The following is a 60,948-nucleotide window of genomic DNA, read 5'->3' as shown; positions in this document are numbered from 1 at the left end:
TAATCAATAGGACCCGTGCTATTGCATTGGTGTCTGATCGTCACACAGAGAGGAACAAGCCCAGTGCTCTGTGTTCAGTGTGCTTGTGGGTGATGGGGTTCTCTCGCTGCCTCAGTGAAGCACATGGACATGTGTTCAGTGTGCTTGTGGGTGATGGGGTTCTCTCGCTGTCTCAGTGAAGCACATGGACATGTGTTCAGTGTGCTTGTGGGTGATGGGGTTCTCTCGCTGTCTCAGTGAAGCACATGGACATGTGTTCAGTGTGCTTGTGGGTGATGGGGTTCTCTCGCTGTCTCAGTGAAGCACATGGACATGTGTTCAGTGTGCTTGTGGGTGATGGGGTTCTCTCGCTGTCTCAGTGAAGCACATGGACATGTGTTCAGTGTGCTTGTGGGTGATGGGGTTCTCTCGCTGTCTCAGTGAAGCACATGGACATGTGTTCAGTGTGCTTGTGGGTGATGGGGTTCTCTCGCTGTCTCAGTGAAGCACATGGACATGTGTTCAGTGTCCTTGTGGGTGATGGGGTTCTCTCGCTGCCTCAGTGAAGCACATGGACATGTGTTCAGTGTGCTTGTGGGTGATGGGGTTCTCTCGCTGTCTCAGTGAAGCACATGGACATGTGTTCAGTGTGCTTGTGGGTGATGGGGTTCTCTCGCTGTCTCAGTGAAGCACATGGACATGTGTTCAGTGTGCTTGTGGGTGATGGGGTTCTCTCGCTGCCTCAGTGAAGCACATGGACATGTGTTCAGTGTGCTTGTGGGTGATGGGGTTCTCTCGCTGTCTCAGTGAAGCACATGGACATGTGTTCAGTGTGTCTCCTTCACGTTATTCTGCATGCGATCCTCCTCTCACAGACTGTCCTCAGAATCGCTGCTCAGCTGCAAGGGAGCTGAGCTGCTGTGACTCACAAACAGCTGGTACCTGTCAAGGTGTGTGCCAGGTTCCTCAGGGCAGGCTATCAGAAGCACCAAGGTGCACCGGCACTCTGCATACCCTTGAAAAGCAGCCCCTGGCAGGTTACCATGGTTACCTGGTTAGAAACTTCAATTAAATCCCCTTTTACCAGACCTTTTTTTTCCAGGATGAATCCATGTCATTATTTTCACCTGCAGTCATAGCTGGAGAATGAATCTGTGGAGCAGATGAAGTTTTGCTTTCCCCACAAATACATATTTGTTTTTCCAAAGAAATCTGAATCCAGATGCGATGAATTCCCTTCCTGCGGGCTGGAAAGGCAGAAGGATGTGTGCATGGGCCCTCACAGCATCCAGAAGGAAGAGAGAAGTGGAGCTTGAGAAGAGAGAGAGAGAGAGAGAGAGAGAGAGAGAGAGAGAGGGGGGGGGGAGAGAGAGAGAGAGAGAGAGAGAGAGAGAGAGAGAGAGAGAGAGAGAGAGACAGACAGAGAGAGAGAGAGGGGGAGAAGAGGAGAGAGAGAGAGAGAAGAGGACAGCGAGAGAGAGAGGAGAGAGAGAGAGAGAGGAGAGAGACAGAGAGACAGAGGAGGCCTGCTGCTGGCTGTGGAGATGGGACTGGGCTCGTGGCCAAAAGACAAGGGAAAAGTGCTGCAGTGAGGACTATGAAGAAAGCCAACAAGCCTCGCAGTGCTGGCTTAGGTGTGTGCTTAACAGCTGCCAATTAAGTGTAATGCATTCTGTGCATCACAAGCAGCCTGGGGAGACTGCAGGACGTGGTGAGCCTGATATGGGATGCACAACTTCACTGCAATGTGCATTCTTTACATAGGCTGTGGAAATCTGTTTGCTGAGACCCTGCATTAAGTAGCACGGATTTGAAACGAGTGGCTCCCTTGAGTTCTACTGACCCCCGTATTTCAGGGGGGCACTCTGCTCCCAGATCCTACAGTGCTACAGTGTGATGGGTCTGTATCAGGGAGCAGCTGCAGGAGTGCACAGGATCCATTGATAGAATGGCATCATCACAGCGGTCTCATATTCCTCTGTTCATATTCCAGTGGTATCTGAATGGGGGGAATCAATGTGCTGATGTGCTGCAGCAGCATGGTGCCGCAGTGTGGGCAGTGTAATATCTGGTTTGAAATGCCTTGCCATTGCTGGTCCTGGTGTTTCACTACACTGCTGTTCCAATGGGATCCGATGGGACTCCTCCTCCTTTTGAGACGAGGCATTGAGGATCTGTTTGAGAGCGCCAGCTCATATACAGCACAGCGCGGGGCCGATGCTCCCCACCTGCATCGGTTCACACCCTGCAATAGGAAGTTGGGTTTTGTTTTATTCTCAAGACTGCCTGGTCTCCGAGGTTTATCGTATCCACACATTGCAGCCTGAAGGAAGACTCCACCTGCATGAAGTCTTGCATTACACAGCCAGTGTTTTCCCCTAGGACTGTTTTAGGACAACCTCTATAGCAGGGCTGGCCAAAGCTGTGCCTTCCAGTCCTGGTCTTTGTTCCAACCCTGTTCTAAACTGTTGAATTGAACCAATTACCTCTCCAGCCAGACCCTGAGGTGGTTCTCCTCTCATTTTAGCTGTTAACCCTGGAGTGGAGTGGCCCTCCAGGACCAGGATTGATTGGACACCCCTCCTCTAGAGCTTCCACTGGGAAGACATCCCCAGCTCGGACCCAAGCTGAGAGAAACACTGACAAGTTTGTTTTGTGCGATGCCTCTCTGATAAGTTACAGTAATTACTCGTCACATTACACGCCGTTTTGCTTTGCACAATGGGTCCCTTCATTTTAAATCCCTTCAGGTCTTGGCTATTGTTATTACAGTACAGGTGCAGTGCCCCTGATGGTTTTACATTTCTAGGAATGTTTATCATCAGTGCAAAACATCTGAAACTTTACATATATATATATATATATATATATATATATATATATATATATATATATATATATATATATATAATATATATATATAAACATCATATTATTATTATTATTATTATTTAAAAACGCTATGTTAATGTAAGTGTTCATATGTTTTGTACAGTTATCATATTTAATGCGTATGACAGCTTTTAGGAAAATTAGTGCAAGCAAACTCTGCCCACCATGCTATTACAGTGTAATAACAATTGATTTAAGCAATATGGTCATTTATTTAGATGAACAAACAACTGTTATATATTTGTTACCATATATTTAGCGTGATTGCAATTTCTCTCTGTGCTATAAAAGGTGAGATATTTACACTCGCTTCCAGGCACTGGGATATATTTCCTTTCTGTCTGCGATGTTTATTTGTTGACCGTTCAGATTCTCCCTGAGCTGGAGTTTCGGTTTACAGATTAGTGGTCGAGAAAGGAGGGCATCGCATCGCTGACCTACTCAGGTGTCCGGATTTAAAGCGTCCCCATGTCCCTTCATTTTGCTCTTTATATATCGTCTTGCTTCTATTTTGCATTTGCTGCAAACAAAAGGATAATCAAACGATAAGCATTGTTTTAAAAAAAAAAAGGTTTTTTTTTTCTTTAGCCATTTGACGTCTTTCTGCACAGTAATTATGAGCATAGATTGATGCTTTATATGAAAATATGTATGCAAACTTGACACATGACCGGTATACCATTTCAAAGTACAGCACAGGTAAAATAAATAAAAAACACATGCAGCATCAAATGTCCATTTATGCACAAAACCGGTAGAATTGTTTGACGTGATCCTAGATCATTCTCTTCAGTTGCAGTGTAACGTGCTTAGATGTTCTGTATAGGAGAGGTGTAGGTCTGAGTGCACAATCAAACTTTGTACAGACACCAGCAGTTGCACAGCACAGTGTACTGCTTCACTCAACAGCGCACATTTCCATTGCAGAAACCAACCAACACACATTCCAGCCTCCGACATTTGTGTTTAAAACAGGAAATTTAACATCCGGGAAACGAAACATGAGCAAAGACGTGGAATGCAAACGTTCGGTTTTTTTTTTTTTTTTTTTTTTTCCTCCCAACGCTTTAATGAACAAGTAAAAGGCATTATGATTGGTGGATGCAGAGAAAGAGAATTCCCGAAGCCAGGCTTCCCGGGATGCGAAAAGCAGGCAGACGCAGACCGTTACACCTCGGAACCGCAATCTCAACGCTTACACGCACAAATGTCAGGTATTTCATAGAGTTTTTGGGTCTGCATTTTGCTAAAGTCAGCCAATCACAAAATAGATCACATCAATGCAAAACAGCGCACAATGGAGCTTGCATTGAGCACGGCTCAGACAAACCTAAAAACGGGCACTCCTTGTTTGACAGCTGTCTGCCCAATAGCCTCGCACACCAGCCTATCAGTGGTGCCGAACAGCCAATAGGAAGAAGGAAAAACCGGGGCTAATTAACGTTAGGGTGTTCTTTCAGACTGCCTGTGCTAAACTTCACCAAATAATAGCTGTTTGTATTTTGGCTGCTGCAGTAGCCATTTTAGGTAAGTACTTCTCTTAACTTTTATTTGTATTGCGTTTTCCTGTGGTTTTTCCTTCATGTCCGGTGTGTAATAGTCCATTTACAAAGTCGGTGCATCTCCCGTGAATGAACTCGGAGCTTCTTAGCCCTTATCCTGGGTTAGAAATTGCACTGGGATTTTTTACATGTTTTTTTTTTAGTGGGGCAATGATTTTTAATGCATTTTTTTCTTAGAAACTGTCATGGCGTTTTTGTTGTGTCCTTGGGAATATAAACGTTGTGTGAAGCGGGGAGGGGGTGTTGGCGCTGTGTTAGGAGGCGCAGCTTGACGGCGAGGTGCTGCTGAGGTATTGGGGTTAGTGCTGATGCCCCAGTATTAAGTTTAAGGGGGTGTTCTTCTACACGTGTAGCAGCGACCGGGATTCGAGATCAATGCGATGGCACATTCCTTGACGCGCAGATCGCGGGTGCAGGGGATGTTTGTAAAATGCTTTCTGTTTGTGCTGTATTAGAAGATGTACACATTCGAATGTGTAAATGCTACTTTTTTTATTGTACAAAGCACAGGAGGTGGTCCATCCAGGTGAGGATCTGCTTCCAGTTCCCATGCAGAACAGACAAGCACAAGTATGGGTTTAATGAATGACAAAGACTGCTCCAAACTCGCCGGGTGTACCGCTTATAACATTATCACTTTTTTTTTTCTTCGCATTTTTTAAGTAAAAGTTAAAGTCCTGCATTTTTTTCGCTGTTGCCCACTGTTCATACTTCAGCAGTTTGGGTAACATGATATGCCTCTTGATAAATTCCACTTTGCTTTGAAGAAATGCATTTTTGGGGTTTTTTCATGTATCTACCTGCCTTACCTGTTTCAAGGATGCCAGTAAGACTCCTATTGCATTGCAGTTTCATCCATTCCAGGTTTTATAATGAGCTTGATTAGACACAGTGTACAGGTAACAAGCTCAGGTGTGTCTTATTATTAAACTCGTAGCAAAAACCAGGAATGGATCAGACTGCTACACAGTGGGAGTGTTATTGCCATCCCTGCTGTGTGGAGTCCATACATGGGTGATCTGTGGGGAGACCCCCCCTGGTCCAGGACCCCTCAGGGAGCGTTGAGGACCACAGCAGCTTGCTAACCAGATGCAGTGGGCAGCAGTGTTGCTCTCCTGGCGTTCCCCCGCATGCCAGCCGCTGTGTGACCCTTGATTTAAATGCAAAGGTGGACTGGTTTCACAACGAGGACCCAAAACCCTGCAGACTCAATAAAACAGCTTGCTAAATCCAGTGGCAGCAACAAATAAGTGAGCTTCCAGCACGATACTTTGATTGCTAGGATGGGAACATGTGGCCTCCACTCAGTCACAGTGCACTGTACATCCTCTCTTATAAAACCTTATAGGAACAGGGGTGGGAATGAGTCTCTTACTGCACATCCTGTAGCAGTTTTAATCCGTTCCAGGTTTCTCTGTGAGCTTAGCACACTGAAGCTTATTAACTATACACTCTGGTGCATTACGCTTCCAGTAAAACCTGGAGTGGATCAGACTCTCCCAGCAGTGCTTATTTCCATCTCTGTGGTAATGCGTTGCACCCTAACCCAGTTCAAGCTTCTCAGAGGAATGCACTTGTTATAAACGCTCTCTGCAACAAGCTCTCCTCTTCACGAAGGTGTAGGGAGTTTGAACTCTGTGTTAAGCATGGCCAAAGTCCGGCAGGACATTATACAGCAGCAACACTCAGATTGTCATGCAATTGGGATGTTGTGATGGCTTGTTTTGCTAACAAAATGACTTTTTCATGAATGTGTGGCAGGACAGCCTGTGGTCATCTCTTAGGAAAATGCATGAATCTTTACCCCACGTTTTCATTAGATGGAGCACAGTACGTGACTCCCAGATCTGTGTGAGTCGGACGATAATGCAAAACTGAGAGACAGAATTGTCTCTGAAAACTCTGTGCAGTAGAACCGACACAGAGCAAAATTATAAAATAACCGTCTTTGCCAAAATTCTTTCTGATTTTATGAAACCCTTAATAGCGTTTACATTGATAAGAATCCCATTGCATAGCAGTTAGTGACATTTCCGGTTCTTGCAGTTAGCTAGATATAATGTACAGCTATGTAGCATTGACTAAGTATTTAAACCAGGGGTGGCTCAAACTGCTGTGCATTGTCTGGGTGCCTGCTTCATCACCAGATAGGGACTCTTGTGCTATTGACACAAGCGGTCGTGTTACAGATGAAATCTCTTTCAAAGAGCAGCAGGTTTGGAGGGAAGAAAGTAGAAGCCATGGATAACTTTCCTGGGATGGAGCCAAAGCCTGGAATGCAAAGTACAGTAGATGCAGCTACTGGAGATGAAATATCAAGTCTTCAGAGGTGTGTGTGTCTGTGTGTGCGAGTGTGTCTGTGTGAGTGTGTGTGGGTGTGTCTGTGTGTGAGTGTGTCTGTGTGTGTGAGTGTGTCAGTGTGTGTGAGTGTGTGTGTGTGTGTGAGTGTGTGTGTGTGTGTGTGAGTGTGTATATACACAGTGAAGCCGTGACTCCAGGCAGACATGCTGTACTGTACCCAGATGAGAGCCAGGGCTGCAGCGCTTCATAGAGGCTCAGACTGCAAACTTGGATTTCTTTCTGGTTTGTTCTCCCTCTTAAGGCTTATCAAAGTGGTGGCGGAAGAGCATGCATTTGTCGTGACTGTGCACGGACTGGCTGTCTGCTGCCCCTCGCGTGTGCTGCATGTCTTAATACGTCTTCCAGTGCTGTGGGGTTCTAGCAGGGAGATTGACAAGTCTGTACAGTGCACGCATATGCACAGGTTTCATCTTGAAGATGCCATCGTCCTGCTGCAACGTCACGATAACAGTACTGAGAAAGACCTCGCTGCACTGCCACACAGGAAAGCAAAATGCGTAGCAGGGTTGGCTGGTTTAAATCAAGTCGATTTAAATCATGATTGAAATCACTTGAGATTTTTTATATATATATATATATATAATTTTTATTATTTTTTTAAAATATTGTTTCATTTACTACCTATCTTATAGTTTCTCAAGAAAAAGTATGTTTTAACAATTTTTTATTAACACAAAAATCTCAAACTCTTACTCTCTATAAACTAAAACTCTTAGGGCTGTATTCTGCATTATTAACTATACACTCTGGAGCTTGCCCCTGATTCTGTGACGCATCAATGGAGTGAAGACGTAAAAATAAAATCCTGCACTGACGTGGTGTTCTGAAGACACGTCTTGCCCCGTTATAGAGCGCCTGCCCCATCATTAACATATTCACAGAAGCGATTCTGATGACAGTGCAATGGGGTCCCAAATAGACATGAACTGAGCTCTGTGTTAGACGTGCTGAAACCTGCAGGTTTATTTAGAGGTGCAATCAGAAACTTCAACAATTGAACACACTGTAAAAAGCAAAGCAGTCCTAAGTAACAGCTGCGTGTGTTTGGACTGACGCAGAAAGAGCAAATCAAAGAAAGAAAAGTAAAAGAGAAGAGTGGCTGGGATGAGAGAGGGGGATTTTCAAAATAAATAAATAAATCTGATTTAAATCAAATAAATCCGAATTTAAAAAAAAAAAAAAGCTCTCAGATCCGCAGCATTCGTGCAGAAATATTGGGCATTATAAATTCTATTTTTAAGCAGACAAAGATAACTAATTCACTAGCTTCAGTATCCTAGACTGAAACATGCATGAAGATGTGTATTTAGTACATCCGATTGTTTTACTGGTCTGTGATTCTGGGTGGAGGCATCTTTCTTAGACCTGTATTCAGAGCTCCAGTGTTGAAACACAAATAGCTTGCAGTGACATATGAACAGTCCAGTAGTTCTGTGCTTTCAAACAAACACATCTTGATGAACGCTGGCTGGATCTGAGCAGGTGTCTCCTATTAAGACATGGATAGAAGAATAGTACTGTGGGTCTAGTTGCAGAGCAGTAACAGCAGAGGGCAGCACTAGCACGGGGCAGAGCTGCACAGACCTCTGATGGAGGAGTCGGCACTGCACCGGCACACACTTACTGTAGGGAAAGGACTTGAGAAACTCTCCATGCAGCACACAGTGTCACACACTTAGGGAAAGGACTTGAGAAACTCACCATGCAGCACACAGTGTCACACACTTAGGGAAAGGACTTGAGAAACTCTCCATGCAGCACACAGTGTCACACACTTAGGGAAAGGACTTGAGAAACTCTCCATGCAGCACACAGTGTCACACACTTAGGGAAAGGACTTGAGAAACTCTCCATGCAGCACACAGTGTCACACACTTAGGGTAAGGACTTGAGAAACTCTCCATGTAACACAGTGTCACACACTTAGGGAAAGGACTTGAGAAACTCTCCATGCAGCACACAGTGTCACACACTTAGGGAAAGGACTTGAGAAACTCTCCATGCAGCACAGAGAATATGTTTTCATGCAAAGCAACAGGGTCTGGTTGTGGAAAACAATTAGGCCTAAGAACCTGTTTTTAACTCGACTTCTAGAAGGCTGCCCTCGGGGTCTTCTGCTGCACAGATGTTGTGTTCTGCAAATCCAAAACAAGGCAACCAATCAGGAGAGGTGCTCGTCCTTGTTTATTAAATTACTCAAACCTACATTGTAATTCCTGTAATGGAGAGGATGGGGGTGGGACTGCTCAGTTTTATGTATTTCACTCCAGGAGCCTCATTTCTATGTGGGGGGGGGGGGGGGGGGCACTCTCTGCTGTGCTCTGCTGTCTGCTCCATTCTCCTTGTAATCAAAGCATTTCAAATGTTCTGTGCTCATCCCTTGCAGCAGCCCTCGTTCTGTCGTAGCCCCCTCCCTAATCGGATCCATTAGCGTTGTCATGGCCTCTGTGCTGCAGTGTGTAGCCGGGATCTGGTTCAGCAATCCACAGGATATCTCGAGGTTACAGTTTCTCTCCCAGGTATTATTGGCATCACCAAGGACCCTCTGGGCACCCGCTGCCTGGAGTTCAAATCTCCATCTGCCTGGAGATGACACCGTGAGTCTCTCTTCTCCGTTGGTGGACTCTGTTCTTCTATTAGTCTGGGAGGTGATGTGTTTAATAAATAACACGTCACATAACGTCTGTCATGTTTCCACTGTGCTCACAACCGTGTCCTTCATTTACGCTGAGCACAACATGTAAACAAACAAACAACTCCATGATTAATAATAAGCAGGTAAGGAAGCTGGTGATGACGTGACCCTCGACCCCGTGGGAGGAAACCACAGCCGACCTGCCGTCGCGTCACATGAGGCTGACGGCTCAAGACGTCATGTGACTGGGTTTCCTCGTGGTGAAGACTTGTGCTTTGAGATATTGCCGTTGTACTCGGCACACAGACCTGTGCTTTGAGATATTGCCGTTGTACTCGGCACACAGCTGTGTTGTGTGATTCCTCAGCTCAGGTTTGATTGTGGGCGTCGCTCCCGCAGTCACAGTGTTAAAGGGAGTGACTTCATGCATGCAGGGTATATAAACACTGCATGCTCAATGTGTTGGGGGCCTGGTTGATGTATACTGTGGCTGCCAGCATGTGCGAGTGGGTGTAGGGTCTTCATTATGAGAATGCAGATACTGTGAAAGGGGAATGCAGGGCGATGCTGGACTGGGGGGCCTTGGCAGACCTTGTTAAATGTGTTGCATTGCAGCCTGATTACACTCACTAATGTTTTATCAGTGTGACCAGAAGACCACCAGAGCTGATCGAGCTGATCGAGCTGTTACACTTAAAGACAGAAAAGAGTCATGAAAAAAAAAAAAAAGTTATGTTTTTGTTTTCTAGATGTGAAGATTTGCCAGATCAAAAAGAGAAATCATGAAAGTTCAGAAGAAAGGAAAGCAGGTTTGTAGCGTTCCTTTTTACTATTGTTCGAGAGCTTGGTACGGGTGCCTTTTACCTGACTGGCTTATTGGGTGCATTGTGACTCTTTTGACACTATGTGATTTAAGAGAAAGACTACCTAAATGGTAGAAATGACTAATTCAACGGGGAATAGATCAGCGCTGTAGACACACATTGTGTTTGCTGATCTGCATTTTTGAGAGGTGATCTAGTCTCCATGTGGTCTGCAGATTTGAGTGAAGTCATCTTTCCTAGCCCAACATACAGCTCTGCAGGGTTGAAGGAGTTAAACATGATGAGTCCTGCATGGCAGTCTAGCCTCGTTATCATTTCCATGGATCAGTCGAGTCGGACACCTGCAGAGCTGTGCATTGTGGGAAGGGTCTTCTCTGTGAGGAGCACAATCAATCAAAGCACTGGCTGTGAACGCGCCTGCCTGCTTCAGTGTTGGGAGCAGGTGGAAACGCTTCAGCTGCAGATGGGAGTTGAGCAGAATGAAATGCAGAGACCATGAGGGGCGTGGGAGAGGGTTGGGATTGAGCTGTCGTCAGCATCCAGAAGTGATCTGGTTAAAGGATGGTTGGGTGTATCTAGGGGAGCGCTTTCATTTTTTTTTTGCCTCATATTTTTTATTTCGTTTCCTTGTCCAATCCCTGTTCTGTAATAGCGTCACCAGCTAAGACACTGTGGCTCTGTTTCCGTTCATCCCGTACTGGTGGCTCTTATCTCCGCACACATTAAACCCAGAGCAGGTCGACAAACTTGTGTTCATGGCAAACAACATGGCACTGCATTGTGCACATTGAAGGAAGCTGAGTGTATATAGTTTGCGCTTCTTTGGAGTTTCAGAAGGAGCTGTTTAAACCTGGGAATAATACTGATGTGTTTTTCAAACCGGTCTGCGTTTCCTGCTTGACCACATCTAGTCCATGTAAATACAATCCGCGCCGCCCACAGCTGATTAAACGTGCTTATGCCGGTACTCCTACAGCACCACGCGCAAAGCTGTGTGAAACAGCCCTCGCATTCCATTGTTGTGCACCAGCTTTTAATGACCAGCAATGGTATTAAAATAATCACGTTGGTGGGAGGGGGGTACTGTGGGCGGTACAAGCATCTATGTTTTTTTTCGAATACTTGCTATTTGGAGGGTTAACTGACAACCCTACTGTGCTGAAGCGGAGGGGACCAGGCTGGTGCTGTAGAGCTGAACAGGGTTTGATGATGAGAAGTGAGCTTCTCTTTTTCCACAGGGGATCTTGACTGGGACGTGTGTGTTTTCACTTGCAGCTGCTGCCTGTGTTTCTGTTTGTGGTTCAGCAGTGTGGGCTGTTCTTGCACGCTCAGTACAGTACGTCCTTCTTGGATGCAAACTGCCTGGCAGAGGGTAAGGGACAGATTCACCAAAGCGTGTGCTGCAGTGACGAAGCTGCACTGCTTTGTGCTAAAATAAGAAGAAAAAAAATAATGATTTACTAATTTAAAGACTGAACAAACAGTAACCCACTCTGCGGTACAGGGTCGCTGTGTGCATGTAAGCTGTTACTTGCTGCTGTTTCTGCTGGGCATGATTGGGTGGTCTATTCGCTTGAGCGAAACAGTGGGGATCTAAAATCTTTTTCAACATTGTAACAAGTTCTCCACAGCTCAGGCTTCTCCACAGCTCAGGTTAAACTTTTAAACAGATTTACTGATCTGATAAAACAGCCACGCAACAGAAAAGTGTCTTTTACGCATTGAAGAATCATATTGTTCCTTCAAGGTGTAAATCAAGTGTAGGATAAAATCCAGGTTCACTGAAACGGAGTGAAACGTGGCCGCTGAAGAAACCGATTGTTAACGTGTAGTTAGTTTAAAAAGACGTGTTCAGCTAAAAAGAGCCTGATCCGGGCTGTTCTCTCTGCCTTCGTCATAATCTTGCTTTGATTACAGTATTTAATTAGCGGTTTCTGCAGCTCTAACAAGGTCACCTAATTAACCAGAGGAATTTGTACAGCGAATGCATCCAGTTCTTATTTGTGTGGTACCTGCTGTATAAGAGGGCAAATCTCAACAGCTTGCTCATTCATTCTGAAGCGTTCTGTCCCCCTGGTTTAGAGCTCCTTGGGTCTGGATTTATGAATGGACTTGGTGTTGGCTATTAACAGAATGCACTCTGGGATTTGTACACATTATCGTTTTAAAATAAATGGATCCCAATAAATGTTCTTGCCAAGAGGGAAAAAAGAGTCTACAAATTAAATTAACCATTTCCCCAGACTGAATCATGAATAAAAATAATCAGATTTAAGCCCTGTTCACATTAGCCAGCTAGACCCTCCACCCCCTCAAATAGTTATATATATATATACAGTATATATATTTGCAGTTAACCATCAGCAGACTCCATTTCATCATTCTGATCGGGTCATTATCACACATTCTGCTCCGAAGCACAATGACCTGCAGATAGGATACAGTACAGTATCCTATCGGCATGGCAGATGTTTATATACTCTGGATGTGAAAATAAAACCTGTTAAAGGGGATTGAATATCAGGCTGCAGTTCCCCTCCGCGCTCCAGATAAGGTTTGGGGTCTGGGAGTAACTTACCCTCTAATTTTAACACTCGGAGAGTAAAATGTATTTTCAGGGGGTAAAACGCAACATTCCCTTGAAGTCATGAGTAATCTCGATAAGTACGGTACAATCTTTGATGGTAATGATGTAGGCATTTAAAAAGAGCCTTCCATTTTAACTGCAGTGTTACTCCTGAACTCCTGAACTGCCACGCGTGTGTTCTACAAGGCTCTTTATCGGCTCGGCGCATTTTTCAGAGGTATCACACTGACTGCAAATGAATGACGTTTCTTATATTTTAACATTAAATGCTTACACTCGGTGAACATGTTAAAACTTCAATCTGAAGCCATACAGATAAATAATAAAATAAACATATGAAGTTATAAAACCCTTTGCTTTATATACAGGAACCCCCTTTTTTTAGTGGTTGCCTCTGGCGATGGTTCCCGTTGGATCTGGACTACTCTGTGTTCACGCTTCAGCCTGCGTCGCTTCTGAATGCTCTTATTCTTACTAAGACAACAGGCCTAGCCAGAGATTGGATAATGTGTGTTGGGTTGGTTTTTCTTGTGTACAGTTTCCTAGTAACTGAAGCCCTTGTATTCTGGGAGACGTAGTTGTTACATTTTTTTTCTTTTAAACATGTTTAATCTAAGCAGCTAAGCAAGCCGAAGGTGGGAACATTGACCTAGTTACAGCTGTTGAATTCAAGCCTATTGAATTGAAACGAGTCCTGAATTGATTCCAGTCCCCTGTAGTGCTTGCAGTGTAAATACTGCAGTATGTCACAGAATCAGGAGTGTGTGTGTGTGTGCGCGCCAGCGTGTGCTTGCGTGTGTGCGCCAGTGTGTGTGTTCCGGTTCATGTTTGGTGACCAGCATGTGTGTCCTTATGAAGCTGGTCTGGTCAAATGCTCCTTGCTGTGATCACTCAGACCCACTTGAAAACGAGAGGCTGGATGCTGAGGAGTTCAACTGTTTTCAAAGTAAATGTCCTGCACTGCATCCAAGGGGCTGGTTGATCAGTTTGGGACTACAGTAAACTGGCTACAGTAATACAGGGCTGTTCTGTATCTTGGAGATCATGTACAGTAATACAGGGCTGTTCTGGGCCTTGGAGATTATGGGTGATTTGAGACCTGCAATTCTGTTTGCTTTGTTAATGCTATGGACCCACAGCCAGTTTCATTAAGATAATCAGATACTGACCCCGGTGAGATTTCACATGTTAACTGAAATGATTTAAACAAGGTCAATGAAAGCACCTCTACCGCACGTGGCACTCTTATGTATTTCTGTGTTTTCACAGCTCCGTCTTTGTCCCTCTTTCCAGATGGCCTCCTCCAAGGTATTAAAGCACACTCCAGCAGCAGCAGCCGTCTCAACTGCTGATGACCCAAGCGCACAATCCCCCTTCCCCTGCAGCCAGACCAGCCTGCAAGAGCAGCCCAGGGCCTCAGGACTGTCCAATCACTGCATGGTGCTTGCCAGGCCGGGCCTGGGTCAGGACCCCGCTCCCCCCGTGAACGGCATCGAGGACGACGGGGGAGGCAGCAGGGTGAAGAAGAAACGAAAGAAAAAAGAGATGGAGGAGCCGGGCGGGGGGGCAGCAGCGAAGGGGACGAGCCAGAAAGAACCCAAACCAAAGAAAAAGAGGGAGCCGAAAGAAGAAGGGAAGGAACCGAAAAAAGACAAGCAGCCCAAGGAGGCGAAAAAGGGCAAGGAACTGAAGCAGCAGAAAGAACCCAAGAAGACGAGGAAACCGCGGGAGACGAAGGCCCCCAAGGAGAAGAGAACGGCCACAAGCCCAAAGACCAGGGGCCGGAAACCCAGGTAGGTGCAGCAGGGAGCAGCTCCGGCCGTGCCCGCGAGCACATGCAGAGAGCCAGCAAGCCCGGACTCCATACTCTCATGAGTGCGAGCCATCACTTCCAGTGAAATAGAGGAAGAGGCTGAATGCTAGTTCTTGAAGGACAGTCTGTGCAGTGATACTGTGTAGAGGAGGGACCCGATCGTGGGAAATGAGTTTTAAATTATTTTACAATGTAGGCTCGGTGGTCCAGTGGGTAAAGAAAATGGCTTGATACTGGGAGGCCCCCAGTTCAATTCCTTGCTCAGACTCACTGTGTGGGACCCTGAGCAAGTCACTGAACCTCCTTGTGCTCCGTCCTTCGGATGAGCTGTAAAACAAACGAGGTCCTCGTGTAAGAGACTCTACAGCAGAAATTGGTAATGCATAGTTCACCCCCTAGTCTCTGTGAGTCACTTTGGATGAAAGCGTGTGCTAAATGACTAATTAGTAATAATTAATAATAATAATTCCTGGTGCTGTGGTTCCAGCTCCTGCTAGTAAATGAATAGCACTAATAATTAACTCCGATGCTGGTGTGTTGGTGTCAGCGATCCAGAGATAATTTGGAGATGTGTAATTTAGTCTAGATGCCCTATGGAGTTGTACAATTACTCTTTTTTTTTTTTTCTTCATGATTTTAATTGTGTGTGGGCTACTCCATGATTTTCTTTTTCAACTCCTATTGTCTATTAAATAATCATTTTCTTTTACTAAATGATTACAGAGTTCTCCAGAGGTGAGGGACTTTAAGTACATGCTTTTTTATTTTATAAAAATGTTTTTTTAGCAGCTAATGAAGTGCTTGTGTATACTCTGCAAGCAAAACATACTTCACATAACTGACACGAAGAAACTAGCAGCCTCCCGGGGTGTGAGAGGAGTGGTGCTGCATTAGAGCTGAAACGATCCTTCCGTTAGTCGCACTGGAATCGTCACACTTCACACAATGCTGCAGAATTACATTCTAGAGCAGAGCGGAGTTTCCAGTACATTCTAGAGCTGAGCGGAGTTTCTAATACATTCTAGAGCTGAGCAGAGTTTCCAGTACATTCTAGAGCTGAGCGGAGTTTCCAGTACATTCTAGAGCTGAGCGGAGTTTCAAGTTAAGCAGGAAGATGGGAATACAGAAAGGTTTTAAAATAGATGTGATTCTGTAGCAGGGATGCTGTTGGTAGTCCTGTATTCCAGTCTAGCAGATTGAATGTAGATGTGATTCTGTAGCAGGGATGCTGTTAGTAGTCCTGTATTCCAGTCTAGCAGATTGAATGTAGATGTGATTCTGTAGCAGGGATGCTGTTAGTAGTCCTGTATTCCAGTCTAGCAGATTGAATGTAGATGTGATTCTGTAGCAGGGATGCTGTTGGTAGTCCTGTATTCCAGTCTATCAGATTGAATGTAGATGTGATTCTGTAGCAGGGATGCTGTTGGTAGTTCTGTATTCCAGTCTATCAGATTGAATGTAGATGTGATTCTGTAGCAGGGATGCAGTCAGTAGTCCTGTATTCCAGTCTATCAGATTGAATGTAGATGTGATTCTGTAGCAGAGATGCTGTTGGTAGTTCTGTATTCCAGTCTATCAGATTGAATGTAGATGTGATTCTGTAGCAGGGATGCTGTCAGTAGTCCTGTATTCCAGTCTAGCAGATTGAATGTAGATGTGATTCTGTAGCAGGGATGCAGTCAGTAGTCCTGTATTCCAGTCTATCAGATTGAATGTAGATGTGATTCTGTAGCAGGGATGCTGTTGGTAGTCCTGTATTCCAGTCTAGCAGATTGAATGTAGATGTGATTCTGTAGCAGGGATGCTGTTGGTAGTCCTGTATTCCAGTCTATCAGATTGAATGTAGATGTGATTCTGTAGCAGGGATGCAGTCAGTAGTCCTGTATTCCAGTCTAGCAGATTGAATGTAGATGTGATTCTGTAGCAGGGATGCAGTCAGTAGTCCTGTATTCCAGTCTATCAGATTGAATGTAGATGTGATTCTGTAGCAGGGATGCTGTTGGTAGTCCTGTATTCCAGTCTATCAGATTGAATGTAGATGTGATTCTGTAGCAGGGATGCTGTCAGTAGTCCTGTATTCCAGTCTAGCAGATTGAATGTAGATGTGATTCTGTAGCAGGGATGCTGTCAGTAGTCCTGTATTCCAGTCTTGCAGATTGACTATGATGAGGGTAATTTCTGTTTTTTCTTCAGTAAAGATCAGGGCCAAACTCCCGTGGAGAAGAAGAAGAAGGGGAAGAGGAAAAGCGAGACCCCTGTGGACTCCTTGGATTCTGACGAGAACATTTCTCTGGCTGCCCACGTCCCAAGTGCAGAGGAGACCACTGATTCCACAGACGGGCAGGTGAGACTTGAGGCTGCGGAAGTTTAAATAAATAACACGGCATGCAGATGTCCTACAAAGCCAAGTGCACATGTTACAAACAAACGTACGCACAGCACTGCAGCAGCTTTCTGTTTGCAGAAGCGCCGCTCGGGCCGGCAGGTGAAGAGGAGGAAGTATAACGAGGATCTGGATTTCAAAGTGGTCGACGACGATGGAGAAACGATCGCTGTGCTGGGAACAGGGAGAATACCGGCTCTGTCTTCATCCACACTGGCGTGGCAATCCGAGGTAGGAGAATACACACACACACACACACCTCCCACGCGCGCGCACACACACACACACACGCACACATATACACACACCTCGCACGCGCGCACACACACCTCTCATTGAACACACACACACTCTCACACCTTGCACACATACTCATACACACATCTCACACACACACACCTCATTGAACACACACACACACACTCACACCTTGCACACATACTCATACACACACACCTCGCATGCGCGCACACACACCTCACACATACATACACACACACCTTGCACGCACACACACACAAACACCTCACACACACACTTCGCACGCGTGCACACACCTCACGCACACACACACACACACACACATATACACACACACACACCTTGCACGCGCACACACACACACACACACACTCACACCTTGCACACATACTCATACACACACACACACCTTATTATTATTATTATTATTTGTTTATTTAGCAGACGCCTTTATCCAAGGCGACTTACAGAGACTAGGGTGTGTGAACTATGCATCAGCTGCAGAGTCACTTACAACTACGTCTCACCCGAAAGACGGAGCACAAGGAGGTTAAGTGACTTGCTCAGGGTCACACAATGAGTCAGTGGCTGAGGTGGGATTTGAACCAGGGACCTCCTGGTTACAAGCCCATTTCTTTAACCACTGGACCACACAGCCTCCTTATTGAACACACACACCTCATACACACAAACACCCATGGGGTACTTCCTTCAGTCTGCTTTGTAATGCTTGGAATGATGGCAGTGGGTCTGCACGGTGTTTCAGGCATGTGCAGGCCAGGCCAGGGTTAGGGAGGGGAATGATTGTCCTCAATGCTGGAAGGACCTCAGCCTTTGGGGTCCTACATACAGGTTCATGCAGCTGCACCTTGATTTAAACACAGAGGAACCCGTGTTTGCATTTTATTTGAATTCCAGGAGCCCCCGGAAGATGAAGCCAACATCATTGAGAGGATCCTGTCGTCTCGCTGGGTGAATTATGAGGTACGGCTGAAGAGGATGTTGTTCTTGTTCTTGTGAGGTCAGAGCGAACAAGCACAGTTTGTCTTTAAGGTTTAAGGTAATCCAAAGCTCCATGAGAAAGCCTCTCATTATATTAAGGGCATCCGGACAGGTACCTGCACGGCGTTGCTGTGGATCCCTTTGATTTCCAGTGTTTTTATTTTCACTTTGTCTCAGACCTAACGCCACCACTATTCTTTCTAATGACTGTGGCTCCGCCCTGATTGGATGAGGTGAGGCAGCCATGTTTCTGCACAGTATTGCTGAGAGATTTCATTGGAACTAATTCTAGCTTTGTTGTTCTCTCCTTGAGTGCTGTGTACCGGTGACTGAGGTAATGAAAAGAACTGAGGTATAAAGTGTGTTTCTGTTTCAGACTTCTCCTGGTGAGCCGATCCTGGAGGCTGAAGAGTTCTACGTCAAGTACAGGAATTTGTAAGTGTGTTCATGTAGGCATCGCAGAGTGATCTGGAATGCCTCCGCTCCAGGTGACTCGCGTTGCAGTGCTGTTGAATGTAGGTGTAATGCCTGTCGTTGGAGGGACGCTTCTCATTGTCACAATGACCCTTCTTGAGGTCCACACCCTTCTCACAAACACCTTCCCCACACTCCTCAGGGCTGCTCGTTTTCATTAAGCATCAGGCAATTTAACAATTGCTTTCGTTGTTAAAGTGTGATCTTAAACAGCATGAAGTTGATTATTCGGAGAGCATGTGGTCTTAGTGTTCATCCCGAGGTCTCTATCGGCCTGCCTGTCCCGTTCACAGCTCCCACCTGCACTGTAAGGGTCTTAGTGTTCATCCCGAGGTCTCTACCGGCCTGCCTGTCCTGTTCACTGCTCCCACCTGCACTGTAAGGGTCTTAGTGTTCATCCCGAGGTCTCTACCAGCCTGCCTGTCCCGTTCACAGCTCCCACCTGCACTGTAAGGGTCTTAGTGTTCATCCCGAGGTCTCTACCAGCCTGCCTGTCCCGTTCACAGCTCATACCTGCACTGTAAGGGTCTTAGTGTTCATCCTGAGGTCCCTAACAGCCTGCCTGTCCCGTTCACAGCTCATACCTGCACTGTAAGTGGGCCACGCTTGAAGAGCTGGAGAAGGACCCCAGGATCAGTCAGAAAATCAAGCGCTTCAGGAACAAACAGGCACAAATGAAACACATTTTCACAGAGGTGAGAGGAACCGCTTTCGTCCTGTGTGTTTTTTTGGTTCTCAGCTTTGGAACTTTGTGTCTGCTCTGTATTGATACACTCAGTCAGGTACATTTGAAGGTGTTTTAACATGTTCATTCGGAGGTGCACATGTCATGTGCATGCTTTCTCCTGATGCACATGTGTGTGATGAACCAGTGAGGCGCTCCACCTCTGTGCACCAGCACTAGGGCTGCAGTTTCACAATCCCCCAGACAGTGCAAAGGAGCACAGCTGTAGTTGCCTTTCTCTTGGTTGCAGCCGGACGAGGACCTGTTCAATCCAGACTACATTGAAGTGGACAGAGTGCTGGAAGTCGCCCACACTAAGGATACAGAGACTGGGGAGGTAGGTGTGGAAATCTGCAGGCTCTTCGTTTAGTCATTAGGATTTCATTTAAGCCAGGATCTAAAGGTGAGACTTTTTTCATGGGACTGTATATGTGAGATGTCAGAACAAATAGGATTGTGATATTCTGCCTAATAAGATAGAGGTATATAATCTGTACATCTGACTCTGCCATGGAAACCTGGTTTGTGTTGTGTTTAATGTGGATGGGTAATCTGGATTCTCGTGTGTGTGTGTGTGTGTGTGTGTGTGTGTGTGTGCGCACGCTCTTGACTCTCCAGGAGGTTACCCATTATTTGGTGAAGTGGTGCTCCCTGTCCTATGAAGAGAGTACCTGGGAGTTACAGGAGGACGTGGATCCTGGGAAAATCAAAGAGTTTGAGGACATCCAGAAGATCCCTGCCATAAAGCACATGGTAGGAGCCTATACGTGTGACCCAGTTCAGTTCACATTGTAGCTGTGCGGAAATGGTGTTTGTTATTAATTCATACGCATCCAGCACGTTACACGCGTGTGCGTGTTGCATTGTGAAGAGAAATGAAACGGGCTTCAAGTGAATGTGCACTGCAGCGGAGCTCATTGGGAACATCCTTGTTACAGGAGCGCCCGGCCGCGGACACCTGGCAGAAGCTGGAGCGCTCGCGGGATTACAGGAACGCCAATGAGCTGCGCGAGTACCAGCTGGAGGGGATGAACTGGCTGCTGTTCAACTGGTACAACAGGTACAGCAACACATGGGGGGAGGGAGTGCTGGCAGCACAGGAATATGCAGCTGGAGGAGCGGGGCGGATCACTAGCACTCGCCATTGTGGCTTTCAACTTTCCAATCATTGGCTTTGCATAAGACTGCTGTGCAGTATTACAGGTAACAGAGAAGCAGGAAAAAAATAAAATAAATAACACTTCATTAATGAAACATTTGCTGAGATTAACTGGCAGAAATATGTTGGTATAAAGTTTTTATTGGACTGTAGCATAGCGTTAAAACGCTGTGATTCTCTGAGGAATGCTTCACCTCCTCTTCGTAAAACCCCCCTTTAACCAGATGCCATCTCCAAAGCTTGTGCTCTAGTCTTGCATACTGGTCAAAGCAGACCGATACGTATTCAGATGTGCTTGATCGAAAGTGTCTTGCTCTTCAGAAAGAACTGCATCCTGGCGGATGAGATGGGCTTGGGGAAGACCATCCAGTCCATCACGTTCCTCTACGAAATATTCCTGCTGGGGATCCGGGGGCCGTTCCTCATCATCGCGCCCCTGTCCACCATCACCAACTGGGAGCGCGAGTTCCGCACCTGGACTGAGATGAATGCCATCGTCTACCACGGCAGCCAGATCAGCAGGCAGATGATCCAGCAGTATGAGATGCTGTATAAGGATGAGCAGGTAAGCGCCCTGCTTCACACGGCACCCCCCGGCAGCAGCGCCAGTATTACACTGTCAAGGCATTGGGCTCGCTGGCGTCTGCTTCGTCTTTGCACTCTTTGTTAAAACCTGTTTTTTGACCTCCTTGTAATTTTTAGTAGTAGGTTGTTCTTTTCACCTGCAGGTCTTGCTGTTTTTTTTTTTTTTTTTAATACTTAAACCACTGTTCTAATCAGTAGAATGTAGATCAGCATGTTTTCATGGTCTACATTATTTTGTATTCTTAAAATCCTCAGCATTTAAGTAAGACTAATATAATTCATCCGTAACTTCTCAACGCTCCTTCGTAACTTCTTAGGTGAAACTAAGCCAAGGAGACAGAAGTTGTAGCTTGTGCATTGGTTGATTTTTAAATGATCATGCTTGCACGTTTGACCCCGTGTGGAATGCTCTTGAAAGGCGGTTGGTTGAGGTGGGAGTCACGTCTGCTGCCCCTCCTTCTCTGCAGGCTAACCCCGTCCCGGGTTTGTTCAAGTTCCACGGGGTCATCACCACCTTCGAGATGATCCTGGCTGACTGCCCGGAGCTCAAGAAGATCCACTGGCGCTGCGTGGTGATCGACGAGGCTCACCGCCTCAAGAACAGGAACTGCAAGCTGCTGGAAGGGCTCAAACTCATGAACCTGGTCAGGACCCAAACCCTTTGCACTTTAAAAAAAACTGATGAGGCTTCTGGCTTTCAGGAGTAAAGACTTTTTACTGTTACCTGAGTTTTCTGTTGCATGGTTTTTTTAAGGGGGTGTCATTGTTTAAACGCCGTGGTTGGAACTTTTAAACTTTGTTGTCATTTGAAGAGTTTGTTTTTGAATTGCTTAGTAAATGTGGAGCGCTGTTTCAGCAGTATGGAGCTTATTCACACCCTTGACTGTTTAGTCTTACTTTTTCGTTGGGTGAGATGGTGCTTCTTGTTAGTGCGTTCGTGCTTCACAATGGCTCAGTTGAAAAGTCTCTTTCGTGTTGAGTTCTAGATGATTTCTCCGCTCTGCAGGAACATAAAGTGCTGCTGACTGGCACCCCGCTACAGAACTCTGTGGAGGAGCTCTTCAGTCTCTTGAACTTCCTGGAGCCCGTGCAGTTTCCCTCGGAAAGCACCTTCCTGGACGAGTTTGGAGATCTCAAAACAGAGGAACAGGTGAGAGAGAGGGGAGGCCAGGGCCAAGAAACTTCATTCCTTCTTGGCAATTCCAGAGCTAAGGCAGCTTTTTCACCTGGATTTTACTCCTGCACTTACAAATCACGTTTTACAAATCAGCCAATCACAATCTCGTTATAACTCTAGCATGTCTTATCCCGAGCTATTCCATGCATACAAAACAAAAGCAAATACAGATTTAGTAATTCCCAAGTGGAGCGCTATCTCCGGTTTTGCGATGACTCTTATTGTAGAAGAGATTTTATTTTGCACGGTTAGAGCAGCCAGATTTGCCTCACAGTTCTCTCACCTTGAACTTAACAAGATAACTCCTCATCTACAGTAAGAGTCGACACACACACTTTAAACCCTTCTCCGAGCTCCTAGATGTTCACGTGTCCTAGCAATGCTAATCCCGCTGTAGAAACTCGCTGTGTTAGTTATTTCCTCGCCCCTTTCTCTCTGCTCACCGTGTGTTCGCTGTTTCCTGGCCCCTTTTCTTTCTGCTCCAGGTGAAGAAGCTGCAGGCCCTCCTGAAGCCCATGATGCTGCGCAGGCTGAAGGACGATGTGGAGAAGAACCTGGCCCCGAAGGAGGAGACCATCATCGAGGTGGAGCTCACCAACATCCAGAAGAAATACTACCGAGCCATCCTGGAGAAGAACTTCACTTTCCTGGCCAAGGGAGCCAACCAGCACAACATGCCCAACCTCATCAACACCATGATGGAGCTGCGCAAGTGCTGTAACCACCCCTACCTGATAACCGGTGGGTAGCGGGACCGACACCAGACCAGACGCCATGTCTCCACCTTGTTCTAATCGTGTGTTTTAAACTTAACGTTTCGTTTCTGAAGAGCTTTGTGTGCAGAAGTATTCACTTTGATACATGCCCTTCTTGACTTTAGAATAGTAAATCCACGCTTGTAGCCCAAGCTGCAGTATAGTGCTATTAATTATTTACTTAATCCAAAACATAAAGTCGGTTTCAATTTCCTTATCCAGTTGCTAGCCTAATCCCTTCTATCAAGAGAAATTGAAAGGTAGCACACACAGTCAAGCAAGTTTACTTACCTCTCATTTACTGAAGCCGTGGGGATTGTCCTGAACTTGGATAGCTAGGAGCAGGCTGCTCTCTTGCAGCATGTTCTGGTAAACCTGGCTGCGTCCAGGCTGTCTCGGGAGCACGCTGCAGTCACATGCTGGGAACACGGAGCCTGACTCTGTGATGATTCTTTGTTGTGTCCCCCAGGTGCGGAGGAGAAGATCCTGGAGGATTTCCGGAAGAACCACAGCCCGGAAGCCTGGGACTTCCAGCTGCAGGCCATGATCCAGGCAGCGGGGAAGCTGGTGCTCATCAACAAGCTGCTGCCCAAGCTGATTGCCGGCGGACACAAGGTGCTCATCTTCTCTCAGATGGTGCGCTGCCTGGACATCCTGGAGGACTACCTCATCCAGAGACGGTAGGGGGCGGGATCAGAGCCAACAAAGCCATTCCATTAATCTTACCTCATCAGCTGCACAACTGCACGCTTGAGACTTGCATAGTGAATGGAAATGCACAGGGCATGCCTGTTTGTTTGTTTGGTGGCTCAGGAGTTTCTAACCTCATTTCAGGTACACCTATGAGCGCATCGACGGGAGAGTTCGAGGGAACCTGCGCCAGGCCGCTATCGATCGGTTCTGCAAAGTGGATTCGGACCGGTTCGTATTTCTGCTGTGCACGAGAGCAGGGGGCCTCGGCATCAACCTGACTGCTGCTGACACCTGCATCATCTTCGACTCGGATTGGAACCCACAGAACGACCTGCAGGTGAGCTCTCTTACACGGCTACCATTCCGAATACAAGCCCCGGGTGACTGCTGGGTTCCAGGGCTTGTTTAGCAGCTCCAGTATGTTCTGCTGCTTCACTGTATCTTGGCAGGTCAGTTCTCTCTTTTCTTAAACCTCTTGCCTCCTCTGATCCCGCAGGCTCAGGCCCGCTGCCACAGAATAGGCCAGAGCAAAGCGGTCAAGGTGTATCGCCTGATCACCAGGAACTCCTACGAGAGGGAGATGTTTGACAAAGCCAGCCTGAAGCTCGGGCTGGACAAAGCAGTGCTGCAGGACATCAACAAAAAGGGAAGCACCAACGGGGTGAGTGGTGTCCCATGGCCGTTTAAAACGTGCAGTGCCCCCTGACACCGATGTGACAACCTGCTTTATTCATACCTCTTTAACTGTGTATTATAAAAGAGATAGCATAGCGTGCTATGTGAGGTAGAAGCTCATTTTAATCTACTGCTGTGAGTGGGGTATAAGCTTGTATTGCATAGCACCCTGTTCAATAGCACCCATACAATATTCTATAGGTAATGAGGTGTGCCCTAGTCCGGCAATGTAGAACCGCCCGGTTCAAAGTGGAGTGGAGTGGAGTGGAAGGGCCAGCTCTGCCTTCCCCATGCTGTTAGACCCCGCCCCCCGGTGCTGTTAGACCCCGCCCCCCGGTGCTGTTAGACCCCGCCCCCGGTGCTGTTAGACCCCGCCCCCGGTGCTGTTAGACCCCGCCCCCGGTGCTGTTAGACCCCGCCCCCGGTGCTGTTAGACCCCGCCCCCGGTGCTGTTAGACCCCGCCCCCGGTGCTGTTAGACCCCGCCCCCGGTGCTGTTAGACCCCGCCCCCGGTGCTGTTAGACCCCGCCCCCGGTGCTGTTAGACCCCGCCCCCGGTGCTGTTAGACCCCGCCCCCCGGTGCTGTTAGACCCCGCCCCCGGTGCTGTTAGACCCCGCCCCCGGTGCTGTTAGACCCCGCCCCCGGTGCTGTTAGACCCTGCGCTCACTCGCTCTGCTGTTGCAGGTGCAGCAGCTGTCCAAGATGGAGGTGGAGGACCTCCTGCGCAAGGGGGCGTACGGAGCCCTAATGGACGAGGAGGACGAGGGCTCCAAGTTCTGTGAGGAAGACATCGACCAGATCCTGCAGCGCCGAACACGGACCATCACCATCCAGACCGAGGGCAAGGGATCCACCTTCGCCAAGGTAGACAGAGCAGCACACCTGCACCGGGCCGGGCAAGGACCCCGTCGCAGTCGTCCTCACACCTGCCTGATGCATTATTATTTTTGTGAAAGTTTAATAAAAATGTCAATGTTGAAAATAACCAAGTAAACCACTTGGAAGGTTAAACGTAAGTAGTGTGTTGCTTGTAATGTGAGATGAACAAATTGCACTTTGTACAGTACCCTGATGAATGTGACCCTCTGGTTCTTTACAGTGAGGGCTCTTCATGCAGGAAGTGGCAGATTCTCAGGGGCACTGACAACGAGTCGTAACGTTTTCACCAGATTCACTTCTCTGAATTGAAAGGCTGTTCTTGTGGTTTGTGGTTCTTTGTGGTTTGTGGGGTGACAGCGCTGATACCTTTTGGTCTTCTCTTGCAGGCAAGCTTTGTATCTTCAGGAAACAGAACTGACATTTCTTTAGACGACCCCAACTTTTGGCAGAAGTGGGCGAAAATAGCAGAGCTGGAACTGGATTCCAAAGATGAAAAGGTAAGGTCTGGAAATGATTACAGAACCACATTGTGTACAACTCAAGCCTCTGAAGAGCCAGCTGCAGCCGTATGCACGGTATCATCTCTGTGTGCACTGTATCATGTCTGCATGCACCGTGCTGTTCTGTATCATGTCTGTGTGCACCGTGCTCTTCTGTGTCATCTCTGTGTGCAGCACTCTGCTCATTTAACAGATATGGCTCATCCTTTTCATTTCTATTACATCTAGCACAATACTGAAGCTGCTTTCTTTTGAATGGATTTTAAAGCACCGCAATAATGGCAAAGCCTTCCATTGTATATTGATGCGTGCATCCTGCAGAGACCAATGTGCTGCTTGTGTTTTGTCTCCCCCTGCAGGAGAGCTTGGTGATCGACACCCCGCGTGTGCGGAAGCAGACCCGGCACTACAACTCCTTCGAGGACGACGAGCTGATGGAGTTCTCCGAGCTGGAGAGCGACTCCGAGGACCGGCCTTCCCGAACACGCCGCCTGAACGAGAGGCACCGCCGTTACATGCGGGCCGAGTGCTTCCGGGTCGAGAAGAATCTGCTCATATTCGGGTGGGTCTGGGAGCAGATACGAGCAGAACAGCAGGAGAACGTTAGCACACAGATACTAGCTGTCTTTAAATAGGAACCAAAAGAAATGTCCAGGACCAGTCAGTGCCATCTGGTGGCTGAATGTTTTAACTGCAAGTCCTCAAACTCCCAGCATGTCGGGCCGCTCTGTGCACCTCATTGTAACACAGGGAGACGGTTGACCTCATTGTAACACAGGGAGACGGCTGACCTCGCTGTAACACAGGGAGACGGTTGACCTCATTGTAACACAGGGAGACGGTTGACCTCGTAACACAGGGAGACGGCTGATCTCATTGTAACACAGGGAGACTGTTGACCTCGTTGTAACACAGGGAGACGGTTGACCTCGTTGTAACACAGGGAGACGGTTTAAAGTCATTCTGAATAGGTCAGCAGGTTCTCTTCACAAAGCTAGCCCTCGTTGAGAAGCCCCCGAGGGCCCTTGCAATGAGGAGGACTCTGCTCAGCTCTGGGGAGGACGTGGTTTCAGTGTGTGTTTGCTCTGTGTGGTTTGCTGCAGCTGGGGCCGCTGGAAGGACATCCTGACCCACGGCAGGTTCAAGTGGCACTTGGTGGAGAAGGACATGGAGCTGATCTGCCGGGCTCTACTGGTCTACTGTGTCAAACACTACAAAGGAGATGAGAAGATCAAGAGCTTCATCTGGGACCTCATCACCCCCACCAAGGACGGGCACAGCCAGGACCTGCAGAACCACTCTGGTAGAATTGATTGACTTATATATAGATGGATGGATAGATAGATTTATTTCTAATCACCCTGCATATATGTGTGTGTGTGTGTGTGTGTGTGTATATATATATATATATATATATGTATATATAATATATCAGCATGTCGGGCTGCTCCACGCACCTCAAACAGTAACATATATAGTATGTATTATTATTGAAGCAAAAAACAAAGCACGCGTTTCGACAGTGTGTCTTCATCATGTGTTGAAGCAATTGTTAATCAAAAAACAGATTTCTTGTATATGATGGACACCAACCAATCCAATAGTTAAACCATTAACTGGATAATATCCATAGACATTATTTAAAGTTACAGATGACAATTTTCACCTGTCATTCATTCATTGAAAATGGTTTTAGAATCAATTGTTAATCAACCGTACAGATGGGAAGACATTGGAATGTGATTCTCAACCCCGGCCACCTTGACGATTCAAAGATGAATGACCTCATTACTGTCATGCTGTGCTCCCCAGGCTTGTCAGCGCCGGTTCCCAGGGGGAGGAAGGGGAAGAAGCTGAAGAACCCGATGTCCCTGCCGGAGATAAAGAGCGCAGACTGGCTGGTCAGCTGCAACCCCGAGATCCTCCTTCACGACGACAGCTACAAGAAGCACCTCAAACAACACTGCAACAAGTGAGACCGTGGGCTGTGTGGACCCCTGCATGCTGCCGTTCCCGCACTGTACTGATGACTGTGTGTGCATGCTGCTTATACCCATGATACTGAGAGCCTGTGTGTGTTTGCTGTGCACAGGGTTCTGCTTCGAGTGAGGATGCTGTACTACCTGAAGGCGGAGGTGCTGGGAGAGGCGGCTGTCAAAGCTTTAGAGGGCATTCACAGCCGGTAACCAAACACACAGTATTATCATTGTTCCTGTTTCTCTGCATTGGCTTTGTGAGTGTGAGCCGGCAAATAGGGAGGCTGCTCAGTGAACCCTCTCTTTCTCTCTCTCTCTCGTTCTCTCTCTCTCTCTCTCTCTCTCTCTCCCCCTGCCGCAGCGACCTGGACGTGCTGCTCCCTGATATTGACTACCTGGAGATTCCAGCGGAGTGGTGGGATGGGGACGCTGATAAATCTCTGCTCTTAGGCGTCCACAAGCATGGTGAGAGCCGTTCAGGACTGCAGTGTTACCTGCGAGAAAACTCAGCATGTACTCCTGTGTTTCAAGTCCTCACTTTTGAGGTTGTTGATGGGCTCCTGTGTTTCCAGTCCTCTCTCTTGAGGTTGTTGATGGGCTCCTTTGTAGTCCTCTCTCTCTTGAGGTTGTTGATGGGCTCCTGTGTTGCTCTGTCTCCCTCAGGGTATGAACGGTACCATGCCATGCGGACAGACCCCAAGCTGTGCTTCCTGGAGAGGGTGGGGATGCCTGATGAAATGGAGCAGGGGGTGGCAGACGTGCTCAGTGAGAGGTAGGGCAGCTCCCACTCTGATCAGCAGCAGAGTTAACTTCACCTGGCACCCTGGGATCAAAGCTGCATAGTGGTCGTGTTTAACAAGTCCATTTGAATGAGGTTTGCGTCACCCATTCTATGAGCTTTGATTAGCCACATTGTATAGCTAACAAACTCAGATGTGTCTTATTAAACTCGTAGAAACCAGGAATGGATCAAAGTGCTATGCAATGGGAGTCTGATTTCCATCTCTGTACATCAGTTTAGAGAATGTTTATAACTTGTTATAAGTAATGGGTGAGGAGGAGACAGCATCTGATCTAGACAGTCAAGTATAGATTTTCTGATTTGCTTGTTTTGTTTTCCTTCAGGAGCGACACAAGTAAAGAAGATGATTTGGTCAACAAGGAGGCTGTGGATTGCGATAAAGACTTGGCTGAAGTAAGTTTTATTTCACATTGAAGATGTCAGTACAGCTCCAGGTTCCCATCCCTTTGTCTTCAGTTTGTTTCGTGGAATGCTGTTCGAGCCCCCTGTGGTGGGAATGGTGCTGTGTCCGGCGCTCACACTGGTGACAGTCCCTGCTGGTAAAGAAGTGGGTTAAAGGCGGTTGTCACCGGGTGTAGTGTGGGTCGGAGTGCCATCGCTGCTAATCTTCCAGAGGTTCAGTCTTTCAGAGAGAAGAGGAGAAGTCGTGTTAAATAACATGAGCTTGGTGAAATGCTGTTAGTGTTAGCATGGGACATGACGTGCCGGGACTCTGGCATGATGATAAGTAAACCGCATTCCCTTTTTGCATTATTCATTCTCCAACGCAGTGACTGCACTCTGAAGCACGTCTCATCTTCATTTGTATTTGTTGTTTTTGTGTAGGAGGAAGCTGTCGTCTGTAACGAAGCAAAAGACAAAGTAGAAAACGTCACTGCGGGTGAGTGAGCTGCTCCTCCTTCTGCACTGTCAAAGTGAATCCTGTGATTGGCTGCATCTCACTTACAAACATTAATCGCAAAAAAAAAAAAAAACCTCTGGACTGTTATACTTACAAACATTATTATGTACAATGCATCAGGATGCCAAAAATATCAAAGCATGACCTAAAACAAAACCATTTCCTGTATTTGGGTTTATTTCCCGTTTTACACACTGTGCAAGCGTTCAGCCTTGTGAAGCTGTGTGTGTGTGTGTGTGTGTGTTTGTGTTTGGTTAAAGCCCTGGACTGCTCCGATCAAGACAGACCCGTGTGGCCGGTTGCTTCCTCCTTGACCGCGAGACTGCGCCGGCTGATCACTGCGTACCAGCGCTTCAACCGGAAGGAGTTGATTCGGAGCGAGTTCCTGGTGCCGGACGGCCACGGCACCTGGCATCTGTCTGAGGAAATGAGGAGGAGGGTCGTGGAGCCAGACCCCCTGTTCCTGGAGATGCAGAACAGGTGACTGCGCTTGTAGTCTATACACCTTTTAAAACTATTACATGCTGAGAAAAGAGCCAGGATACCTACAAAAAATAACCCATGAGGTACCAAATCAGAGCACAAGTTGGATTTATGTATATTGATTGATACATTATATTTAGCCATTGACAAATATAGTCAAAGAGAACATTTAAATAATTTATTTAGATGCCAGTTAAAAAAAAAAAAAAAAAAAAAGCTCCAAGAAATTACAAAGTAGCCTGTCCTCAAATGAGGACAACAGCACTTAATGGGTTAATAGAAAATAGCCTGTCCTCAAACGAGGACAACAGCACTTCATGTGAGCCTCAATGTTTCACCCCTGAAGCAGCTTGTAGAGAAAGCCCAGATCGAGTGCTTGTGAAAGATGCAATGCAGGAGCTGTTCCTGAGGGTTACCTGCAAACACTCTCGCTCTACAGGTGGACCAGAAGGGAACAGGCAGATTTCTACCGGACAGTCTCTTCCTTTGGAGTGGTGTTCGACCCTGAAAAGAAGTGCTTCGACTGGACGCAGTTCAGGATGTTCGCTCGGTTAGAGAGAAAGACAGACCAGAGCCTGGAGAGGTATTTCCACAGCTTCGTGGCCATGTGTCGCTGCTCCTGCCGACTGCCTCCCAGGAAAGACGAAGGTAGAGGGGAGCTGAGCTTTCTTACTTACAAGCTGCTGTGAAAGAGTTAAACGCTGCCCAGCACTGTGACTCAGAGAAACTGGAGATGATCAGTTATAACTGCACAGGCTGTTATCAATGTCTAAACTACCTGAGCTTTATTAGTATTTATATTCTACTTTGTGATTTCAGTTAAAAGTGTCCTTAGATTCTCGCATCGCCCTGCATGTAGAATTGTTTTGTATCTTGTCTGAAAACATTTCACCTGTACACAAATGACCAGGTTAGAATAGAGAGACCAGCCATAGACTGATTTGATAAATACAAAAAGGGCCAAGTTTTATACACAAAAAAGGGTCAGCCCTGGAAAGATGCAATGCAAAAGTCAAACAATACAAACCTTATTGTATTGCAGCAGGCCCAAGTGGTCCCTGTAATATAACTTGGCCAGATCATCCAGATGTGTCCTGAGACCTGACTGCACTGGGAGACGCTAATGCCCAACTTGTGTCCCCAGGGCCGCTGGACCAGCCCGTGTTCGTGGAGCCGATCACGGAGGAGCGAGCGGCGCGGACGCTGTACCGGATGGAGCTGCTGCGGAAGGTGCGCGAGCAAGTCCTCCGGCACCCAGAGCTGGCCTCGCGGCTCCAGCTGTGCCAGCCCAGCCTCTACCTCCCCGTGTGGTGGGAGTGCGGCAAGCACGACCGGGACCTCCTGATCGGGGCCGCCAAGCACGGGCTGAGCCGCACTGACTACTACATCCTCAACGACCCCCAGCTCTACTTCCTGGAGGCGCACAGGAACTACGTGCAGAAGGAGAACAAGCGCCACCCCGGCCACGCCCCGGCGCGCTGCTGCCTCTATGAAGCCAGTGTCAGCCAGTGCGCCTCCCCGGTCCCTTACCCAGGGACCCACCATGCCATGGAGGCTGCAGGGAGCATCATGGACCCCTGTGCTGGCGAGGTCGGGCCCGGCAGTAAGGATGTGTTCATGGAGGACTCGATGAATCTGGCTTCTCTTCACCATGATGAGACCTTGGGGGCAGGTAACACGCTACATGGGAAAGCTTTGAAAGACTCGTCCAACGCTTTCCCATTTAACACGGACACTGGAGGGCAGAGCATGCTGAATACGTACAGCGTGCAAGCCGACGCGCAGGCGGTCGCAGGGAAGCTGCACGCAGATCCTTTAGGGAACGAGCAGAGCCACTGCGAGGCCGATCTGATGGTGCCGTCGGGCGGCCTGGATGAGATACAGACCCAGTGGGACAGCACGGAGCATTCGAACGCAGCTGATATATTTAACGAATCGGGAGCGATCCTCGGAGCGCAGACCCTGGTGTCGGAGTTCCTGGATTCAGCCCAGCCAGCCGAGGAGAGAGCAGAAAGCTCCCTGCCAGACTGCATGACCATGCCGAGCTTGAACTCCCAAGGCAATAGCATGGAGCTTTTACCAAGCAGCTTCATGCTGTTTAAGGAAATAACTGGTCCGGGTAGCGTTCAAGACGAGCCTGAAATTCCAGGCATTTGCGGTGATCACTGTGCACCTGACTACGTACCCCCTGTCACTGTGACAGACCTCAAAATGAACCACGACTGCGAGGACAGTGTGCAGGAGAACATCGGGGAACCCGAGGAAAAGCTGAGCGATTCTGACATCACCCAGAGCGCGCCAAGCCTGTGCGACGGCAGCGAGAGTGTAAACCTGGAGTTTGAGAAGGACGATCTTTCGCATGATGACCAGAGTAATGTAGAAGAGCCCGAGGAGGGACAGAGGGAGGCTGGACAAGGCTGTGTCTGCGACGTTGGAGATGAAAATACCCTCAGCAGTCAAACCTACGAAGGGGCAGACCAGGCGTCTCCCGCGTTCTCAGTTCTGGAGGCTCCGCCTGCATCGTCAGGAACGGAGTCAGTCGGGGAGTTGAGAGCGGAGGAGTACAGCGAAGACCAGCACTTCACAGACGTTAAGCCCATAAAATCAGAGGCTGGAGCTGGTCTGGTAGCACCCAGACAAGAAGAGAGGGGGATGTTTGTAGGAGCCCTGAATGAGGAAAAACCCCAACCCACAGGTATGCTGGGATATCAGTTAGGGGTTAAGGATTATTTTAATTTAAGGTTTAATCTGGCTTTATTCACACACAATAAAATAGGGGAAACCAGGTTGGTATTTTATCATTCACAGGTAAGCCATCTAAAGCTTTAAATAGCTTTAATATACTGTTAATGCACTTAAGGGATAACAGTTTGTTAGCTTTAATATTATTCATGTAAAATTGCCGGTATAGTAAATGGCTTTGTGAATGTTGCGCAGTATCTGAATCGCAAGAGGAAGTGACCTCATGCCCAGTCTTCCTTCCTGTTCAGCTGTTCCTGTGGAGAGTTGTGAAGAAGATGCCAAGTACTCTGCCCACGCTGCTCGCTTTGAGATCCAGGAGGGGCTTCTGCAGGACACCCGGGAGCCCACCATCGCGCAGCTGCTGCAGGAGAAAGCTCTTTACTCCTTCTCTGAGTGGCCAAAGGTGAAAACCTGGACTGATATGATTCAGTTCCATTATTCCGTATTGACAGGATCTTCTGAGCTCCACTGAATGGTGCGATTTTATTTTTTTTAATGTTTTTTTTTTTCCCAGGATCGGGTAATCATCAACCGAATCGATAACATCTGCCATGCCATCCTGAAGGGGAAATGGCCATCTTCTAGTCAGCAGTTTGACTCTCCGAGCTCTGTGTCTGCCCAGAGCTGTGCGAACAGCATCGCTCACAGAAACAATTTCCTCTCCGCGCGGGTCCCAGCGACCCAGAGCCTGAGCTTCAGCATCGGGGCTGGCGTCCCCCAACTCGCTAAGGTAGGGGCTGCGCTGTGGAGAGCAGTGCTGTAGTGTAGGGGCTGCGCTGTGGAGAGCAGTGCTGTAGTGTAGGGGCTGCGCTGTGGAGAGCAGTGCTGTAGTGTAGGGGCTGCGCTGTGGAGAGCAGTGCTGTAGTGTAGGGGCTGCGCTGTGGAGAGCAGTGCTGTAGTGTAGGGGCTGCACTCTGGAGAGCAGTGCTGTAGTGTAGGGGCTGCGCTCTGGAGAGCAGTGCTGTAGTGTAGGGGCTGCGCTCTGGAGAGCAGTGCTGTAGTGGAGGGGCTGCGCTCTGGAGAGCAGTGCTGTAGTGGAGGGGCTGCGCTGTGGAGAGCAGTGCTGTAGTGGAGGGGCTGCGCTGTGGAGAGCAGTGCTGTAGTGTAGGGGCTGCGCTGTGGAGAGCAGTGCTGTAGTGGAGGGGCTGCGCTCTGGAGAGCAGTGCTGTAGTGTAGGGGCTGCGCTGTGGAGAGCAGTGCTGTAGTGTAGGGGCTGCGCTCTGGAGAGCAGTGCTGTAGTGTAGGGGCTGCGCTGTGGAGAGCAGTGCTGTAGTGGAGGGGCTGTGCTGTGGAGAGCAGTGCTGTAGTGTAGGGGCTGCGCTGTGGAGAGCAGTGCTGTAGTGTAGGGGCTGCGCTCTGGAGAGCAGTGCTGTAGTGGAGGGGCTGTGCTGTGGAGAGCAGTGCTGTAGTGTAGGGGCTGCACCTCCATGGAGAGCAGTGCTGTAGTGGAGGGGCTGCGCTGTGGAGAGCAGTGCTGTAGTGGAGGGGCTGCACCTCCATGGAGAGCAGTGCTGTAGTGGAGGGGCTGCGCTGTGGAGAGCAGTGCTGTAGTGAGGGGCTGCAGCTGGTAGACCTGACTGTAATCACTGCTGTCCCTTTGCTTGCCAGGATGGGTTGATGAGCATGCCGTTCATGCGGGACCCCGGAAGAAGCCGGCGGGGGTTTGAGTTTGAATCGGAGGCGGGCTCTAAGCAGGGCAGGATGGAGAAGATCCCGGTGGTTCTGAACGGCTGGCAGGAGGCCGCCATGGACCTCTCGAAGGCGGGGGATCTGTCTGTGGGCGGCTCCCTCAAGCTGGCCTCCGTTGGCCCCCCGCAGAGCTCACTGGGGCTGGACATGGCCGGGATCCTGCAGGCCGGCCTCATTCACCCCGTCACGGGGCAGATCGTCAACGGTAACCTGCGCAGGGACGACGCCGTCATGAGGAGGAGGAGGGGTCGCAGGAAGAACGTGGAAGGGGTGGACCTGCGATTCACCAGAAACAGAAGCCTTCAGAATCAGGAGCAGGTTGGTGACCGCGTCGGAATGACGTCCAGTACAGCGAGACGAAATAAACACGGAATATTGTTGATAGAGAAGGTGTTGTTAATGTACTGGGTTTGCTGATGCTGCTCATCGTGTTTCCAGCACGAAGGTCAGTTGACTGCTCGAGGACTAGCTTGTGTACATCCTGCAGTATATATTGTTTAAACCCTTTCATAAATACATTCTTGCTTATCCTTGAACCGATTACCAGCAGTACCGTTGTTCTCCTGTTTGACAGCATCGCGTTGCTGTTGGCTTGTAAGGGAGCCGTTACTATTCGGAACATGTTCCTGGCGTGAGTGCATGTGAAGATGTCATGTGACTGCGGGATTCTGACTTGCTCTGCTGCTTTTGTTCTCAGAATGGTCAGGAGGGTCCAGGCCTGCCTTGCTCTGGGTCCGTGCGGTCTGACAGGCGAAACCCAGCCACACAAACTCAACAAGCACAGAGTGTGGTGATGGAAAGGGAGGTCGCCAACAAGAGCCTGCTGGAGTGGCTCAGGCAAAATCCCAACTACACAATGGAGATGCCCGCCTTCTCCCATGTGAGTGCAGTATTCCTGTTGCAGGGATGGAAATAAGACTCCTATTGCATTGCCGTTTCACCCATTCCAGGTTTTACTACAGGCTTGATTAGCCGCAGCGTATAGGTAAACGATCTCAGGTGTGTCCTGTTAAGCACTTTGCAAAACCAGGAATGTGTCAAAGTGCTATGCAATGGGAGTCTGTGTTTGCAGACTTTGAGAAACTGTAGAACCCATCGTTCCAGTGGAGTCGCAGCATCCAATCAGGTGCTTTCTTTTGGACAGAACGTTGGGATCCTGCACGGCTTTGCGGAGCGGCCCAAGCAGAGGAGGCATCGCTGCAAAGACCCCAGCAAGCTGGATGTGAACTCGCTGACCGGGGAGGAGAGGGTCCCTGTGGTGCACAAGGGCACCGGGAGGAGGGTAAGGGCACCGGGAGGGAGGGGAAGGGCAGCGGGAGGAGGGGAAGGGCACCTGGAGGGAGTGGAAGGGCACAGAGAGGAGGATAAGGGCACGAAGGAGAGGGGAAGGGCACAGGGAGGAGGGGAAGGGCACAGGGAGGAGGGGGAGGGCACCGGGAGGGAAGGGAAGGGCACAGGGAGGAGGGGAAGGGCACAGGGAGGAGGGTATCTTCAGAAGTCACAGAAGTCCTGGTATCTTCACTTGCTCTCTGAGAGAGAGAGAGAGAGAGATCATCAGCCTTGCTTAGCAGAACTGGTGTCATCCTGCTTGTGATTGTGTGGTTGATAATGCAAGCCTGTGTGTAACTGTGCCATGTGAGGAGAGATTCATCAGTGTGAAGGAGCTGGCTACAGTGTGTGTAAGTGTAGAGGGGGGATTCATCAGTGTGAAGGAGCTGGCTCCAGTGTGTGTAAGTGTAGAGGGGAGATTCATCAGTGTGAAGGAGCTGGCTCCAGTGTGTGTAAGTGTAGAGGGGAGATTCATCAGTGTGAAGGAGCTGGCTCCAGTGTGTGTAAGTGTAGAGGGGAGGGTTAAGGCTCGAGTGTGTGTTTGTACTGAGTGTGTTTCTTGTTGTGTTCTAGCTGGGAGGCGCGATGGCCCCAGCCATTAAGGAGCTGTCCCGGTGGCTGGATGCAAATGCAGAGTATGCTGTGGCACCAGATTGGGCTGAGATCGTCAAGCACTCAGTACGGTTTTCTTTTGTGTGTCTTTATTTAAAATCACTAAAAGAAACTTGAAAGAAACTGTAATAAAGATGTTGTTAGGTGTTTTTTTTCTTCAGAATTCTATAACTGCAATAGTCTATCGCATACAAAGTCAAATCCTTCTGTTACAAATCAAAGTGATTTTAATCAGCAGTTGCTGATCCTCCTGAAAGCTGTACATCGTTAATGTTTTTCGGAATGTGTTTGCTCTCATTTCTGATTGATTGCAGACTGACGCATCTGTGTCTTGCAGGGGTTTCTCCCGGAAGACAAGTTCAGCCGCATCCTCACAGAGCCAGTCTTCAGAGACCCGGGCCCCAGGAGAAGAGGCAGGCGTCCCCGGAGCGAGGTGGTCAGGGCAGCCGGAAGCATCCCGGACTCCCCTTCCACGATGGGGCCCTTGTTCATGAACGGACTGATCAGCGGCATGGACTTGGTGAGCCTCCAGAACCTGAGGAACATGCAGGGGATCCCCTTGACTGGACTCATGGGCTTCCCGCATGGGTTCGCCACAGCGCTCCCTGCTGGGGAGGAGGGCAAGGGCGGGCTGAACATGTTGCCCATGATGCTGCACGGCATGGCCGCTGTCCAGCCGCACATGTTCAGCGTCAGCGGACTCCTGAACCCGGCAGCCACTGCAGCGACCAGCAGCACCACCGTCACCAGCAGCAGCACATCGCCCTCTTCCTGCGGGGCAGAGAAGGACCCTGCGGACGCACCCAAAGGAGAGGAGTTGGAGGAGAGGCAGAGTGACACCAGCACCAGCAGCCACCCCGAGCCCACAGTAACTGCGAGCGGACCGTTGGCTTTCAATCCTTTCCTGATCCCGGGCGTGTCCCACGGGCTGCTGTACCCGCACATGTTCCTCCCGCACAGTGTCAGCATGGCGCTGCCCAGCGTGCAGCAGGCCAGCCCCTCGGAGGAGAGCCCCAAGAGCAAGAAGAGGAAAGTGAAGGAGGACGAGACCACCTCTCAGACTGAAACCCCTCCAGAGACCCAGAACCCAACCAGCACAGAACAGGAGCCGCCCCCGCCGCCCGCAGGGGACTGTGCAGAGCAAACGGCTGAGGAGGGGGAGGAGTTGCTGTAGGCCAGCCTTCGTACTGTACAACCGAGTTACCAGTGTGTGATGTGTAGGTCAGAAATCTAAATGTAAAGTCTTTTATTATACACTTCTTATTAATGTTTATAGATTTCCTCCACAGCACTTTGTGATAATTCTAGCCCCCCTGTCTCGAGCTGATTTGAAACAAACACTAGAGTGTCTCTAAGGGTTTGAAGCATGCAGAGTCCTGCCCCTGCCCTCAAGCCCAGCTTGTGTTCAGTGATCAGACTGGTGGTCTTTTGTGAAGCTGCTGCTCATGCACACAGCACCCTGGAGGTTGGATTTCAGCCCAGTGCTTCACAGCATTCTCAAAGCAGGTGGATCAGTATGCTGTGCTGCAGCAGGGTCCCTCGGTATACTGTGCTGCAGCAGGGTCCCTCAGTATACTGTGCTTCAACAGGGTCCCACGGTATACTGTGCTGCAGCAGGGTCCCTCAGTATACTGTGCTTCAACAGGGTCCCACGGTATACTGTGCTGCAGCAGGGTCCCTCGGTATACTGTGCTTCAGCAGGGTCCCACGGTATACTGTGCTGCAGCAGGGTCGCTCAGTATGCTGTGCTGCAGCAGGGTCCCTCGGTATACTGTGCTTCAGCAGGGTCCCTCGGTATACTGTGCTGCAGCAGGGTCCCTCGGTATACTGTGCTGCAGCAGGGTCCCTCGGTATACTGTGCTGCAGCAGGGTCCCTCGGTATACTGTGCTGCAGCAGGGTCCCTCGGTATGCTGTGCTGCAGCAGGGTCCCTCGGTATGCTGTGCTGCAGCAGGGTCCCTCGGTATACTGTGCTGCAGCAGGGTCCCTCGGTATGCTGTGCTGCAGCAGGGTCGCTCAGTATGCTGTGCTGCAGCAGGGTCCCACAGTATACTGTGCTGCAGCAGGGTCCCTCAGTATACTGTGCTGCAGCAGGGTCCCTCAGTATACTGTGCTGCAGCAGGGTCCCTCAGTATACTGTGCTGCAGCAGGGTCCACGCTTGGGGTCCTGATCCAGCGATGCGTCTTTATATTTTATTCTCAGTGCTGGTGGTTTAGTTTGTTTTGTATTTTGCGAGGTTTTCTTGTTGGTGTTAACAGGGTTTTCAAATTCTTCCCAGATCTGTGTGCAAAAACTAAACCAACCCCAAATCTTCCCCCAGACCAGGGTCCAGCAGTAAAGAGAAATATCGCTGCTTAAAAAAAACAAAAGGAAATTCTAGAGGCCTTCAGAAGTTGTCGCTGGGGATAGCTTCAAAGAGCCAAGGTTAAATCTTTTTTTTTTTTTTTCTGCTATCTGGCGAGCTGAAAAAAAGATATTGAGAAATGCACCCGGGCCACTCCAGGAGCAGTGAACGAGAGCTCTTAATGTTACGAATCTGTAAAATACCATGTGGGGCGGGGGGGACGGGGACAGAAGAAGCCACAGTCATCACTAATATATATATATAATAGAAATCTCTTTCGCTATGTCACTTTTAAACAGTCCTTTTAAAATGCAATTGTAATGTATTGCAGAATGCTTTTAAAAGTCCCTGCAGACACACCAGGACGCCTGTGCTTGTCCTGGAGCAGTCGAGTCAGTCCTGGATATACATGCTAGTGTGCTGTGTCGATACAAGAGCACATGGGTGGATCCCAGTACAGAAGGAATGTTTTTCAAAGATGTTCATAGCGTGCTTTTGTGCGAATTCGGGAAGAGCTCAGTAGGGTACAAGACACAGAGCTTGTAAAGGGTGCGGCCTTTCTGTATCATTTACCCTTTTTTCCATGTATTAGTACTGTAGGTTAGATCAAGCTATATATATATATATATATATATATGATTTGAAAATATTATATATTATTATTATTTTTTTAATAATACAAGAAAGCCTGTAGTTTTGTGTTCCATGCTTCACGTTTCTGTCACTAAATCCCATTAAAAAAGCAACTCAGTACAGAAGTGAATATCCGAGATGTCTTCACCAATGGATTCCTCTTGTGGTTTAGATATGTGCTTTTCTGTTTGTTGTCACACTTTGTACAACTCTTTTGAAGTTTGAAAGCAGCCCCGTGGCTCTCAGAATCCTGCCTGCTCTCCGAGTTCCGCTGGTACACCAGAGTGTAGCCATTAACCTGAGAAATAGCACACAGAACGAGTGCTGCAGGGGGACAGGTTGATGTGTTACACCCTGGTGTTCCTGCTGAGCTTGGAGGGGAGACGTGATCACCGGAAGAGACCGGAGTTCAGAGAGCCGAGCTGGCGAGACTGGAGTTCAGAGAGCCGGCGAGACTGGAGTTCAGAGAGCCGAGCTGACGAGACTGGAGTTCAGAGAGCCAGCGAAACCGGAGTTCAGAGAGCCGAGCTGACGAGACTGGAGTTCAGATGATGTCATTTCTGTTTCAAGTTGCTGTTTAGGTCAATCTTGTCCCTCTCTTGTTATAATTTTTTGGTGGTGTTGTTTTTGTAGATAAGCCTCTTCGGCGAGTCACTTTTCTTTCCATTTCTTTACAGAAAGTTTTTGCAGAAAACCAAGACTTAGCAAGTCTACTGCTGTGTGCTATCCATTCCACGGGATTTCATTACGACATCTTCATAAACCAACACAAATCTGCTATTTTGTTGCCTTGAATCGGTCGGATCCATCTTGTGCTTTTTCTTACGCCAAACTTTACCAAATATAATTAAACCGCCTTTTGCCCTTTTTTTTTTTAATTTTAATTTTTCTGATATATTCAATGTACAAAATGCCATATGTAGTGTTACACACATGGATGTTTCTGCGCAGGTCCATTATTGAAAGCATAAGACAGGGCTTCTTAGCGTCGATCCCAATTCAAACTGAAATGGTTTGTGTTGTGCAAGATGACTTTTTAAAAAGTGTTCTACGTAGCTGGTTGAGAAGACGTGTTGACCCTTGCTTGGTATCGTGTGATTGGTGTACATTGCACGTCTCCTTAAGGTATACAGGGAACTGAGCTGTTTAAAAGATTTCTTCTTCAAATACATCTGAAAGTGACTCGAGTATCACAGGGAGGAAACGGACAGCTTGGATGAGCAGATGCAGCCCGTCAGTACGTTTTAAACCCTGGGTTTGAAGGGTTACTAAAAAAAAACGCGATCATAGTGGTTTCTGTAATTATTTGTAATTTTACTCTTAGGAGAGCAATATGAAATTGGACCATCGTGAGGATCAAGCAGACACGTCTTTTCAGGCCCGTGAGGTCCCTTCATCTGGCCAAAGAGATCAGATTAGTATTTCATTACTGAAAGAGGTGAAACCTGGTTTCTTTGTAGTTTAGAGATTGCTCTGTTGTGACCGAAATACGCATTACAAAAATCCATGTGTAGAGCTAGCGAAAAATATCTTTTAAATAGCACTTGAGATTTACGTAAGAGTTACACCGTAGAAGAACTTTGATGGACGTTCACAATCCGAGATTAGGATTCCTCAAAGCTGAGGGAATGTCCTTCTTATCGAGCTCCTTCAACAGAGTTACAGGGGCTCTGATAATACCAACGTGCAGTAAGAGTGGAGCCAGGTCCCTGAACTCAGCAGGTACTTCCTATGTGTACTTCTGCAATGGGAGCACACGAGCTCTATTGACTTATTTAATAATGAGCAGTCCTGCTTTCAGATGATTAAACTGTTCTGCCTCTTAACCACACATTGACATTCTGGAAGGTTTGATCGCTTGACCTTTTTATTTTGTCGTTTTTATAGCTAACTGTTGGTATCAGAACCCAGCAGACAGATTCAGTGTTTAGTGTTCAACTCCAGTTCTCATTATAAAGACTTGAAATCATGTTGGTTATTTTTTTTTTTTATTTCAAATTCAATTGAAGGTCAATGACAGTGAATTACTATTTATTCAGTGTACATGTTTGTCACTGTTTTACTGTATATGTATTTCTTCTGTTACGTTTCAGAAATGTATCCACAGGTCCAATGTTTTTAGAGTCGTATGTATTTCAGATGTATTTATTTTACACTTCTTTGTTATCAGTGTCTTTTTTTTATATACCTCTAAGTTATATTTGACTTACGAAGGGAAACCTGTCAAGTTTACAAAGAAATCTGCCTGTTGTGGTTAATCTAGAGAGCTATAATCAAGACAGCCTGACTATTCAACAGATCTGGACAGCTTTCCCTTTAAACTAATCAGTTTTACCTCTAGTGGAAGTAGAAATAGCAAAAGAAAAACATTTAACTTATTCAAAATGGTCACTTGGCAAATACCAGAGTTTTCTTGTCTGAGTACTGAACTTTCTCGGGCTGGTATTATTATTATTATTATTATTATTTTTATTATTATTATTATTTTTATTGTTATTCCTCATCTTTGTATTATTCTTGTATGTCAGTGTAAGTCCATGATCAAAGGAACGCATGGAGAAACAGGATCCTAGCTTTAATGGTTTGATGGGACCCCATTCTTATCTGGTCTTGGATATGCAGATAAAGGACAAACATAAATAAATAATGTAAATGTAGACGATGATCAATCAAATGTTTCTCCAGTGTCCTGCTTCTTGGATGAGGAGGCAGTGTGGTCCAGTGGTTAAAGAAAAGGGCTTGTAATCAGGAGGTTCCCCGGTTCAAATCCCAGCTCAGCCACTGACTCATTGTGTGACCCTGTGCAAGTCACTTAACCTCCTTGTGCTCCGTCTTTCTGGTGAGACGTTGTTGTAAGTGACTCTGCAGCTGATGCGTAGTTCAGATATCCTAGTTCTTGTAAGTTACCTTGGATAAAGGTATCTGCTAAATAAACATAATGATAATAATGATAATAATAATAATAATAATAATAATAATAATAATAATAATAATAATAATTAGAGGTGAAAGGAGTCTCTATTCTGGGTCTCATGTTATGGATTGCTAGCGACTCAAAGCCCAGTGTGTTCTCTGTATCGGTCTGAAGTCAGGCTTTGTGTGTTTTTTTTTTACATGCTGCTGTATGTTATTTTGTTCAAGTAGCTGTATCTTCAAGTGGACCAATCAGAAAACCCCACAGTCTGATGCGTGATCTTTTATTGTGCAATAAAAGATGACTTTCAACTTTCATGCTGTATGATGTGAATAGTTAAACATGTTTTCTTTGTTTCTTTCCAGTTCTTATCAAAATCACACACACAAAAAAGAAAGTGTATTTACATTAATACACATCTGTGTTTTTTTTTTTTTTTTTAGGGATATGGTGAATTAAACAAACAGAAGCAATATACCCTAGATCTAGATTTATTACTATTTTTTTTTTTTTTAAATTAAAAATAAATGTAACACATTTGTGTCGGTGTTTATTGAATTGAGAGAGTAACTGAACCAGTCTGATACAGTGACAGTTTTGCAGATGCAAACGTGCTTTTGCAATGTTTGACCAGCAGATGTCAGCAAACCCTTGAAGAATGGTCTGCTGGACTCCAGTCCGCAGCTCTCTCAAAGTTCTAACGCATCTTGTGTGTAGATGTTATCCTGTGCATAGAATTGTAAAGTTAAAAAAGCAGCACTTTTTAATTTTGTAACAGTAGAACAATCTTCACTGTGGTTTATGAGAAGTTAATACGTCAGGTGCGGGGTCTGTCTCGTTACAACAGAAATCATTCAGCACGGATTGATCCGCTTCTCTTCATGGTTCAAACTGCACTCCAGAAGCTGTCATGTCTTACATCAATAAGAGGCTCTCTTCTGCACACCATAGAAAAGAAATGGGAGGTCAAGATAGCAGCTCTATAGCCTGCATACGGCAGAGCTGAGAGAGGTTCTGCTCTATAGCACACTCCAGGGCTGAGCGAGGTTCTGCTCTATAGCACACTGCAGGGCTGAGAGAGGTTCTGTTCTACAGCACACTGCAGAGCTGAGAGAGGTTCTGCTCTATAGCACACTGCAGAGCTGAGAGAGGTTCTGCTCTATAGCACACTGCAGGGCTGAGAGAGGTTCTGCTCTATAGCACACTGCAGGGCTGAGAGAGGTTCTGCTCTATAGCACACTGCAGGGCTGAGAGAGGTTCTGCTCTATAGCACACTGCAGGGCTGAGCGAGGTTCTGCTCTATAGCACACTGCAGGGCTGAGAGAGGTTCTGCTGTATAGCACACTGCAGGGCTGAGAGAGGTTCTGCTCTACAGCACACTGCAGGGCTGAGAGAGGTTCTGCTCTATAGCACACTGCAGGGCTGAGAGAGGTTCTGCTCTATAGCACACTGCAGCGCTGAGAGAGGTTCTGCTCTATAGCACACTGCAGGGCTGAGAGAGGTTCTGCTCTATAGCACACTGCAGGGCTGAGAGAGGATCTGCTCTACAGCACACTGCAGAGCTGAGAGGTTCTGCTCTATAGCACACTGCAGGGCTGAGAGAGGTTCTGCTCTACAGCACACTGCAGGGCTGAGAGAGGTTCTGCTCTACAGCACACTGCAGGGCTGAGAGAGGTTCTGCTCTATAGCACACTCCAGGGCTGAGAGAGGTTCTGCTCTATAGCACACTGCAGGGCTGAGAGAGGTTCTGCTCTATAGCACACTCCAGGGCTGAGAGAGGTTCTGCTCTACAGCACACTGCAGGGCTGAGAGAGGTTCTGTTCTGCACAGGGATCCCCCTCAGCAGCCTGTAATGCAATATAGTATTTCACATGCCTTCCTCACCTGCAATACAATCTCATGCATACAGCACATACTGATCTCAGACTCTATTAATATGTATAGACTGGTGGCAGCAATGACATGAAGATGAATTGCACCACATGGCTTCTGTAGAAACGCTATTCACAGCTCAGATACATGTTCTGTAATAAAGTTTGCTTCCTCAAAACACTCTTGAATGTATAGATCTTGTTTTTCCTACAAGCTAATCCTGTACTGACAAGCTATTGTTGCAAATGAGTGGGGAACAAGTTTCTAATAGCCTCCGTTCCTCGTGCCGATAGGTTCACGAGGCAACACAAGGTATCTAATGGAGCTGACACAATGGCTTCATGTACTGTGTAGCTATCCAGTAGCATTAGGACTATCAGCACAATGTTATCAGCACTGTGCTGAAGAGCAGTTCATCACGTACTGTGTTCTTCATGATGAATGAACCTGAGAGGGCTCCTGTGGGAGGAGTATGAAGCACAGATGCAGGCGATCACAAACCCTAACATGGTACAGTTATACATGTAGGGACAAAGGGGACAGGGTGGTTATGCATGCAGGGGCAAAGGGGACAGGGCGGTTATACATGCAGGGACAAAGGGGGCAGGGCAGTTCTACACGCAGGGACAAAGGGGACATGGCAGTTCTATATGCAGGGACAAAGGGGACAGGGCAGTTAAACATGCAGGGACAAAGGACAAGGGACAGGGCAGTTATACATGCAGGGACAAAGGGGACAAGGGGCAGGGCAGTTATACATGCAGGGACAAGGGGCAGGGCAGTTATACATGCAGGGACAAGGGGCAGGGCAGTTATACATGCAGGGACAAGGGGCAGGGCAGTTATACATGTAGGGGCAAAGGGCAGGGCAGTTATACATGCAGGGGCAAGGGGGACATGGCAGTTCTACATGCAGGGACAAAGGGGACAGGGCAGGGCAGTTATACATTCAGGGACAAGGGGCAGGGCAGTTATACATGTAGGGGCAAGGGGCAGGGCAGTTATACATGCAGGGACAAGGGGCAGGGCAGTTATACATGCAGGGACAAGGGGCAGGGCAGTTGTTAATGTTGTTTCGGATACTCAGCTGGCAAGGCTAACACAGCTTTGCTCCTCAAACAACACCTCATAAATATTAAAGTGGCTCCAGTGTTTTCCTCAAAGGCCTCATTCTGGCACACAGACAGGCCCTTGCGGATTTAACCTGAGCAGAATAAACAAAATGTGTCCGCTGCTAAAAAACAGAGAAAACTTTCATGAGTAATGAAATCCCAGTGGAAATAATGACCAGCAGGAGCTGGTAAATGAGTCTCTGCTGCTGCTGCTGCTCTGGTATCAGCTGATATGCAGCAGTGTCAGGGGGTTCATTCAGAATGTCCATCATCAGAGAGAGAGAGAGAGAGAGAGAGAGAGGGAGAGGATAGCAGTGTGGCTGAAGTGGGGTTCAATGTAATTAATACTGGCTTAATAATGAATCCCTGCATGTCAAAGAGTTCATTAAGACTAAATGAAAGTAAACCTTGCTTGAACTCTCTCCCACAGCTTGGAAGCATAGATCACCCTGCGGTTCGGATGGAGCTTTCACTCTGTTTACTGTGGCTGCAAAACATTTCTACAGATCAGTAGCTTGCCTTCAGTGTCTAGCTATAACAGTGCCTGTGGATATGACAGGTGCTTTGAGATGTTCTTCTAGGACTGTTAAAAGATTCACATTTTTACAGTATCTTCAAGGACTGACATTCGTATTAAAGTGTATACATTTATAAGTGACGTGCTTCTCTCCAGCGGATAACGTTCTCTGCACAAACAATAATTTTCCAACGCTCCCCCCACACACACAAGAATGAGAGACTGAAGCTTTGAGAGAACAATTGACAGCCTTGCCTATTCAAGTAGCAACACAAGCGACAATGCAAATTGAAAACTCACTACCTTCCCTTCAACAGGCAAGTCTGCAAAACTTGTGAGGCCGCTTACAAGCTTTGCAGACTTCTATGTATTAAATTTGTTCTGTTCAGATTGCACCACTGATGTAAATAAGTTTGTGGACAGCAGGTGGCACTGTGGTCACAGCGGTGCTGACAGCGGGGTGAAAGATGAATAGATAACACTGGCTTGCCTGCTGCTTGTAGAAGATAGGGGGCTGTTTTGGTTTGATACTGCGTTCGATATCATTCATGCAATTCCAGATGCCCGCAGTGTGTGTAAATTATGAGAAGATGAAGTGCAAAGCATTGTGCTTACCCTCCAGCACCCTGGGAGTGGAAGCGTGGTGCAGTTCAGAATTCACTAGACTCTGAAAAGCTGCTGATTCATTTAATTTATTCTGCTTTCTTTTCTGCTGACTTGTTTTGGTGCTCATTAGGAGCAGGAGGAGATGCCGAGTGTAGAAGACTGTGCAGAGTCTTCCAGGTTCAATGGCTCTGGTGCAGACACATTTGATTCCTGCTAACCCACGCTTCACTGTCCGTTTGGCATTCCTGAAGTCCCCTGCAATGCACGTGGTCTGTAACGCAGAGCTCTTAACTGTGAACTAAGCTGAGCCCTGGTGATAACATGTATACAAGTCTACAAGTAGAGGAAACTGCCAAGCTAGTGGTGGGTACAGGTTCCTAGAGAACAGGGCACAGCGGCATTCCGAGTGCTTTGATTATGCTTGCTTGTTGCTCCTGAACACACTGATGTAATAAGGTATACCTGAGTCGTCACCGCGGTGTGGGGGCTGGTCTCCTGGTTTCTAGTCCGTCTCTTCTCCCTTGTGGATGCAGCAGTAGTCTCTTTAGTGTTTAAACCCCTCCGGAGCTGTGTGTCGAACGCGCTCCCCTCAGTCCTGCCTGCAGTCAGAGGACCGGTCGTCTCACATGCTGCCTGGGTGGAATCACATTCCTGCTCAAACAACAACCACCAATTAAAGCTTATTTCATTGACCTTGGCTTCCCTGGCACAGCTCACCATGGCAACTGCTGTTCAGCGTGGTTTAACTCTGTAGCGCTGGCACAGGGACGGGGCAGATTGTACCCTTCGTGCTTCTATAGGGACCTCGCACCGCCCCAGACAAACAACAGAAGCTGTAATAATGTGCTGGCTAGGGAAACGGACAACAGCTACCCTGGTCAATGAAGGAGAAATCCTTTCTCTCCCCCTTATTCTCTCAGAGTGTCTGTTTAATGCATCGGTCTGTTCAGTGTTCCTGTGTTAGGTTTCCAGTACATGTTTATAGCACAAGGTCCACTAAGGAAGCATTCAGATTAAAAGCACAATGTGATGTCAATGCACTGTTAACTGTATTTAATGTACGATACAAGCTGACATCCAGTAGAACTTTCTGGTCGGGCGAAAAATCAGCTGTAGTTGTAGTTATAAGAATAACTGAACATTATAGCAAGCCACTGTGTCCATCTCATACACACTATTTGATACAAAGACATTTCAGACAGCTGTCTCACATCAATATGGTATGAGGGTCATTATATATTTATACCTGTTTCAATCACATTGCCAGTCAATGCAAACATGCATCCATACAGACATACACAGATATGCTGTAGAAAATCAGAAATCACCTGGGGGGATTCCAGGGTACATCTTATTATTCTGCTGAGACGCCCCTGTTCATGACTCCTGCTTCCCTTTCCTTGACTAATAGGTGTATTTGGAGAGATGAGATGAACTGAATCAAATGGAAGTGATTTCTAATGAAGATAATGAAGGTGCAGGCATGCAGGAGGCAGCCCCAGCACTCATAAAACCAGCATTAGGGAGAATATGAAATACCATGTTCATTTACTGAGCTGCTGAGAAGGGAGGCGCGAGTATACACATGACAACGCGGTACAGAGAAGAACAACAACAACAACGCGCTCCTCACAAAAGACTGCATTGAACTGGAAGATGCACCACATGCTGTAGCATAAGAAACATGTTCTTTTACTTTGCAGGCTTGTTAGTGGTCTGCAGCAGCCTGACACATTATACAGATTTCATAAATCAGCCAGTGATTTCCCTGTTCAGATATTTTTGCTTTTCCCATGGTTATACTCTGTATTTACCAAAGTTCGCCCTGGTTTGCCATGATTCTTAATACGCTTTACCATACCTCACTTTTCTTTCCAATGCTTACCTATGCTTTACCATGCTTTCACTGTGCTTTATTACACTCTGCTTCATTACACTCTGCTGTATTACACTGTGCTTTATTACACTCTGCTGTATTACACTCTGCTGTATTACACTCTGCTGTATTACACTCTGCTTTATTACACTCTGCTTCATTACACTCTGCTTCATTACACTCTGCTGTATTACACTCTGCTGTATTACACTCTGCTTCATTACACTCTGCTTTATTACACTCTGCTTCATTACACTCTGCTTCATTACACTCTGCTGTATTACACTGTGCTTTATTACACTCTGCTTTATTACACTCTGCTGTATTACACTCTGCTGTATTACACTCTGCTTCATTACACTCTGCTGTATTACACTCTGCTGTATTACACTCTGCTTCATTACACTCTGCTGTATTACACTGTGCTTTATTACACTCTGCTTTATTACACTCTGCTGTATTACACTCTGCTGTTTTACACTCTGATTCATTACACTCTGCTGTATTACACTCTGCTTCATTACACTCTGCTTTATTACACTCTGCTTCATTACACTCTGCTGTATTACACTGTGCTGTATTACACTCTGCTGTTTTACACTCTGATTCATTACACTCTGCTGTATTACACTGCTTTATTACACTCTGCTTCATTACACTCTGCTTCATTACACTGTGCTTCATTACACTGTGGTGCACCTTTATAAGGGGTCTTTTTGCAGAACAAAATCAAAACAAACAATTGAAAGCTGCACGGTGTAGTAAAGGTGTTGCTGCTGAATCTTTCAGTGGCGAGGCCTGAAGGAGAGTGGAGCGAGTGCTGAATTGCATGACAGATTTCAGGCTGTTTTAGGAATTGAATAATGAAGCAGCAGCTCACACGTTTCATTGAAGCGTTCAGAGGCTGTTTCTTGCAAATGTTACCAATGGAACAAATGGCACGCTGGAGGGGAGTGTGCTAGAACTACCCCCCCGATCTGCTGAAGAGTCACAGAACGGTGATAGGAATGAGACAGGGGGCTCGGTAACCAAGGCAACAGGCCTGGCGGGTTACATGGCACAACAGCAAGGGAGTCAGGAGATTGGGTTGGAAACCACAGATTGCTGTCGATAAACTCTATCAGTCTGCACAGCCTGATATGCACAGCATGTATGAACTGGGAAGTTTGATTTAGACCCTCAATTCAGATCAAATGCATCTCTCTCCTTTGCTAATGAGCTGCTTCTCTCCGGCAGAGTCTCACATTTTTTTCCTGTATAATTGATAAATAAAATGTAAATTACACAGGCGAGTTCAATTTAAATTCATTTCATGCATTGGTCAAAACATCTGTTTATTTTATTCTTTTCAGTAGTATTTTAATAACTTCCCAGAGCATGTCTGTGTACATATGCAATTGAGAGAGAGAGAGAGAGAGAGAGAGAGAGAGAGAGAGAGAGAGAGTGAGAGAGAGAGAGAGAGAGAGAGCGAGCGAAGAGACTATTATATTATATGTCAGTACTGCAATTTTGTAAGCCAGGATATTTTAGTATCTCCTGTATGGATACAAAAATGATAATAATCCCAAGAACATTGAATGAGAATCGATCAATATTCATGTCTGCTGTGCCGAAGTGTTTAATGAATTCCATTTACAGGTAATTATTGAGTATCTTGGCTTGATTCCACGAGCAGACACAGTTTCTCTCTAAGACTCGAGCATACGTATAGAATTATCATGTTATACAATGTGTCCCTGTGATTCAGCAGCAGTGTTTAGATTTATCTTTTAAAGCATGTCCTCTTGAATGCTCCTGATTGTGGTGTGTGTGAACTGCTTAAGTAACGCTGCGCTATTGTAATAATATGACTTGTCAATAACAAGGTAATATAACACGTTTGGTTTTTATTGGGAGTAATAATATTACAGTTGCTGTCCTGCTAAAAATAAACATCACCATCCCTGGCAATGTGTTTCATGTGAAGAGTCACCTGTCGTTTCCGGACGGTGTGCAGAACTCTGTTCTGGTCTCATCCCTGGCAATGTGTTTCATGTGAAGAGTCGCCTGTCGTTTCCGGACGCTGTGCAGAACTCTGTTCTGGTCTCATCCCTGGCAATGTGTTTCATGTGAAGAGTCGTCTGTCGTTTCCGGACGGTGTGCAGAACTCTGTTCTGGTCTCATCTCTGGCAATGTGTTTCATGTGAAGAGTCGCCTGTCGTTTCCGGACGCTGTGCAGAACTCTGTTCTGGTCTCATCCCTGGCAATGTGTTTCATGTGAAGAGTCGCCTGTCGTTTCCGGACGCTGTGCAGAACTCTGTTCTGGTCTCATCCCTGGCAATGTGTTTCATGTGAAGAGTCGCCTGTCGTTTCCGGACGGTGTGCAGAACTCTGTTCTGGTCTCATCCCTGGCAATGTGTTTCATGTGAAGAGTCGCCTGTTGTTTCCGGACGGTGTGCAGAACTCTGTTCTGGTCTCATCCCTGGCAATGTGTTTCATGTGAAGAGTCGCCTGTCGTTTCCGGACGGTGTGCAGAACTCTGTTCTGGTCTCATCCCTGGCAATGTGTTTCATGTGTAGAGTCACCTGTCGTTTCCGGACGGTGTGCAGAACTCTGTTCTGGTCTCATCCCTGGCAATGTGTTTCATGTGAAGAGTCGCCTGTCGTTTCCGGACGCTGTGCAGAACTCTGTTCTGGTCTCATCCCTGGCAATGTGTTTCATGTGAAGAGTCGCCTGTTGTTTCCGGACGCTGTGCAGAACTCTGTTCTGGTCTCATCCCTGGCAATGTGTTTCATGTGAAGAGTCGCCTGCCGTTTCCGGACGGTGTGCAGAACTCTGTTCTGGTCTCATCCCTGGCAATGTGTTTCATGTGAAGAGTCGCCTGTCGTTTCTGGACGGTGTGCAGAACTCTGTTCTGGTCTCATCCCTGGCAATGTGTTTCATGTGAAGAGTCGCCTGTCGTTTCCGGACGGTGTGCAGAACTCTGTTCTGGTCTCATCCCTGGCAATGTGTTTCATGTGAAGAGTCGCCTGTCGTTTCCGGACGCTGTGCAGAACTCTGTTCTGGTCTCATCCCTGGCAATGTGTTTCATGTGAAGAGTCGCCTGTCGTTTCTGGACGGTGTGCAGAACTCTGTTCTGGTCTCATCCCTGGCAATGTGTTTCATGTGAAGAGTCGCCTGTCGTTTCCGGACGCTGTGCAGAACTCTGTTCTGGTCTCATCCCTGGCAATGTGTTTCATGTGAAGAGTCGCCTGTCGTTTCCGGACGCTGTGCAGAACTCTGTTCTGGTCTCATCCCTGGCAATGTGTTTCATGTGAAGAGTCGCCTGTCGTTTCCGGACGCTGTGCAGAACTCTGTTCTGGTCTCATCTCTGGCAATGTGTTTCATGTGAAGAGTCGCCTGTCGTTTCCGGACGCTGTGCAGAACTCTGTTCTGGTCTCATCCCTGGCAATGTGTTTCATGTGAAGAGTCGCCTGTCGTTTCCGGACGCTGTGCAGAACTCTGTTCTGGTCTCATCCCTGGCAATGTGTTTCATGTGAAGAGTCTCCTGTCGTTTCCGGGCGGTGTTCAGAACTCTGTTCTGGTCTCATCCCTGGCAATGTGTTTCATGTGAAGAGTCGCCTGTCGTTTCCGGACGGTGTGCAGAACTCTGTTCTGGTCTCATCTCTGGCAATGTGTTTCATGTGAAGAGTCTAGGCTCAACAGAATCACACCAATAAAGTGAAGCAGTCAGAGGTGAGATGTGTATCCGAAGCACTCCGATCACAAGCACTGCTGCTGCTGCTGCTGCTCCTACCCCTCTTCACACAGACTTTCTCATGGCTGGACTAACACATCTCCCTCAGCCCTTCAGGGCACATCCACACTGCATCTATTTACTTCATGTGTTGCCTTGCTTGTAACATGTTTCTCCTTGGGACTGAGTGTAATCTAACAGTGAGCTGTGAGGATAGAGGAGCCTCAGGGGAGAGGACATCACACCACAGTGCAGCTTCATCCCTCATCCAATTTACACAGCCAGCAACCCTTAACAGAGCAATGGCTGCTACCAGGTGTTCCAAGCCATGTGCACAGCGAGCGCAGATTCCAGCCCAGATACTTCTTACAACCATACCCTCAATACCCTTAATTGCAAAGCTGACCCACTTCCAACTCACTGCAGCGATCCCAACAGAGAGACATGAACCCCCTTACTGCAGCGATCCCAACAGAGAGACATGAACCCCCTCACTGCAGCGATCCCAACAGAGAGACATGAACCCCCTCACTGCAGCGATCCCAACAGAGAGACATGAACCCCCTCACTGCAGCGATCCCAACAGAGAGACATGAACCCCCTCACTGCAGCGATCCCAACAGAGAGACATGAACCCCCTCACTGCAGCGATCCCAATAGAGGGACCTTGCTTCTGCGATAGAACCCTGATTGGAGGTCATTGCTGTATGGCAGCAGACTGTAAATACACAGTAATTAGAGACTCAATGTAAAGCATTACCAATCATAATAATGTGTTGTCTATTTGTAAAAACATTAATGCAACCTTAACTGTTAAAGAATGATGAAAGTGTACAATATATAAATGGGAACTTTTTCAGACTGGTTTGGGCGTGCTGGCAGCAGATCTCATTATTTTTCGGGTTTCTCAGCTGAAGAAATCTTGCTGTGCAGACATATAATTGTGAAGAGCTCTTTAGTCATGTTCTGCCCCTGTCGTACACACCTACACACACACACACACGTTTAATAGAAGTTTGACCTCAGCTGGTGATAAGACACAGGCTGATGTATTGCCATTGAGGTTTTTGTGTGTGTGTGTATTTATTTTTTCCTTCCACTTCTGCAAACCTTGTGCACTTTTGCATCCTGCTGGCGTGACTCCTCTGCTCTATTGGAATAGCTGATGTACTGGAAGCTGTCTCTCATGCTGATGTACTGGAAGCTGTCTCTCATGCTGATGTATTGGAAGCTGTCTCTCATGCTGATGTATTGCAGCGGCACCACTGCCCTCGCTGTACGCGCCCTGCAGACAGCACAGAGTCACTGGCTGTTCAGGTGAAGGGCCCTGAGATACACTTAAAAACATTGCATGGATCAATTGGATGGCTGATCACTTCTGCAACAAATGTCCTCAAAGGGGATTTATTTGTTACAGCATAGTGAACAGCATCCTGCTTCGCGGTTCTGTTTGGATGCAGCGGTTGTCGGGTGCAGCACACATGCTCTGAAGAGTAGAATTATATTCCCGACTAATTGTCTAATTGTCACTGTTACAGCATGAATTGGTCCTTCTGGGAAGGCAGTGATGGAAGTGAACAGCTGTGAGTCGAACCCAGGTCTCCCAGTGCTGTCAGCTGTGCTAAATTATCCAGGCTGTGGAGCGCACACACGTGGTACGCTTAACTCAGACTGCTGCTGCCTGAGAGAGTTCATTCAAACAGGTTGTGCCACTCGATAGAAGAGGCTCTGCTTAAATGCTGTGGACACTCCAAAGCAGTGCCTATCAACCCTGGTCATACAGCCCACCTGAATCTGACGTGCAAGAAAAACTCACTCATGCATCCCAACTTCTTTTGATCTGTACTACGAAAAAATAAAATAAAAAATAGATTCACTAACCGGGTTGATTCACTGAATAATTTACTGTCGATTCACTAATTTATACCCTCCTGTACTCAGTCAAAGCCTCTGAGTGTGTGATGCTGAATTAACTGCAGCTCTGAGAGGCTGCGCGAGTTCTGTTCGGTGTGTGACACCTCGACGGATACAAGCGCTGTTATAAAAGAAGCTCTTTTTAATTATTCCAGATCCTGGGACAGCTCTCATTCTGGGAGTACTGCAGCACAAATACCTGCTCTGCCTGTGTGCCTCACTGACCCCACAGACAGCTCTCATTCTTAATGAACAGCTTAGTCAGCCGTGCTCTCAGCAGACTTGCTTAATGCAATTGAAGAGATCCTTCCCAGCAGAAGATGAAATGATCTGAGGAATGTTATGAGATATCAAGGACAGAAAGTAATGACTCTTGGATCTTCGAGAAAGAAAGATTTTACAGAAACACGAATGAAGCTAGCTTGCACTGTGAGAGGCATTAAGTCACCATGAGGAGTCATTTAATTGTGATTAAGATCTGTCACTGTCCATATCAATTGAGATGATAAGCCAGTGATACACAACAGTATTCATAGGACGTGTAGGAGCTCCTAATCCATACTCATTAATAAGAGACAGAGGGATCAGAGCATGACGGTGTCAGAGAGACAGTCAGCACAGTCACACAGCAAACCCCACACAGCCAGTCAGGAAGAACAGGCAGTAATTAAGCTACCTTCAGAGCCAATTTCACTCCATCAAAGTAGGTCAGTGCTACCCTGGGGCAGGTACTGCATTCTCCTGTCTGATTGCAGCCCCTCCTTGAGAGCCCAACCATTGCAACATTAAACAGGATTCATGCCTGAGCAGTTATTGAGCGCTTTGCTCCTGGGGCTCAAGTTATATCTGCGCTTGCTTATTGAAAACATGTGCTCTGTTTGAACTGGGTTATTATTTTGATTCTCGATGTGATTTTATTAAAATGGTCAGTGTGGTGCATTCAGTCGTTCTTTCATTTCAAGCATCATGGCTTCCCTTTGGGCTTTCTCTGGAACCTTTGTCTTGTTAAGGTTCCAAAAAAGAACACCAGCTGGTTCCACATTTAGAACCGGTCTGGTTTGAGAAACAGAACCCTTTGGTGCTTGCCGTTTGCACAACAGTTTTTTGAAAAAAGTTACATGTTATATATAGGAGGAGAAATCCGAGGTGTTACTTAAAAACCCATTTAAATAAATAACCTTGCGAAAGGTAAATATTTAATGGAATACCGGAGGGACTGTTCTTAGAAAATTATAGATTAACAGAAAAGAAGAATGGTTTCCTTCACACTGTTTGCCAAGTCCCATTGGGTGGCTGCCAAATTAAAGAGGGAATCGGGGCTATTAGCTGAACATCTTAATAAGGATGTCAGGAGTTAGAAAGAGGAAAATCAATGCTGGAATGAATCGCTTTCCATTGTGGACTCACAGTCTCAGATGCTGCCTCCACACCAGGCTGGGATGTTTTCATAGCAGCCTCTCCTGTTCAAATTCAAGACCTCTATTCACAAAACCTGAAGCGCTTTCAAGAATATACTGCAATATAAAAGTGTGTTTTTATGAGTGAAATTGTTACAGCTGTTCAGGGGTTAAAGATCTCAACCGCTGTACAAAAAGAGCCAGGCTCCTTTGGACGAGCAGTAATCTGCTCCTTCAGACTGCAGGGGTCAGTCTTGGATTTGAAGCACCTCTAACCCCCTTGCATTACAGTAAAAGCAGTTATCACACTGTGTTGGGTTTCATTGTGCTGATCGGGTGCTTTGCTTGGCTAGTAGGTGTTTCTCTCTCTTTGTTTCTCTATCTTCTTTTATTCTTGCCTTTTGTGTCCTTGATCTCTTCCTGGTATTTGTGGTATTTGCACACATGCACATTGTTACACACACACACACACACACACACGCATACACACACTCACACACACACACGCACGCACATTGTTATACACACACACACACGCACACACACATGCTTGCTTTTTCTATTAAATTCTCCTTTTTTGATAACAATTTTGCTTTGATGTACAATATTCTATTTTGTGAAGTCATGGTATGAGGAGGCAGCCAGCAGTACATTCATCTCAGTAACTTGAAGGCTTTGTGCTACCATTCACTGTTCGAGTGCTACGAAATCAGTGCAGGATCATTCTAGCAGCAATTTCTGTAGACCTGCTAAAATGATGGGTCTGTTTACCCAGTGCAAACACTGCGGTCTGGGCTTGTCTCCAAAGCAAAGGGACGTTTTCCTTTTCTATTCTGAATCTTTAAGAATGTAAAATGATTGTGTTTGCCTCCCTGCTGGCCACGTCCCTCTGTGCGCTCACTAAGCAGTCTTGGTAACAGTTGCTATTTCATGTCATATGCAATAGCATGTGCATCGTCCTTGACATTTACCACGATCTGCTCCAGTAGATGAGATGCCTGTGTATGTTACCTTTACTTTGTTAGAGCAGCTGGTGAAGCACAAGAGAATCTAGATTTGGAACGCGTTCTGCAATGTGCAGAATTCAGGCATGTAGGGGAGGCAGGGAGCACGGACAATAAAGAGGACAAGATTCTTCATGCATTTAAAAACACATGAGCTCCGTGCCAACATGCAGCTGTGACAAAGTCCTGAGATCAATCAGCTGCTAGGAACCGGGCGAGCATGGACTGGACGAAGGGCCCCCTTGCGTTCATTTTTATTAACAGCGTCCCGGTCCAGCTTCCCTGGCCCCTTTCGCTGTGTTCCTATAGACTTGTCAGTCTGAATCCTCTCACTTGAGGGACTCTTCAGCAGTTGTCAGTTACCTGGCTTGCATGGCTGGATGGTCAATTCAAGTTCTTTAAGGTGACATTGCCTTGCAGTCTGATGGTTCAAGAACATAATAAAAGAGGTATTTACAACTGTTTCGAAATCATACTGTTCCTGCATGCGTTCTCACTGGCCAGCCGTGCTTCTGAGCGCCCACTCTAACTCAGCAAAAGAATAAGCACTGCAGTCTTTATGTCGGGTCTGTGTTTAACTGCATGACGTAGTTGCACTGTGAAGACAAGCGTCTTGTGCAAAAGAGGCAGAAAAGCAAGCGTTTCCCATCATCAGTACTGGAGTATCAGTGATTGTGCGACAGAGCAGCTTCACTGTTCATTTCTCCCTGACACTGATGTGGAGAAGCACCTGCTGTTTGATTGGTAGAGACGCTTGCAGATGGAGGTAAAGCTGGAAAGTTGTCTGATTATTGAGCGTAGTTTAATGCACTGATAAGAGAACAGTATACATCAGCCCCCCTGCCGCTGGGGGACAGGGTGAATGACATGGTCACTGGGGACTATGCCTATTGAAGCAATGATTATGCAGATGAGTCTTATCAGTGACCGTGGATGCGCTGCAAAGCCAGTGATCTGTGTAAATGCTGAGGGACTCTGATAACAGGCGGTGTCACTGAGCCCTCCCTGTATAATTGCCAGGTTAGAGTTTTATGCAAATAAATGGGTTGTGACATTGAAGAGTGACATTAAAACTTACTTTTAGCAGACTGTGAAACCTGGAGACAGCCTGTACAAGAGACTTTTGTGACAAGCTTGAAAAATCTGCTAAAAATAATATGTCATTTCTTCTCCAAGGCTTGTGTCAGCTTCGTATTCATTCAGAGTTTTAGAATTGTGTGTTTCTGTTGTGAGCCGTTGTAACCTCTGCAGTGAGAGAGAGAGAGACAGAGAGACAGAGAGACAGAGAGAGAGAGAGAGAGAGAGAGAGAGAGAGAGAGAGAGAGAGAGAGAGAGAGAGAGAGAGAGAGAGAGAGAGAGCGAGCGCTGTAGAACCAGAGCAGTCAGGGGTTAATCCTGCCCGTCCCTCAATCATCTCAGTCATCTCATTGCAGTGCCACGTGCTCACCGAGCCAAACCAGGGGAGGAATTCATAACCCTGCAGGTTTGCACAACCTTGACAGACAATGCCACCAAACAGAAAAACAAGAAACAAAACGTGCATTTCAAAAGAAAGTTACAGGCAACATTAATACTACAACAATATGACTACATGCAGAAGCTGAAAGAGGTACTTTATCAACCCATTAAAGAGAATCCACTTTAATGTAAGCACATTGCTGGAAGACATAACAAACTACATACCTTTCCAACCTAAACAAAGACAATTAGCTACACATTAATAGCCTTGAATTGCACTCTAAGGTTCTTTCAGAGGATAATTCCCTTTCTGCTTGTCTGTTAACACATGCACGGTATTCCGATTGTAAGCGCACTGGACTACACTATAGAGGCAGGTGAATGAGGAGGTGTGAATACAGCCCTGGAATTCTGATTCCAGAACTCTGCAGGTATTGCATTCCGAAGCCCTTTCCCACCTACAGCCAGCCCTTGTGAGATGTAAGTTCAGTACGAGGGTGTAGATTTGAGCCGGGGGGAGCAGGTCCAGCGTTTGACATGATCAGCAATCAGAGCAGCTCCCCTCCTCTCCTTGCATCACAATCCACTGTGTCTGGAGGGGGGCCCCGGGCTTCTGCCTTTATTTGGGCTGTTCTGCACTGCCTGCTCGCCTGTGTGCTCCGCCTGTCACTTTGCATTGGCTGGCACTCCTTTGTACTCAGCTGCTGCCTGCATCACGTCCCAGTCTCTCGAGGACAGACAGGGGCTCCTATCCATCCAGCGCTGTGCAAATGATAACATCAGAAATCAACAAAACCCTAAGAAACGTATTTCAAATTGTGCGGTCGTGTTCCGTGAGCAGCGTGACTTCTGTAAACAGGATAAGACGTACTTAATTTTAGACAAATCCGTGACTAACTTGATCTCTTAAATGCTATTTTATAATCAACAGAGGGCCTCTAAATGCTTTGATAAACACACGAAATGGACAGTTCAGGCCCTACAGGGATCTCCATGGTTATACTGGCCTCTTTGTTTCTCGATTCATAATGAATGAATGTCAATAAAGAAGCCCCACCTCACATTAACCACGCCATAAAGAATGGATATTCCCATGTCTGCGTTTGAGAGCTAGAGGGGAATCAGCTCTCGTCTCTCTCTGTGCCTTCTTTGCATAAGTGTAATTAAGGATAACCCATTAGCTGCACAATCACACGGATTAAGGCTGAGAACAGAACCCCTTGGGAGTGCAACTCCAGCGATTAAACAATGATTCATAAAACCAACACAAATCAAGCCCTTTCGCATGGATATGGTCGTGTTCTTCTTTATAGCGTACGACAGCTGTAACCCTGCTGAAAACACACTGCTGTAGGACTGCTTTGAAAATGTCAATCACACCTTTTTTTTTTATCACGTTTCAAAAACGTTTCAAAAACCTTTATTACAAGGCTGCTTTTAAACTGGAAAGCACTTTGACCTTGGCTTCACACGCTGTGTTCTCTTGAGACATGCAGGAATGCCTCCAGCCTGTGGTTTATAACACCCTTTGAATCCTGTGTAGCCTCGCAGGCCACATGATGAGACGCAGGACACCGCACTGGGAGTCGAGGGCTTGTTTGCTCACACAAGTACAGAAGGCAGTACTTTAGCTACATGAAAGAAAGACTACAATGAGACGAGACCGTCATCAAAGGTTTAGCTGCTATACGGGTAGTGTGCTTGCTCAGCTCTGCTTGTGTTCAGAGCATTACGTTGCAGAGGACTTGTATTCAGAGGATGAAAGGGGGGCACTCTGCTTTTCAATTGAGATTCAAACTGAGAAGAGCCTCTTGAAAGCTTTCTGAGTCTTTCTTTGCACAGAGCGTCCTTTTGAAAGGGAATTATATCCATCATGTAGCATTTCTGAATTACCTCGTCTGATATTTCAAAATATACTATCAATATATTTATGAAGGATATGTTTGAAGAATATATATATATATATATATATATATATATATATATATATATATATATATATATATATATCAGGCTCAAAATACATGTAAACTTGATGGAATATATAGAAGTTATGTGGTACTAAGTGTGTGATGCAAAATAACCAATGAGGGACAGAAGAAATAACCATCAATGAGGGAGGATACTAATACAGATTAACTGGCTGACAGGACAGGCAGAGCTCCATCTCTGCCAGGGACTGTAGAGATGAAGAGGGCGTAGCGTGTTGAGCTCCTACCCCTGAAGAAATCAACCTGCTGCTGTTCTATTCTTGGATCATTATATCTAGCTAGCATTCAATGAAGCGAGCATTTCACATTCTGCTGAGGGGTGTATTTCTCTGTGTCCTTTAAATGAGACGATCACATCAGCAATACCTTGAGCTGGCATCCCAGTAGAACTGAAATCAGTGGTAAACACAACGGGTCATGCTTTGGGCTCCACTGAGAAGCAAGAGCAAAGGGACATTCTCTGAGGGGAATAATAAAGTGCTTTGTGATGGTGGGCCACTATGAAATGTGTTATATAAAATAAAGATTGATTGATTGAGATGGATTGATGTTAACTGTTTCAGTAAACATATGCATATTCAAAATACAGTAGTAATACATTGCATGTGGTGTTACATAGTAATTGCATTGTAATTACACAATGATGTGCATACATGGAGTGTAATTGTATAATGCATCGTGCTGTTACAGTGTAACTTCAGTGTAGTTACAGTGTAGTGTGTTGTGTTGTTACAGTGTAATTACAGCGTAGTTACAGTGTAGTGCGGCGTGTCATTACAGTGTATTACAGTGTAGTTATAGCGTAGTGTGTCATGTTGTTACAGTGTAATTACAGTGTAGTTATAGTGTAATGTATCACGTCATTACAGTGTAATTACAGTGTAGTTCGAGACACTGTAAAAGTGTTACCAATCATATTCATTCCCATTCAAAATTCAACAAGATATCTCCTGTGTAGGTAAACTCTGGATAACAATGCTCTAATGGGTTAATACTCAGAAGAAGCAAACAAACAATTAGGGCTTTGCACAACCCTGTAGTTTATCATCCAAGCAATATGAAAGCCTCACTAATTTAATGAGCAAAATAATTTCATCAAACCATTCTCCAAAGAGCTTCTCCAGGGTTTTAAAACAAATG

General features: G+C 46.9%; 1 protein-coding gene across 4 annotated transcripts; it reads left to right on the top strand.

The window, feature by feature from the left end:
* The first annotated feature begins 3,942 nt into the window (after positions 1-3,942).
* Positions 3,943-42,661, top strand: LOC131698548 (chromodomain-helicase-DNA-binding protein 6-like). Of its 4 annotated transcripts, none has more exons than XM_058990643.1 (38): positions 3,943-4,398; positions 10,179-10,238; positions 14,134-14,633; positions 16,847-16,997; positions 17,118-17,267; positions 18,216-18,281; positions 18,676-18,734; positions 19,351-19,468; positions 19,748-19,834; positions 20,116-20,250; positions 20,436-20,557; positions 20,978-21,221; positions 21,709-21,885; positions 22,248-22,391; positions 22,904-23,159; positions 23,643-23,853; positions 24,008-24,203; positions 24,363-24,527; positions 25,233-25,406; positions 25,808-25,918; positions 26,281-26,483; positions 27,025-27,224; positions 27,734-27,893; positions 28,014-28,103; positions 28,259-28,362; positions 28,561-28,669; positions 29,023-29,092; positions 29,525-29,579; positions 29,861-30,080; positions 30,523-30,731; positions 31,228-32,778; positions 33,074-33,228; positions 33,340-33,555; positions 34,434-34,832; positions 35,212-35,394; positions 35,659-35,796; positions 36,417-36,521; positions 36,793-42,661. In XM_058990643.1, the coding sequence occupies exons 2-38, from the start codon at positions 10,212-10,214 to the stop codon at positions 37,627-37,629; spliced, it is 8,097 nt and encodes a 2,698-aa protein (XP_058846626.1). In that variant the 5' UTR covers positions 3,943-4,398; positions 10,179-10,211; the 3' UTR covers positions 37,630-42,661. The 4 variants fall into 4 exon arrangements, with proteins under 4 accessions (XP_058846626.1, XP_058846623.1, XP_058846627.1 ...); XM_058990640.1 differs by having other exon boundaries at positions 25,227-25,406; XM_058990641.1 differs by having other exon boundaries at positions 3,946-4,085; positions 25,227-25,406.
* Positions 42,662-60,948: the final 18,287 nt, after the last annotated feature.

This window comes from Acipenser ruthenus, chromosome 18 (genome assembly GCF_902713425.1).
Source record: "Acipenser ruthenus chromosome 18, fAciRut3.2 maternal haplotype, whole genome shotgun sequence".
Taxonomy (NCBI): Eukaryota; Metazoa; Chordata; class Actinopteri; order Acipenseriformes; family Acipenseridae; genus Acipenser; species Acipenser ruthenus.
Note: the sequence above shows the minus strand (reverse complement) of the source record. Positions and strands in the feature narration are given on the sequence as shown.

Excerpts from the sequence above, each read along its gene's own strand:
- LOC131698548 (XM_058990640.1), top strand. The coding sequence starts at position 10,212 with ATGAAAGTTCAGAAGAAAGGAAAGCAG. Across the intron at positions 20,251-20,435 it reads TCCCTGCCATAAAGCACATG|GAGCGCCCGGCCGCGGACAC; the intron begins GTAGGAGCCTAT and ends TCCTTGTTACAG. Across the intron at positions 33,556-34,433 it reads GCGTCCCCCAACTCGCTAAG|GATGGGTTGATGAGCATGCC; the intron begins GTAGGGGCTGCG and ends TTTGCTTGCCAG.